This window comes from Dermacentor silvarum, chromosome 1 (genome assembly GCF_013339745.2).
Source record: "Dermacentor silvarum isolate Dsil-2018 chromosome 1, BIME_Dsil_1.4, whole genome shotgun sequence".
Classification (NCBI taxonomy): domain Eukaryota; kingdom Metazoa; phylum Arthropoda; class Arachnida; order Ixodida; family Ixodidae; genus Dermacentor; species Dermacentor silvarum.
This window is the reverse complement of record NC_051154.1, coordinates 226,049,531-226,121,619: the sequence shown is the minus strand read 5'-3', so window position 1 is coordinate 226,121,619 and position 72,089 is coordinate 226,049,531.

The following is a 72,089-nucleotide window of genomic DNA, read 5'->3' as shown; positions in this document are numbered from 1 at the left end:
TGACGCTTCCATGATTATTCACCCTGTCTTGTTTTGATCCGCCTAACGAAACGCGACATGAGTCACTTATGCAATGTGTACAGAACTCCAACAGTCGAACGGCCTACATGCCACGTTGCGACCAGGCGGTTCTTGAGGGAAGCTCAATCGCTCTAGTTTCAATGCTGCGTGGTGGAGTAAATGTTACAGGCTGCTGCGGTTTTTGAAGTCCAAGGCGTCATTCACAGTGCTGGCAAGCGAAGCAGACGCACTTATCGAATACTAGGCTCTGTATTGGCTGATTGAGTAGAATGCCAAGTTAGTTTGAGAATTATGATAACTTTGAATTTCGAAGTTTATTGCCACGACATAAAGATACATAAGTGTCTTAATATATAAGTGTTACAGGAGGAGGTCCCATAGTAAAAACTGTCATCGGGACCTCCTATCTGCATACGGCATTTGATGGTTACCGGGCAATTGTGAGTCTAAAAGCAGTTGACGTACTACAAATAAGTGAAAACACATAATGTAAACAAGCAATAGGAAAAAATTAGTACGGTAATTATACATTCAAACATTTGAGTAAGAAATATACACGCATGGAGAAAAATAAGAAGAAAAGAACAAGGTAACGAGATAGGAAAAGAAGCAGAATATCGATCCTTTAGTTCGCGAAGAAGTTTAATTTTAATTCATACGCCCGCAAGGGTGAGAACACCTATAGTCTAAATGATAAGCCACGTTAGATAGGAAAAAACGCCGAGCATATTGTAAATAGGTGTGGCAGATTCTCTGTAATAACTGTAGGTACGCTTGGTTCTGGCGAATGATTACTTGTCGAAAACTGTGTCCTATATGTGTTTCCCCAAGATGACGAACAGTAAGTTGGTGTACTGTGAATGAAAACGTAGTATAATGAGCGAAGAATGTGTATGGGGAAGCAAGGACGAGTTTTAATCAGGTTCTGAGTTAGTTTTAATCAGTTTTTAATACGGGTTCTAAGTTAGTGCATTATTAATGTCCTGATGCAAAGAGAATGCCTCGAGTGGCCAGTCGCGCGACAATTTTGCGTGCATTCACGGGCTTCTTTCACGCTTGGAAAAACACTTTTATGTAGCACGTATTGAGCAACAGAAAGCTGTATCGGGAGTTTTTCATGTTGCTCTGCAATTTTCTTATTGACACTTTTCATCTAATTATAATGTTTGAGAAGTCGATTAATTAATTAAGACTAATTGTATAATCAGGCGGAATGCAAAAAATAATCTGAGTATCTGCGCGAGGCCTAGTCAACCGCGCCGGAGACACTGGAGACGAGTTGGACATCCTGCAGGGACAATCTGACTACTTACAACTATCTCGTTAAGGCATTTTACCTTAGTCGCCGAACCTTCCCCCCACCTCACCCCAAGTTCAGCCGGGCGCAGGCTACCACCCTGCGTCTGCTACAAACAAATACGTACCCTTCACCCGCCCGCCTCCACCTTATATTCCCTGAAGTTTACAATGCCCCAACTGCCGGTGCTGTGGCACTCACCCGGCTACGCTTCCGCATATGCTGTGGGAGTGCCCAGCACAGTACACACAAATTAACACCACGACCCTCTCGTCGAGGTTGCGTGAGGCTCTGCGGAGCTCCGCCCTCGACGACCAAACCTGGGCGACCCAGCACGCCCGTGAGGCGGCGGCGAGGCAAGCCCTCGACGTCCCCTCATGGGAGGCCCGGCCATCATAAAGTGCTGGTTCCACAATAAAAGTTTATTCCTCCTCCTCTCCAAGCGACAGCAAGCAACATTACCTTGGTTATGTGCAGGTACGTGGCATTGGCATATGTTAAGGGCCCCGTGTTGCAGAAAATCCGGCGTTGGCGTCTATATCGGCGTCAGCGGCCAAGAAAATCATCCCGAACCGCCCCGACCACGCAGGCCCCTCCGCGTGGCGCAGAGGTATGATAGCGTCGGATTGTAATTTGAATATACGAAAAAACATAATTCTGTTACGTGAAACACAAACACAAACCCCCTTTTCAGCATTTATACCATTCATACAGCCGGTAGGGGTTCCTTGCAAAAACACCATCCAGATGGCGCTCGCCTCTCGGCAGCGGCGCGCCGAGGCGAAGTTGGAGGAAAAGCTGCAGTTGCTGGGAAGCCTGACAAACAGTCAGGGATCTTTGAATGCTGTCGCGTTCCACTCTTAAAGGCGAAGCTTAAGCACGCCCTCCAGATTTTTTTTTAATAGTTTGATTCAAGTTACGTGAAACACCCTGTATGTGCCCTTCTCCTCTGTAATGCGTACACACTGAGGTTAAAATAAGTAAATAAATACATAAATAAACAAAGAAACCTTGAACATTGGCAGAAGAAGGTTAAACATCAGTAATAGTAGTCCAGTAACAGTAATATCAATAGTAGTTCAATGCGTGCATTCAACCAATTATCGCAACACAGCCTCTATGCCTCGAACTGTTGTCAATGATTACTGCTTCGCAATGCGAGCAAAACGGAAATCTTACGCACACCTAGAGCCTCATAGTAGTGCTGCAGTTAGTAAGAATCTTCTCGTATTAGTTTTTTTATTATTTATTTATTTTGAAAGTGCAAGCCTGCTGCGGCTTTTACAACGTTATTGTTTAGAATACTAACGCTTCTCTAACCCAAGCTCTTGTGTGTGTGTGTGTGTGTGTGTGTGTGTGTGTGTGTGTGTGTGTGTGTGTGTGTGTGTGTGCGCGCGTTTTCTCTGCGCATGCAACATCTACCTCAGTTTCCTTATGTTCCCAACTTCGCCTGCCTCCTCAGCTGGAAAAATAAAAATATATAACACGCTATACCGTTCCAACGTTACTACACACCTATCTACAAGCTCCAGGGGATGCCCGTACGATGTTTCCTGCCTATATAGAGTCGATCGAAAAATTGCTCGCGAGGAACGCTTCGGCTGAAAGGGATCCCCCGAAGCGTCGCACATGAAGCGGCGACGTGCATCGATCTAACCGAATTCTCGTCCGCAATATACACGCGGCGACCGCGCGGCCGAGTTCCGCGCGGAAGTGGCGCGAAGCGCATTGCGTTTACCGCCGGATCGCGGTGGTGCCGCGCTGGGCTGACCTCGGGCAGGCGGAGAATCCGGGCTAATCACCCTAATGAAGGCGCGCAGCTGCCGCACCGCCGCGACGGCCCACCCTTGACCATGCGGCAGCAGCTCCGAGGAAGAGCGCCGATGACCAGGGACAAGGTCGTGCGCGGACGGCGGCCCCAATTGCACAAGCAAAACGGGTTGTTTTCATTTTTCATCGGCGCTGGGGGACCACGCCGCCAGCGGGCCATTTCCGCCGACAAGTTGCGGGCCGGGGGCCCCCGCGGTATGCCGCGCTCGATCGTCCCATCCACGACGACGACGACAAAGTGCGCCGGCCGTTCTCGCACACGGGTCAATCGGAAAGGCTGCGGAAAGTTTCGGAACCCTGCGTGTATACACGTAGACCCATCCGCATGCCACGAACAAGCCCCATCGAATTGTACTCGCTACCTTCTCGTGCCTTTTTCTATATATGTGAGCTCTGCTTGCAGATGGGCTTGCCACGCGCAGGTTATTTTAGAGCTTGGATGCATGGCATATTGAAACTCCTGGAGTGTTTAATTCATTACCATTTTTTATCATTTGTTTCAATTAAGTATATAACGTTTGGCGCACTCGCGCAGCGTTAAATATTACGACTGCTACGCTATATGTGTATATTGTTCGGCTGCACCGAAACTCTTCGTGTTAGTGGATATAGTACATGCACTGTATAAGGAGGCTTTCCTCTTCACAGCTCCATCGGCCAGCGGCTCTTCGATTTTATTAAGGTCGTCTACATTACAAACGAGCCATGCATGTGCGTACGCGAAAGTTGGAAGCAATGACGAGCACACGGTGTATAGCATGATATCTTGTGAAGCTCCGCAGACGGACTTCACCAACTCGCTTTCGTGTGGGTATATACTAGTGACCACTGTTGAAACTTGAAAGACCACAACAGCAAGACTAACGGCAGCTCTCCGACACCGGGTGAATCTCTTCTGTCTATATACTATATTGGCTAACTTAGCTTCTGCGCGTCTCACCTTCCCTTCTGTTTCCTTGGGTACGCGCGTTATTGTAAATAATAATAATAATAATAATAATAATAATAATAATAATAATAATAATATAATAATAATAATAATAATAATAATAATAGAAGAAGAAGAAGAAGAAGAAGAAGAAGAAGAAGAAGGAAAATCGGAGGACGCTTAAGCTTCGCCCTTAAGAGCAGAACGCGATAACCTTATCGGGACCGGTTCGCATCGCAACGCGTGCGCTGCGAGGTCTGGTAGAAATGCTGCGGAAAAGGGAGTTTGTGTTTGCGTTTCCTCGTAGCAGAATTAGAAATCGAGTTTTGTGATAAGGTTTCTCGTTAAGCATGATGCAATTATTTGTGGTACTCAGTCCAGATATCATGTGCCCAGACACATTACAATCCGACGCCGGGCGATTCGAATGGTAAAGTCGTACTTACGCAACTTTTTTTCAATATTTTGGATTTCACTGTGAGAATTCATCAATGTGGAGATTTTGTTCACGCAAAACCTGTGGCCAGTCACCATGTGGAGGGCGCTCGGGCATACGGCGCGCGTGAAGATTTTATCCTCACGCGCGGTCGGTTGGTGGTATCGGGAAGAAGAAGAGAGAAGAAGGAAAATCGGATTTTCGCCCTTAAGAGCAGAACGCGATAACCTTATCGGGACCGGTTCGCATCGCCGCTTGCAGGTCACTGGAAAAGGGGTTTGCTGTAGCAGAATTAGGTTTTCTCGTACATTCAAATTACAATCCGACGCCGAATGGTAAAGTCGTACTTTACCATTTTTCTGGCGGATTTCACTGTGAGAAATTCAATTTTTGTTCACCAAAACCTTTCACCATGTGGAGGGCCTGCGCGGTCGGGGTGGTTGGGCATTTTCTCCGCCACCCGCTTCGCACGCTGGTTGCCGACGCCGGATTTTCTGCGACACGGGGCCCTTAACGCTGTCGCGTTAAAATGATAATAAACTTGCATATTCAGCTATGCCCACCTTACCGGCTTTATACAGCGCAAACGTATATAGCGGGGAAAAAAATCTGGGAACACTGAGCTGAAAACAGCAAATTGCAAGCAGTCCTGCAGTTGCATCTTTATTTGTCGGGCAGCATTAAGAAAGCTGAACAATGCAAGAATAAGTTGAATGGCGTTGACGAAGGAGATGAGCAGGATCTTCCTTTCTTTTTCTTTCTTTCTTTTTTTTTTTGCGCAAGCGGAAGTCGTTGGGATATGTGTAGGAGAAACAGCAACTTTTTTTGTGAGTCTAGACAACGCTATGCGCAAACGTGTGAAACTGCACAGCCGATATTTTACGTTCTTTATTTTACCTTGGTATATGCATTATCAGGGAATATTGATACATGTCAATTAAAATGTTGTAGCTCATGCAAAAATGATGCTTAAATTCAGGGTTCCTACTGCTTTTCCTTGCTGAGCTTTGGATTGCGGAAACGGCATGTTGTTAGGGTCCTTAGTTTTACGGTTTTACAATTTCTGAAATTCGGGGGGTAAAAAGCGGTTCTCATTTTTAAAGAAGACAACCGGGGAGAAATCCGGGGTTTTGTCGTCTGGCATGAAAACCGGGGAGGTTTGTTGCCTGACAGCCCGAAGTTCGAGATTTTTCAGGTAAATTTTATATATGATTGACAAAAGCAGCGGTCTCCTTTCGGACCGAAACGCTCTCTTTCAACAAGCGAAATCACTCACAGGAACATGCAATAACAAAGAGAGCTACCCGCAAATAACGTGACAGAACTGATTTGTACAAATCCTCGTTGTCAGGCATTATTAATACACTTAAAAGAAACAGCATGAACCAAAACAACAAACAGGGACGAGATTGGCGATCTCTTCTTTACTTTGTTTTCTGCATCTTTTTACCAAAGAAATAAAGAAAAAAAGAAAGCAGTGCACATGGGCAGGCTTCGCAGCAGATAGGTGGGATGCTTTTCCTTATCTTACAGGGCTTTTGGCAGACCTATCTGTCGACGTGCAGACTGCGTGAGCGTGCGAACGTATAGTAAAGCTGGGGTTACCACTCCCATGGCTAATATCTTGTACATATACACAAATACGCAAGAAGTGGACTATATCTTAATTGGTATAAAGCGTCGCACGTGTACTGCGGGTGATGTGGCCGGGTTCGGCTCCCACTTGCGACAAGAAATCTTTTCGTCCACTTTTATTTACCTTCGTATTTCAACATTTCAAATAAACGCAACAGTTAGCTTCCCCAATGAGAGAGAGAGAGAGAGATCTTTAGTGAATCCCGGAGAGGTGTGCCTGCCACACCCAGCGTGCTACTCCATGATAGGTATGATGAAAAATGAAATTATATATGCGCAGCGCACGTCACGTACACACAACATACACAAAACACACCGCAGCACTCGACAAAGTAAAACATCTTATTGAGACCAGTCCGAGTGTGAAGAAGTGTAAAGGTGTCTTCGTTAAATGCGCGCGAGATGCTCCGGCAGCGTTAGTGCATGGGACAATAACGTGTCTCGCTCAAGAGGTTACAGTGTTTGATCAATGTTCAGAGCTTGTTCGTTTCTTTCTGTCTTTATTAAGTTTGACAATAAGGGGAAGTTTGGCTACTGGTGAGCCCGCTATCCCAAAATCGTAGCGAAACAAACAACAATATTAAAAACACTACATAAGAAAACAGTATAAATAGAAAAAGAAATAATCAATAGCTTTTACAATCGCATCGAGTGAAACTCCATAAATACACTATAAATATACAAAGGAGTTGATATGAACTGTAAACCTACGCATGCATATCACAGAGTCAACGTATGACCTGTGAAAAGCACAATTACTTTGATCAAGATTAAATGCATCAATTCAAGGCAGATCGTGCAAGATGTCTGTGACGCGAAAAAGTTGTCAGGGTAATAAAATGCGGTAAAATAAGCAAAAGCACACCAAAGGAGACAAAGTGTCAATGGTACGACGAATTCATCATGGCATTGTTACGAGGCATAATTTACGTCACTCAAATTTACATCACTCAAATTCACAAGGAACTAATGAGATGACCGTTCACAAGAAAATCCCGCAAGGCTTTCACAGCTTCTCTGTGTTGTAGGGACAGGACCAGGGACCGATGAATCTGTACAAACAAGGGCACGCAAATATCTAAGGCGTCAAGATGATCACTAAGTGCATCCCGATGTTGGTCAAATTGTGGACATTCTATATGAGGATATATTTTGCTGAAGTGCTGCGTTCACTGCAGGACATTAAGGCTTCTTTCTAGAGAAAATATAGCCTGCAAACCCCATGCTTTCTCTGGTGTCACTGTCTGCTTCTTTTTATGGCTGTGACTATACGACACAAAAAATCGAGCCTGTCAGATCCACCTGAGTACGTTACGGTGGTGCTGGCCGACGAGCGACTGTATACATGTTACCCGCCACTCGCAACAAAACAGAAAGTGACTGGTGAAAACGAAATAGACAGAGTGGAAAGGAGGGGTCACAATTCAATTCGGTGTAGTACACAAGAACGTGTTGATGTATCGCTCTCTTTGCATGACATGTAGTGTACGATGGCTATAGGCTTTATTAGGAGCCTCAAAACGGAAACTGAGAGCGTTTACGAGGGAAATTGTCGTTTAGATAACGAGGGAAATTGTCGAAGCAGCAGAGATAGCTAGAGCAGGGCCGGTATTTTGTAGCGATGCCTTTAATGTCATAATGCCTTTTCGCGCTTATCGCGCTTTGTAAGTGGTCAGAGCGACGGTCCGCTCGCGTTATCAACGTTCATATCGTGAGCGCACCGTCGCTCTGACCACTGACAAAGCGCGATAAGCGCGAAAAGGCATTATGACATTGAAGGCATCGCTACAAAATAGCGGCCCAGGCGGCGATTATGTTAGCACGCCGTCTATTCTTTTATCTAATACCCGTGCCACACGGGGAAAGTAAAGTGCACTTTGAGCGAGTGCACTTCAGCGCGCTGAGTGTCACTTTGGCGGTGCGCTGCTACACGAGAAAGAAAAGTGTTCTTTCAAATTGATGTTCATGGCAACCGGGAGTCAGACGGGAAAGCATATGTTTACTAATATAAAGATGTGTGCACGAAAACAGTTTATTACTGTTAAAAACAACATTTACAATCCACCTTTATAAGCGCTGGCAACGACAGCAACTTGGCCAGCAACAGGAAAAACGACTCGATCCGCCAAACAACTGCGCAGTCATTATCCGGCGTGGTCGTGAACAGCCCGAGAGCGAGAGTAGTTCTTTTGCTGTTCTTCTTTTTCTTTTGTGGTGTGGCGCATTTTATTATCTTGGAACGTTAGAAATTTAAAACAATGTTATTAAAATTGCTCCTGACTCTTCCAATATCACTTTATGTATCTTCTAAGTATTGCTAACGAGGCTACACACTTCGCCGCCGCGAAGTGAGTTCGCCGAACACACTCGCCGGCGAGTGCACTCTGCAGTGAGTGTCACTAAGCGTTCCCGTGTGGCAGCCTGCGAATGACACTAGCCGCGAACTGCACTCGCTCAAAGTGCACTTTACTTTGCCCGTGTGGCACGGGTATAAGAAAGAGCTTGAATTGTTGGCATAGTAGCCACATGACTGCTTTTCCTTTTCTTCTTTCCCTTCAGTGTGTCTGCTGCAGGGCCATTCCTGTGAGTATATATATATATATATATATATATGCTTACCAGCTGCAATAAATCAATTGTTGAAAGTTTGCGCTTGTCCTGTGTTCTTCTTCGTCCTTGTGTCGTTCTAGCGCTATATGTATTCCAGTTGAAATTACAATGAACTACCAACACGCCCAAAGTTCTTCCCTGCTAAAAGGACGGCAACTAGGTGTGCTGACAACGAAAGAGGAAACAAAAAAAAAAAATAAAGAATCAGGGACACATACCTGAGAAAAGCAGTGATTATTGAACTTCGTCGGAGTACAGCCTATCAAGACAAATTGGGAAAATGGTAGTTTGCTGACGCACGTCGAACTCTTCCGTACGACGCTTCGGCCAGGACGATGTGGTGATGTAGAGTAAGTAACCATTACAGCAAATTGAAGAACGAGCGCGTGTGACTTTCGCGTAGGTTGCAGGCAAGCCAAGGAGTCCATATAGTGTGTATTTTAATAAAAAAAGTCACAGTTTCGCCCGAAAGGCGAAGCATCAATTGCGATGGCAAGTTAGTAGAGAGCTATACGGAGTAAGGATAGTAGTTTTATTGGCTGCATAAACTTCGACACATTCACTTACTAACATAATTAACAAGCATGGTGTCAGCGCGCACATGAATATATCACACTCGATGACTGCAGACAACCACTGTCAGAACGCTGGAGTGAGCAAGCGCGACGGAAGCAGCGAGCGAACGTTCGTGCGGTCTATCGCTTCAACGGAAACTGAGCTGCTAAAGCACAGCGCATACAAATAGCAAAGCCGTGTGGAGATCGCTTTCAAGATACGGTGCGCGCGACAGCCCGGGGCCGCGCAAAGTACAAGTACGCAGTTGCTGGCAGAATAGAAGCGGCACCCCCTACCTCCCGCGCTACCTTCCTGCTGTCCTCCTTTCGCGTGGGCGATTGAGTCGCCAGTTCCCCTTGCGCCCGGTCGCAAGATACGCATTTGGTGCCGCAGGTAAACGTCGTCTCCCCTCCTTCCCCCCCTCCCATCCCCCCACGGCCTTTCGCACGACGGAAGACGTCGTGTTTGCTCTTCGCTGTGCGTTCGCTCTCCGTGAAAGCGCGCGTCCCTCGCGCGCTTTCACTCGCAGAAACAGCATACGGCACGCGGCGACGACTTTATCGCCCTTGGATTTTATACGGAACCTCACGGCGACGACGACGACGGCAGAAATCCGCTTGGAGTGTCCATATAATTGCTAACGCAATTAAAAAAAAGTTAAATTGCGGGGTTTAACGTTCCTAAACTGCACAGTCGGATATCAGGGACGCCAAAGTGAAGGGGCTCCGAATAAATTATGACAACCTGGGGTGCTTTAACGTGCACCCAAAGCACGGCAATCGCGCGTTTTTTTTTTTTTTTTTTTGCATTCTGCCCCGATCAGAATGCGGCCGCCGCGGCCGGGATCGAACCCGCGACCTCGTGTTCAGCAGCGCAGCGCTGTAGCATTTATTTGAAGAAATCAGAATCTTAATTCAAGCATGTAGACATGAAATTACCAATCGCATGAACATTGTTACGTGCTGTACGTAACGTTGAAATCGTACGTACATACTGTGAATATTATTTGAAGGTTTGTTCAGTAAACTCTCAATTCAGATTCTTCCGACAAGGAATTGGGCTTTTTTTACTCCATGCAGTTAAGTTAACCCTTCTATATACTGCAAACTCGCCTCAGTTTACGCTTCAGGGACAACCTGCGTGCTGATGCTGACAGCAAATCGTTTTCTCCTTATTCCTTTTTTTTTTTCGAATTTCCGACACCAAGCCCGCTTGCGTGGACCTATCGCGAGAAGTAATCGTGCGGTGGCCTTGATTCGAAAATTGCAACCGTGACATAAAGAACAGGTTTCGCAGTCGTGACAGCAATACCAGCTGCGCTGGTTTAAGCGTTTCCGCAGACGGCTTATTATCAGGCACTACTGAGTATAGGACACGCGGGAAGACGGCAGAGAGACGTTTGCACCGGTTTTTGCGCGCTTAACAGCCTGCTATTCAATTCCCGTATATGTGGTTAGAGCTATTTGTAAACCAAACAAGAATCAGAGGTCTTTAAGTGCAGCGCTATTATTTAAGGGCGTTTTAATTATTTTGACGGGCTAACAGCGCTCCTGAATTGGTGAGCGATTTTATTGTGATGCGCCTAAATGCTCAGCTCGTTTAAATGCAAACTTACGCAGTGCGTACCGCTTTGCTTGCTTATGGTGCGGTAATTAAGTGGAAGCGTAACATAACTTCTGGCGGGGATGGTGTTGCCATGCGTCAGGAAGTTCAATAAAACTTTGCAGAGGTCCCCACGCTTATAATGGCGAGTTTGCCACATTAAAACGAACGGGCAAGCGCCTTTATCGGCCCTCTACATCTCTCTTCTTCTCCTTGTATAGACACTCTCCTAATCTTTGTCTTGGAAGTGTCACGCCGTCTAAAGTCTTTCATTCTCCCAGATGCAGGGATATTTCTCGCTTTTTTGTTTTCGTTTTAGCACGAGAAAGTGTGGTCTTTCTGAGCGCACTATATATTAATTACCAATTTGTGCCTCCGAACAACGCAGCGATCAGTCGTCAAATTTTGACAGTAAATATATACAGCTCAAGAGCAATTAATAGCGCGAGATAAGAAACTGATATCACGCCAGACATTTGGACTCTCCTCTATTGGGTGTTGGGGTTGAAGCGAGGGGCTGAGGCCAAGTGAGTACACGGCATGATATCGCTTTCCTCTCTCATGCCGTCATTCCTAAGCGCGCACATGAATAGATGGGCGCGCTTCCCGCAATATTATAGAATAATATCACGGGACTTTCTCTGCGTTTGTTGAATTATTTCCCGCTTTTATTATTCATTTGCCGCTGGCACATATGGAAATAGTTTGTAGACGGCCGATAATTAGGATCGAGACCAGACAATGCGCCATAGAACGCGCGTATTTATGCGTGCGCCATCGGACTGAAGAAAGCTGTTTGATTGCAACTTACTTTTTTTTTATTAGAGATGGGCTGCCTTATTGACTGCTTTTACATAGAACTTCAACTCCAGATGCACCATCGCTTAAATTTAGCTTATAAACATTTAGAAAGCAAGTTGCGAAGTAAAAGGTTAACGTCAAAAATTGGGCTAGTTGGTTCTGCATGATTCGAAGTATAACAGCGCGACTTCTTGAACAATGACAAAAACCGAAGAGCAGACACGGACAAGCGCTGACAATGATAGGCGCTGAAAAAGTCAAGGTTAACTTGATAGAGCCGTACCGAGAAAATAATATCCATTGCTGTTCCTGTTTTTCGTTCCCTTTATTTTTTTATTTTTTTTGTCTACACTAATTGAGACCAATTCAGCTTTTTGGTACTTCTCTGCCACAAATTTTATGCGATTACAAGCAGTAAAGTACCAGCACAAGATAAAGCGTCACTGCTTGATACCGCGGCGAAATTCGTGATTTCTTGTGAATTATACTGTAAGCAACATGATCGGGAAAGCCTAGAAGTCGCTCAATAAGTAAACGGCAACCTTGTGTCTACTTGCCATTACGTCAGAAACAGTAAAATGAATAAATAAATAACCGTGAAAAAGAAAAACACAGCTATTGATGCTTTGAATTTAGCTCCTTTATTACAGTCATAAACTAAATTCGCAAATGTTTGGTCAAGGACTGCGATATTGGACTCAGTGAAGCATGCGGATATATTGACCTGGAGGCAATGTTTTTGCGCGAATCAAAAGCTTGCACCCTTTGGCATGCCGGTTGCCGCAAATACCTTCACCTGCCAGCTGCGATCGGAATTATCACGACGGAAATGCGCAAACATAGCTTTGCACGCGCTCTCAGGCGAACGAGTTCAAAAGACTGTTTATGTACAGTACAATCTGAACATCGAAGCAGCTCCGACTAACGGCATTGCGCCTACTGCCGGGTCCAGTATCAGCGAGTCCGACACGGGGTGTCTTCGCCTTACTTATTAGAGGTGTATAGATTCATTTTGTTGGGTGCAATAGAACAAACAGTTCTTTCTGCGATTTCGGCATCCGTAGCTGAGGAGCAGAAAATTTGTATTATTGATCGTTTATACCATTTAAAATATCAGTAAATGGATGTGAATGCGCTTTTTTTTACTACGCTTTCAATGTTTCCCAGAATTTCAAATGATAAACACGATTTTTTTTGTCGGCACTCACATTTCCAGGAGACTTTGCATCTCTACTCATGGTTCGCTTTTCTGAGTGCGCCTTATGGACAATGACCCTTGTCTGTATAGGTGACATTATTGTCTATACGCCCAAACTTTTAAAGAGCTAGCACCGAAAAAATCCCGAGCTCCTCTTGCTTATATGGTCTTTAAAAGCCAACTTTTGCATCGAATGTTTCATGTGCTCTTCAACTTCTCAAACGTGACACATGATTTTTTTTTTTTTTGTAAGCTCGTGAGCACGCTTGCAGAAAACAAATTCACACTGCCTACAAATTCTTCCCCGTGCTAAAAACACAGTGACATCAGCTGCGCAATGACCGTAGCTGGGCACGAGCAATATATTCAGCCCATAATATTGGCAGCTCGCGATATGCGAGCGAATGCTGCTCGCGATACGTAAAGTGGCTGCTTTTGAGTGCTTCGACTTGCGAGCACATCCGCGAAACCTCGTCGCAGATTGTTCCACGCATTTATAGGCAACCTCATAGATTCGCAACGCGCGAGAACAGTTGCGATGGCACCGAAAAGACGTAGAGCCATCGCGCCATTGTTAAAGCTCAATGTAGTTGAGCGTGCGCGATAACCAAAGTCCTATCGAGCGGCGGCGAAAGAACCACGTCAATAAAAAAAAAGTGAACGGATGTGGGCTGCTTCCCTAGAACATCTGAGAGCAATGCCTGCGCGGAAGAAGGCATGGCGGTGCAGGACACCAGCTTGGCCAAAGCTGGAAGAAAAATTCTGTACCCAGTGTGTGTTATCTGTGTTATTTTCACCATTGACTTGGTCAGTGATCGCAATTTCTTCCTCACCGAGTGTGGCACAGTGGCACATATCCATACTGGAGGGTGTAGCATAGCCATGGCGTGCTCGCAGTAACGCAGGACCAGCGAAGCATCAGCGCAGTCAGTAGAGCAAAAATGAGCATTTATTCAAAGGTGTAGAGCGTTTTTATAAGTAGCCGAGTGGCAAAAAGATAGGAAGGAGCACGTGTTAGCAGCGATAGTCCAATGCGCTGAAGGATCGCCAGTTGAGGCGATAAAAGGCGCGCGCACTTCGAAAACACACGTAAAGTTGCAGAAAAGAGAGAGAGGGGAGAGATAGAGAGAGTGAAAAAAGAAAGAATAAAACTGCCTTTAGGATTGTTGATTGTGTCGTCGTCTGGATGTCGTTCAGTCTAAAGTCCCTATTGACCCTTTTCGCGGAGCAATTTGTTTTAGAGAAACGAGATGGCGCTTACGGCGGCGCGCCATACCTCTCCTCAGCGACCGCGCACGAATACGAAACCACTACCGCTTCTACCTTGCTTCTGTGCGATCAGCTGTCGGAAATGCAACTGAGTTTTTGCTAACACACTGTGCTCCAATCATGCTAGATTGAATCATGTGGATTGAAGACGTGTGCAGTAGTTGGCTGCAAAAATAGTGACTGGCATGTTAAGGAATAGAATGACTCTGTATGGCGAAGTTCGCGGACCGCGGCTGAAACTATCCGAACGTGTTACCGGTACTTCGTGATGCACGGTTTTCCTCGAGGATACAGAAATTTGCTCATCCGCCAGCCTTGTATCGCTAACCTTCAAAGAAAGGGCTTCATCCCCAGAACGTCGGCAAGAGTGAGTTCCACTCGTTAAACAATGACAAAGGGAGTAGCGCCGCTTCGTGTCATAGTAAGTTTCGCGCACGTTATCTATACACATCTGTCCCAAATGGCAGTAAAACTTACGCCCACTCTATCGCCGACGTATCAAGAATAAGTGAATGGGCGCACACTTGAATATATGCGCACTGTATACGCACAATAAATTACGGACTACACCTATGGCGCACGAATGGTTGAAGCTGAATGTTTCGTGACGGTCCACAAGAATAAGCGAGTTACTAGCTGTAATATATACTTGCTACAAGGTATTACAATGTACAAAACAGCTACGTTTCAAGCCTTGTGCGCAGCAAGAACAAATCTATCGGAACTGAGCACACCCGGGAGCGATTAGGCAGAAAATAATCAGATAGTGGCCGCACCGAGGAACTTCACTGAGTCAGAAACTGACAAGCCACTGCTTCAAAATATTTGCCGAATAAAGAACAAAGAGCAAAACACACTAATCCTGACTGAATTCATAATCGGAAAGCTTGGATAGATTGTAATACGTATTTAGCCCCGCTTTTAGAACAAGCACCATATACGCTGCTTGCGCCGTTTGGACATAGCTTAATCAGCTTCGAAAGCGCGTTTGCATGTTCTCTGAAGCTGTGATCAAAGCTTCGTGTCGTCCACCTAGTCACCGTCTACGATATCTCCGAAAACAGAGGTTTTCTAAGCGGCGCCGGCGTCATACACTTCCATTGTAAACAAGGAGGCAACGGAGGCAGTTGAGGCAAGCAATGGACGCGTCACCACGTGATCAAACATGGCAGCGCCCACGGGATCGCCGCGAAAAGGGTCAATATAAGAAAAGTACCGCCATCTACTCTTTCCTCCGCCGCCTCCTCTCCTAAAGCGCTTGCTTTTTTCTTTACTTTTTGCTTGCGAAAGCCAAGTCGACGGTGGCGCACCTAGAAAGTCCACGTTGAAGCTTTCAGGCCGGGCGCGCGCCGCCGCCGCCGCCGGCGACTGCGGCTGCGCAGAGGACTTTCAACATGGCTCTGAGGCGGAAAAAAAAAGAAAATATAAAGAAGTGAAAAGCGCGCGCTATCATCGTCCAATCGGAGATACAAGAAAGAGGGAAGCGGCGTTTATCAAAGGATGGCGGTACTTTTCTTATATAGGGACTTCAGTTAAGTCGACTCGCAGCTAGTGGGGTCACGGTGGGGTCTTCCTGTCTTCGTCCGGGATGCAACACTACATTTCCTAGTAGGTACAGCGTTTGATCGCTGGCGCCACGCTGCGGCGCTCGCACGTACCGCGTTTCTAGGTGGTTTCTTTCGCCGAGGGCGCTCGAACGCAATCATATGGTCTGCATGAATGCAAGCCTTGGAAGCGTGGCTGTATGGCTGAGTGGTTACGGCGCTCGCTTCGTGATCTTGCGTACGCGCGTTGGAAACCCGCTCTGGCTACATTTTTTTTTTTAATATCGCGCTTTTCCCTTTTTTTTTTCTCTCACTGTTTGCCAGCGCGGTCGCTTGAACCCCGGCGCCACGCGAAGCGGCGGTCGTTGGGGTGTTGCGGAGCGCAGCGTAGCAACACCCCAAATAAAAAAATACTGCTCCAGTCAGGTAGACTGCTTCCTCCCTGATAGTGAGATTATATTTGGATCATCAAAACAGTGATGCGTTTATAATACCACCGATCCCAACAGCAGGCTAGTCACCACCAGCCCAGCGTTTTCTCCGTCAACGCCTCATCCGTTCCAACGGCGGCGGCTACAAACATGGTACGCGCGAGCGGCGCAGCGTGGCGCCAGCGGTCAAACGCTGTACCTACTAGCAATTGTAAATACGCGTCCGGGATCCCACAGTATAAGCGCCACACCAGCTGTGGGTGGCTGGTCATACGGGTAAGAGCTGGACAGCGCGACTTGCCACTGACTTTGGGTGGAGTGTAGTACGGGGGAGGTGGGGGGTGGGGGCAGGGTCAGTGTGCGGGAGCATTCGCTATTGGTGTGGTAAGGTGAAGCATACTCTGCCCAATGGGGGTGGCATCTGCATCTGTAAATAGTTGGGCGCATGGCGTGATAGAAACAGAGGGTATGTTTATGTGTGTACCTGCCACTAGGCGACGGCTTCTGCCCGGATAAGAAATTCTGGAGGACTGGCCGAGAATGGAGCACATATGCCCAGTGGCACATACCCAGTAGGCCAAGGATGGCTAGCAGTGATGTAAGAAATCAAGAAAGCCGCCGAATATCATGCGATGTTTTATTGAGAGGTCCGTGTGCTTTAGAGGTACCTATATGAACCGACATTCTATGTACATGTCTTAAGTCGTGATTTATTGCTTTATTACGCAGAATAGAGGTGCTCTCACTGGCCGTACTTTGTGGGTTGATTCTGTGTTAGGTAAGCTAGTTTGCAGGGTCCTACTCGGCGAGACAGCACGGAAGGACGTGAAACCTGGGATAGTGGGAAAAGAAAACTTCGATTTAAAAGTATAGATAAAAACGTACATTTTCCCAAGCATACGGCCTCAATAAGAAGCCCGATGATGCCCTACGCACAGTAAGAAGCTATGAGCGCCAGCCTCGATCGATGTGCGCACGTGGGCGTACACACATGAATCGATCGATGAATCGATGTGCACACAGCCTCAACGGGCACAATGTGCCAGTTGTGACTGTGTCTCCCCAGAGGCGTTTTTGTCCGCATTACTTCACATAGCACACTAACAGATACGCACAGCTTCGCGTCACACCAAGGCTTTGACCGCCAACCAACAAATAGAGTCGCGAGTTTCGCGTTTAATATAGCTATGTAAACCGAGGCGTAACACCTCCAAAGGGACGCCAAATTGTGTGCTACGTGGCTTACTTCATCAGCTGCAGGTATAGAAGAAGAAGAAGCGCCGATCTCTGTATACATCGTGCTAAGAGAGAAGGAGGAAGAGATAAAAAAAAAGGGGGGGGGGGAACGTTGGGAACGCACAAAAGTAAACACGTCGGGGGATTCCACACGCAGCGGGGGTCTCTAAAGCAGCTCAATGAGTATACGTAATGCCCCTAAGCGGCCGCGTGAGTTCACAGAACTAGCTCCGCTCTTTTCACGAACGGTTGGCATATATACAGTCGACGCGGCACGGAAGGCCACAAACACGTAGCATCGCTGGACGCTGGTGTTGAGTATACTCGAGCGGGGCTATCGACCCAATTTTACTCCAAACAACCGCACCCGGCCGTCCGTCATGGGCGCCGAAAGGAGCCGTTGCCGCTAGCCTTCAAAAGGGGGGAGCAAAGATACAAAGAAAACTGTACTGCAAAAAAAAAAAAAAAAAAATTAAGCACGCGTCAGAAGTAAAGCGGTGAATACGCGCGCTCGAGAACGTGCGCGGCAGATGTATACGCTCTAAATCGAGATTTCGTGTATGTCCGTTTCCTTGGGGCATTTCTCTGCCTTTTCAATGCGCGCTCGCTTCTTTATAGCAGAAAGAGGATAAAAAGAAAAGAAAGAAATGACAAACAAGTGGAGCGGGGCCTCTTAGCAGAAAAAGTAGGTGCCAGTTTTGGGAGTGATGGGAATGACTGTATAGAAAACTAAAAGCAGAATTCTAGATTATACGCATCACAGCACAATTTCTGATAACACGCTTTGAAGTGCTGTCTGTATAAGACGCGCGTGGGTTTGTATTTTATAGATACGAGGTCTGTCCCAAAAGTATGTGCATTACGTTTAAAAACAAATTCATTTCACAAACTTTCAGATACGTCAATGTGGTCACCTTCAATATACTCTCCCTTAGACACAATACACTGATTCCACCTCTTCTTCCATTGCTGGAAGCGCCCTTGGAAGCCCTCTTCTGTTAAGCGCTTCAGCGGCAATGTGTTTTCCTTTTGAATTGTCGTAACTCATCCCTGAAATGCCGCCCACGGAGCACCAGTTTGTTGCATTCGGTAAATAAAAAAAAGTCGCAGGAGGCTAAATCCGGAAAGTAGGGAGGGTGCTCCAGCACAGTGATAGAATTGTGCGCCGAAAACTCACGTATACTTCCAATGCACAGTGCACAGGGGCATTGTCGTGGTGCAGAAACCAGAGCACGCCTATTTCGACAAATTTGGTCACACGCGTGGCGCACACGATCTTTCTGACGCTACCGAATGAATGTCCACGCAGAACACTTTATTGACAGTTTGACGTTAAGATACAAATTCGTAGTGCACAATTTCATGGCAGTCAAAAGATACGATCAACATGATTTTGACTTTTGCATTGTTCTTCGTGTTATTACTATTATTGTTCTTTTTTTTGGCCTTGACATCTTTCTTTTTCCGCTGCTCACACTGCGACTTCAGCTCTATGTCGTAACCGATGTAGTCTGAAGTTTTTCAATGAATGCACTCTTTCTGTCGCAACTTTTCTTCATTAGTCAGCAGTTGCGGCACCATCTTGGCGCAAACCTTTTTCATTTCCAAATTTTCGGTCAAAATTATGAACGGACGACTTTTCCGAACCAAGGCCGGTATTTTGTAGCGATGACTTTAAAGTAATAATGCCTTCTCGCGCTTATCGCGCTTTGTCAGTGGTGGATGATAAGACTATTCTAAAATAAGTCATAAGGCATCGCTACAAAATCGCGGCCCAAGTGCTTCTGCTATCATTCTAATAGTCATTCGGCATGTCACTGAGCGCAAGAGAACGCACACGATCGACGTTTTCATCTTCGCACGAGATGGACGGGCGTCCTGGTCAATTGGCATCGTCCTTGGGATCTTCACGGCCTTCCCGAAAACACTGGGCCCACTTGAACACAGTTATTTCATTATTGGCATCCTTTCCATATAAGCCTTTTGCAAGATTTCATTAATTTCTACATCAGTCTTGCCCAATTTGCGAGAAATTCGATATTACTCCTTTGTTCCGTGTGTTCGTCGCTCCCCATTTCGACAAAGACTTTTTGAAAACAGTTTGCACAAAAAGTGCACACAAAAATATTCTGCCTACTCATACAGCAGTGCCGGAGTAAATTCGGCCGCTTAGGTTCCTTTAACATGTGCCAAACAGCACGGTATAACTAGCGTTTCGTTTTTTTGTTTTTGCCTTCCGTATAATCTCCGACTATAATCCGACCACCGCATCTGGGAATCGAACCTTCGACCTCATGCTCTGCAGCAGGACGCCGTAGCACTCAACACAACGGCTGGTCAGTGTCAAAGGTCAAGCAACTATAGCCCAAACAAGGATTCTCATCGATTACCCCCCTTCCCGCCCCCCTCGTCACCAAGTGAAAGAAAAAAAAAAAGGTCAGTTTTTTTTTTGTTCATTTATGTGGAGCAATACAGAACAAGGAAATGGCTGAGGTTCCACACGGCATATGCGTACGGGCTGAGTATGTGGCGGCAAAACCGATACTCGCGATTCCCAACGGATAGTCCACGGGGTTCGTTTATGGGGGGAAAAAAGAACATTTGGCGCGCCTTTCCAACGAGACCGCAGGCCGCATAGTCACGACCCATACTACCGAGCATCATCAGTGTCGTCGTCGGTTTTTTTTTTTTTTTTTTTCTCGAGACACGTGCCGTGAGGCGTTCGAAACAGCTCTACGAGCGTGTGGATGCATGTATACGACCGACCACGGCTTCGCGGCATGCGGCCGAGAGTAGGGCAGCCCTCTTGCCGGCGTCCCTTTCCCGCGACATGCCCAAGATAGCATCGGATAATAACGCTTCTGAGCCAACAAACGTGGTTGCCGATCGTTATCCGCGCACGAGCGAACCGCGCGCGGCCCGTTGCACATACATACAGGCGCGCGCGCGTCACTTAAAGGGAGCCGCGCCGCAAACGGTGCAAACCGCAGGCGGGCATGATGCGGTCGACAGTCGGGCGGGCCACTGGTATACTATAATGATATCTGAAGAGGCGTCCTTTTAGAAGGCGGAGGCACCGCGGACTCCTTTTTCTTGCTTTATATTTCGGGGCCAAAGAGGAAATTTTTTGGACACTCGCCGTGAAGCAAACAAGCGGCTGCAGGACGCGTGAGCCGCTGTATGCACGGGCCGCACGCGAAGCTTGGCGGTTGCTTCGCGGCTGTACAAGTGCTTAACATCGGCGAGGACGAGCGGCCGCGCAGTGTATATGTACAGCCTCCCGCATTTTAGCTATATCGTGCGAGCGTCCATCACGCGTCATTTTAGCGCCTTTAAGCGGCGATAATCAGTGAGACCGGCAGAAGTATACTCTCAAGCGCACTAAGCACTCTCCTGTGCAAGAGTCGTCTAATGCGATCTTCCCTTCATGACGACGTACGAACATATTATAGTGTTCTCGCGCGATATAGCTAAAAATGCGGCGAGAGGCTGTACATCCGAGCGACGCTGGCGAACTGACTCACCTCTGCTTTGTCTGCCTTTTTAATAGCGTATATGGCTAAAGCATGGCCGGGTCGTGTCAATGTGCCTGTAGTTCTCACTGGAACTTACAAACACGAGTCATTGGTTGAGTCGGCGGCACTGTGTAACCCAGTTAGTAGACGTTAATAAGAAATTAGGAGTCATGAGGGAAGTAGTGGCAGATTTCTGCACCAGGGAGGCCAATTCCTGTTCCGGTGAGGGAGTGACTTTGATGAAGCTTAGTGGGCCTGCCTAGTTTGGTTGCACCCATGGACTAGTATAGCCCCACTGGCTCTCGGCGATACTTTTTTTTTCTGCCGGTGTCAGGCACCACTCCATGCCAGAAAGTGTAGTGTACTGGACTAGGATTCGTACTTACGACCTTCAGATTAGAAGCCGGGTGTTCTACCTCTGCTCCACGCCACCACCCGCAGCTGTTGGAATCAGCTAGCGCAAGACAGGGGTAAATAGAGATCACAGGGAGAGGCCTTCGTCCTGCAGTGGACATAAATATAGGCTGATGATGAATAAGAAAATAAGGTTAGTAGTAGTAGTAGTAGTAGTAGTAGTAGTAGTAGTAGTAGTAGTAGTAGTAGTAGTAGTAGTAGTAGTAGTAGTAGTAGTAGTTTTAAAAATGCCAAGCGAGAAGCAACGCTTCGAAAGAGCATGATTCGCGGTTCATCTCCACTAATTGCAGGTGGAGTGGTTACAGGCTAGTATCATTGTTGGTTCGTTGTGTTGTGGGTGATAACACAAGGATCTCAGCATTCCTTTTTTTTCTTCTACTTTTGTGACATGTTCTTTCCACACCTGTGGCATTTATGAAACGCATGAGATCGCTATAAGAACGTATTCTGTCGTCAAAATAGTTTTAACATGGTCAAAACGTATTGCTCGGCCTACAAATCATATATGCCAATGTTCTCTGCGGCTTCGTATTCTTGTTTTTTGACTAATCAACCCCTGTTCTGGACGATGTTCTGTTCACTCTTATCCCGCACTAAGCCCTTGTCGCTAACAACGCTAATTGAAGTTATTTAAGCTGTTAATCCCAACGCAATCTATCTTGCCTACATTGAGCATTGCGCTTCATGCTATAAGAACGAAACAAAAAAATATTCACCCACGATTACGGTACTCTCTAATGCGGAATTTGAGCGCAGCTGTATACGTGTTTTCATTTCGCGATATATTTGGTGGCGCGTACAATCTATCTCGTGCGGCACGTTGCAAATAAAGTCCCTAGATTTCCTGCTCTTTCGCGCGGGTGACGCGTGAGCGCGGTTCAGAGCAGCCGCCGCAGACAGACCCCTGCTCGTGCAGTGCTTTGCAGGCTATAACGCGGGAAAAAAACAAAAAAATTCTCAATTACGTTTTAATTACACACATTATTGCTTACAGTTTACAACTGCGTCTTGCTACTGGGTTGGATTTGCAGCGCAGTGAAGTCGCTTCACACCAAATGAACCTAAATTTCCTCCTGTTGCGAATGAGTTCATCACGACCACGGAAAACGCCGGTGTCGCAATCGCAGCTAGGTTTGATGGCAGATGTGTGCCCGCCGGCGACTTCGGGTTAGGCCGTGGGCGAGGAGCCCGAGTGGCGGTGGCGGCATCTTCCAAAACCAGCCTGGTGCGCAGCTCTCTGGCATAACGGATCGCGTAGCTCCACCGCAGCGGTTACCGATGCCTTTGGTTGAGTTGCAGGTGGTTGAGCGGCAACAGACTCGGGTAGGAGCAGGGCCAGCGATGCTGCGGATTCTGGCTGGAACAACCAAGAGTGGGGCGAGGGTGAAAATGGACTCAGCATGGCAGCAGTGGACGGTCCGAAGCACAAGCAGGACTCGGACAGTGGCTGGTAGGGCGATCGTGTAGATGGAGATGCAGAGGCTGCGGCAGCTACGCCTGCATCGAGAACAGCTCGAGTGGCGACCATGTACCTTGTTCCAAACCAAGCCAGGAAAGGCACTCGAGTCGGCGTCGTCCTCTCCGGAGGCGAACGAGGTTGTGTGAGGCCTCGCGCAGAAAAGGACGGAGCACAACGTTCCATGGTCAACGTCATCTCGATGAAGATGATGATAATGATGTTAAAGACAGTGGCACCTATCCACTCGGGGGGAATTGGCTAAGAGTCGGGGGTACTTAAGAAATGTCTCAGAGGTAATAATGTAGAGTTCTAGATTTAGACAAGCCCGAGCTTCCGCAATGGTTCCATTCGTTGAGGTGCAGCGTGGTAGTATATATGCTCTGCGAACCTCTTCGAGTGCACCTACGCTTGTTGACCCGACATAGGCAACATCCCCTATCAGCACTCCCTGCCACACACCCAAACTGCAGTTTTTCAAGAACTATATTGCGTCATGAGAACATTCTGCCGTTTAGATTCTCTTCCCCATGCATTCCTAGTGCACCTCCATGGGTCCTGCCTACACCACTTGTTAAACTTCAAATCCCTGGGATTACGAGGAAGTCCTGTGTTTCATTCATTGGCCTTAAGCAACTTACCCTATCATACATTTTTTACAGCATACAGTGGTACTTCACACGTGTATACCGATGGCTCTGTTACCCCATGTGCCTCCGCCGCAGCCTTTGTCATCCCGCAAATGTCCATCGCTCGACGGTTTAAATTAGACCACAAGTCCACTTCAACTGCTGCAGAACTTGTTGCTATCCGCGAGGCAATACGATTCCTTGCAAGAGAGCCTCCTCGCATATGGACTTTATTTTGCGACGCCAAACCCGCTCTTCAAGCCATTGAGTGCGTTATGAGACAAGACCCTTATTATATTTTAGCTCTAGAAATCGCAGAGCTTCTTGACATTGCGACCAAATGCGGCCACCACGTCATCTTTCAGTGGATACCTGCACACTGTGGCGTGATAGGAAATGAACAAGCAGACGCTGAAGCTAAAATAGCTGTAAATAATGCGCCAGAAGTAAGCATCGCGTTCTCACGAACAGACACGAATGCCCTGCTTCGGTGCGTTATGCGGAACGCTACACTTGAGTACTGGACCAATCCTGATCGACGACACAAGAGACTGCACAAATGGGACCCAGAAATGAAGTTCCGCATGCCTCATAAACTGAAGAGGAGCATAACAAGTCTGCTACACCGGATTCGTCTTGGTGTTGCACTCACGAGGCGTTATACACATATCATCGGCTGCAATGACACTGGTCCCAACTGCGATCACTGCCCAGTGCCAGAAACACTTGAGCACATATTTTGCTCATGCCCAGCGTACGCGCGAGAACGGCAGAGCCTCATTTCAACTATTCAGCGAGTGACTAAAAGACCAATGTCTGACGAGATTGTCTTAGGTCCTTGGCCTGACGCCAACAGCGCAGCTGTGGTCATCGAAGCGACTATAGCCTTCCTTCAAGCCACTGGACTCCATGCACGGCTATAGTATGACCTCAACGGGATGGACACGTACATACGCACCTCCTAATCTTATCATCATCATTCATCGCTCTTTTTATCCCCTCCCCCCTTCCCCAGTGTAGAGTAGCAGGCCAGAGCAAACTAACGCTCAAGCCGACCTCTCTGCCTTTCTTCAATAAACCTCGCTCTCTCTCTCTAGATTTAGAATCTTTAGTTATGATAAGTAGGTGAAAGCGAGTAGAATACAGATACCTTTTTTTAAACTGTTAATCTGATAGAAAACAAAAAAGAAACAAATCTTTCACTGCCTCGTGAATGCACATCTTCGTCGTTTACTCTCTCTTGTCGCAATATGCATGGAGTAATAAGAGTTGTCAAATCTCTCTATTTCTGTATTTTCCTTTTTTTCATCTATTTAGCGTGCGGAACACGGTGCAAATATGAAATTTATTTCGGCGAAATGCAAAAGCGCATTTGTCCCGTGCATTGGGGGCACGTTAAAGATCCCCTGGTGGTCGAAATTAGTCCGGCGTCCCCCACTATACGGCGTGCCTCATAATCAATTCGTGGTTTTGGTACGTAAAACCCCAGAATTAAATTCAATCTTAAGATTTCTTCATTTCATATTGCATCTTTTTTCACCGAGTATTGGCTTGTATGCAAAAAAGGAACGCCCAACATTCACCGAAGTTAGCGGCACATACTTTTACTTCGGAACCTTCGATGATCCAACGCCCTCTGTAATTGCAGAATGTTCGCCGGTCAGAACCTTTCTTTCAGTGCCGAAAATCCCGGATTGCCCGAGGGATATTGAACTTTCAAAATAGCTCTATCAACAACAGGCCCATTGGGGATGGTGGCGAACCTTTCCTGAAGGTTAAAAATTATGGGGTTTTACTGGCCAATACCACGATTTGATTATAAGGCACGCGGTAGTGGGGGACTCCGAAAATTTGGACCCCTATGGGGTTCCTTAACGTGCACCAAAACTTAAGTACACGGGTGTTTTCGCATTTCGCGGCCATCAAAATGCGGCCGCCGTGGCCGGGATTCGATCCCGCGACCTCGTGCTCAGCAGCCCAACACCAAAGCCACTGAGCAACCACGGCGGGCTTCCTAAAGGTCCAAACTGATCGAGCCCCACATTCCGGGTCAGAGTTGCGCCCGAGCATTCGGGTTCCTACATGAACGTGAAGTGCGCTAAGTCACCTTCAAGTGTATTGTCGCGTAGAGCAGTTTGAGCTCTTTTCACAGCGATGCTCTAGTCCGCATGCAAAGCTGTGAATAAAAGTTTTTGCACCGGAAAAGTCCTCGTGGTAATAATCAGCTGCCTACAGCCAAGTTCTCCAGCAGTTTATAACATTATAAACAAGATTAGCTTAGGACAAAATACAAAAAAGGCATTTTTAGCTACTGAAAATTTAATATAGGCACCAACATCGAAATACGCATTACAGGCACGATAAAACTTCCACTAAAGTGTTCCTGGGCCCATAGTGCTTGCTTACATGTTAAATATACACGATGAGAACGTGAGGGGAAAATAGACATTTTGCCTAAATTTCTGGTCTCTAGATAATAGCAGAGAAAAGCTATTGAAGTACTATGATATTATGCAGAAGAAGGGGCACTGAGGCACCTCAGGTATTGGAGGATTTTGTCCATCAAGCACACGGGCGATGGTTGCGTTAGTGACACGCCTGTCAGCTTAAGGAACTACGAAAACAGGTTGCTGAAAAGGCTAAATTGAAAAGGTCATTAGGTCTGATAAAGAACCGGCTGATATTTTTTTATCGCCCTTGGCGGCATGTGTTTTAATTCGCGCATGTGCAGACCATGAACTGTCATTTTTCTTCTTCCTGAAATATATCACTTGTTAGTGAGCGCTTGCGCATTCACTGTCTTGTCCGTGCCTCATTTCTTTATTTTTTTATGATTCTTTTCTTGCGCTCTTATAATTTATTCCATATTTAAGAATGTAAACCCCTCTTTCTCGGCCTCTGCCAAAAAGAGAAAGGACCGGCAAGGACTGTCTCAGACTTCCGCACATTGCATCACAGGTTTCGGTGTTCTGTGAAGGTCTCGCCACGTGTCAACTCCTATTGTTATTACGTGGCCGACGCGCCGGTCACGTGATCTTTGGGTACACGCGGGAGTGTTTGTTGGGCAAAAAGCGCGCCGCGTGCGTGTTGACATATGCGCTGACAGCTTCGTGTATCGCGAATGTTCTTTTTTAAATGCGAAGCATTTCTTGCCGGTGGCTCTGTCGTCCTGTGTCCCACACCCCTACAGCGCATGCGCGTCCCCTCCCCTCTCGGTCCTCTAATGCGCACCCCCCTTTCTCTCCTCTAGGAATACTCTACGGAGCGGCGCCTGCGTGCCACACCCCCACAGCGCGTGCGCGTCCCCTCCCTCTCTCCTACGCTCCCCCTTTCTCTCCCCTAGGAATCCGGAGCGGCGCGCTCGACAGGTGGTGCGACAGCTGCATACTCCGCTGGGGGCGCCACGGTAGTTCTGCGGTATGAAAATGACGGGGCGCGCGGGCTTCATTCTCTCTCCTGTGCAGCGCCGCGATGAGCGCTCGGGCCGCTGCCGCGAAACCATCTCCCGCTCAAGCTAACCATCTCCCCGCTGCCTCGCATCCACACATGGTTCCCTTTAGCGGGAGATGGAGTAATTTTTTTCTTCGCTCTTTCTTTTTTCTTTGCGTTTTGTGCGCGTCTGCCGAGCCGGTTTGTCATGCCGGCATGTTGTTGCGCGGTTTGATGCGTGAATCGCAGGAAGAGGCATCGATTCTTTCCGTTTCTCAAAAGATGAGAAGCGGCGACAAACGTGGGCCCTATGGCAATGCGCCGCGACAAATTGCAGCCATCAGACGCCGACAGAATCTGCAGAGTTCACTAGCGCTTTTAACAAACTCCAACTAAGCGTACGCTGCCTTGCTCTGCTGCTTTCACGCTGGATGATGTTTAATTATAGCTCGAACGCAGGAAGCAACCACAGGGACAATTAAGTGCGGTCACGTTCGTGTTTACGCGATAAAATCAGCACATGACCTGTAGGCAGCTTTGTATACTTGACATTGAATTAGATTAGTGCGAACTACGTGGACAATGGTATGCTACTGTAGAAAACAAGCATTTGAACATCCTGCCGCATCAATTGATGTCACACCGGCACTTTCGATCGCGGCTGAGCCAGTTCCAGGTAGAGTGCTGCTACGCGGCCATTTCTGATCGCGATTTCTGATCAATCGTGATAGAGCTTCTTGATCGCGATTACGCGTACATTGCAGGCTCGGCCAGCACTTCGAATCGTTTTTCTAGCCGTCTACGAGGAAAGGCTCACAGTGTTTGCCGCTGGCGAAGAGCTTCTCGTCGTATACCGCTGACGGGCAGCTTTTCGCAGCGAATTCACGTATTCGGACAAATCCATCGTAGCATGCAGATGCCATGGTGCGAGGGAAATGTTTTGCCCACCAGCTCTTTGCACACGTCTCGCGCTTCGCTTTGCACAGGGCCCGTGACGTAACGCTGTTTAACAAAGGGATAGGTTCAGTACAGCAAAGGTCTCTCTGATTTGGCTGGCACTTCCTGCACTGTTCCCGTTGCGGCGCAGTGGGAGTGCAGCAGAGTGCAGTACTAGTTCAGAGAGAGAGATATAAACGAGATGTGAAAGGGAGGGAGGTTAACCGGACGGTAGATATCCAGTTTGCTACCCTGCACTGGGGAAGGGGTAAGGGGAGGCATACATATATAAGGAAAAATTCACACAGAAAGTTCAAGTGCAGTACCTGCACTATATATAGCGCTGTACGTTTATTTGGAAAACGAATAGAAAAGTGCAAGCCGTGTTACTGCTCGGTACATTTCGCTCGTTTGGCGCATTGTGTCGTGGCGTCTGCTCACGCGCCACATCGTTCTACGGGCGCTTTTTTTAAGTTGGTGCGGCTGCTCGCGGTTCGAGATATGTTTTGCTTTCAACTACGCTGTGCTCAAAACTTGAACCCTGTGCGGACATGCGTCTGCATTCTGGCAGCAAAGACTGTCACTGCGACTGTCACCAAAGTGAGAGTAATTTACGTCCGCGCGCAGTTGTTAAACTATCACTTCGCCATGTCTGCTACCGAGGGCTTGCATGATGCATGAACGCCTGAACTTCCAAAGTAGCGAGTGCAGGAGAACCGTGACTTGTGCATAGCAGCTGCCTTGCACGAAATCAATCCAAAGAGCGCGGTGCACGCGGTCAAAATCGAGGACAAAAGTGCTATACGCTCACTGAATTAGTGCGGAGAATGCAGCCAAATCGAAGAGACCACAAATTTCACCGCACGAAACAAACGTCGTGTGACCACACCGTGCCTTCGATGCGGATGCACGCACGCTGCGACGCCACTCACGATTGAGCCGGGGTTTTTCAAATAGAATCTTAATCCACCGAAATGTGTTCCGACTTCTCGTGATCGCGGCTAGCAGCAGAAACCGCAGCGAACAGTAGTATACGACGCTCTTTCAGTCCTGACACGAAGGCCCACATACACGCGCATACGAGAACCGCTCGGAAGGCTAGCAATTGCCGGCCGTGCGAATGGCACAATGGGAATGCCGTAATTTCGAGAGGAAAGCAAAGTTGTCTGTATACAGCGAGAAGAAAACAGAGCGAAGCAACAAAGCAAACAAATTTCGAGCCCCAATCACTTCTATATATACGTCAGGCTACAGAAACATCGCCGTGGCGATAGAAGGTGATCGGCCCGTCATCGAGCCAACGGCAAGGCGCAACGCCGGCAATCTATACGGTCCCGAATAGACACGTTTTCGCCCGCTTATACAAGTCACACTGTGACAACGCTATACAGCGCGTATATATACGCAGTACCGCCGATCGCCCAATTCGCGTTGCTCCCGTTGCATACGTAAAACACCCGTCGGACGCCTAATACAGGTGCGTCGTTCTTATGAAATAACAGTCGTTCCAAAGAAATAACGGTACTTCCCCGCTTCGGTTCACGCGTCCGCCGCCAAAGGGGGCCGAGAGAACGAGAGCTGCCCTTTTCGGGCGGGCAGGCTGCAATCAGTGCTGGGAGGCGCATGATGGCCGCGCTGCCGATGGATTCGAGGCAAACTACACGAGTGCCCGAGCGCGCACCGATACATGGATTTAAATCACCCCTTTGCGCGCCGAGATGCCTGCTCCAGGGTGAGCTCGACGTTGTCTGGAGTAGCAAGTTGGTTCACGATGGGGCACAATGTGTTTGGGCCTCCCGTGAGCCGATTTGATGCGCCGTCGATCCACGCGGTGAATCAGCACGTTGAAGAGCACAGCAGTCTTGCTCATTTCACCGATCTTATGAGAGAGGAACTGTATAATGAGTAAAAAGAAAACAAAGAAAGAGAGAGAGAGAGAAAGATAACCTGTGCATAGACTACGCGAGGGTATTCGGAGTTAACTATGGGAAATAACGGACTATTCATGTATAGTTGGTTATTGCACGCACCAAACGTTTTATGCCGCAGGCCAAACTTTCAAATCAAGAAAGTATATACGCATTTTTGCAACATTCTACACTTCTTTCAAAGCAAGAAGCGCCTGTTTTCTTGCAGATAATGTAGCGGAGGTAATTATAATAAATGCGCGAGACTGGGTTTGCTATATGTGTACGTCCTTTACTTGACACCGTTGTCGTTGTGTATATGTCTGGTCTCGGCCCCAGCGTCATCTTCCTCATATCGCGAAGAAAAGCAAAACTACATGTCCACCAACCGCCTCCACCGGGTTTACCGAGCTCGTGCCCCCGAGTCGATGTGCAGTTGAGATCCGGACGCGCTATAATCGCAATGTTTGCGCTCGCTAATTATTTTGCGCGCGGGTCTTTGTGCGTCACGCAGACTCTGAGAGTGATGACGTATACGTGCGTGTATTTCGCAACAGGCAATACTTTAGTGAATGACGACGACGTTGTGCGCTTCGCATAGAAGTTGTTCTTGAGAAGATAGCACGGTACCTGCATGCTGTAGCAGTGAATGAGTTCAGAGCAGGCAGAAACGCTCGAGTCCATTGACTTTTTTTTTGTTCAGGTACGAATTATTAGCGGTGGTGTACTTTCTTCACTATACGCGATGATTAGTGAGTAACGAATTGTGGAATATTCAGTATATTACATATATATAACTATTTTAGCGCTAATGTTGCGATCGCGGAATTAAGGCTGGCTAGGGTTCAAGGAATGCTCTCTACACCCCAGCAATCCTAAAACTATATAGCTTCAGTTTTAGAGATATTCTTCCAAAAAAAAAACATGTATGAAATACAATAATGTTCCGCATACAGGTTCGTCCCGCTGTGCGCAAGGAAGGGTTCGTGCACGGAAATTTCTCCGCAAGACATCCTGAGGAGCAACTGCATTGCACACTTGGAATCCACGCTTTTAAATGTCCATCTCATCGCATTGAAACGCACAGCAGAAGCCTTGTATATACGTGGACGGGGGTATCTCCAGACGGCTGCAATCAGTCCATCAAGCAGCGACTGCAGGCGCGCCGCCGCGTGATCCCAGGGGTCGACCGACCTTAACTCCGCTGAGCGGCCCGGGCCGCCCATATCGGTCGTCATTAAAGGGATTTCAGTGAAGTTTCCGCCCGGTACACCCGCAGCGTTCACGTTGTCCGCATATGTGCTCCAGAACGCCCTCATCCATACACCTTATACTAAAAAAAAAAAAAAAGAATAAGAAAAACGGGGGAGGCTTTTAAACGAAACTACGGAGACGTGAGCAGCGAAAGGTATACTTGCACCGGTGTCAGGCAAAATGCACACCACAGAGTGTATACTTTTCTGTCAGTGGACTTTCCGCACTATAACGGCTGCGCGCCGACGTCGTACTCTCCAGTGATTCCGTCGCTCCACTATCCCATGCGCACAGCCATGCAAAACGTCGAGATTTCAATGCGGTCCTCTCAGGAAGTGCCTTGCAAGCAGCAGAGAAAGCAGGAAGCGTATTCTTTGGCGAGGAGACACAAAACGTCCACTATTCCTAAAATTTATATATTTATTTTCGAGGGTCATTACAGGAAGTGCAATGAATTACAATTTCACAACTACACATAGATTTCACAAACGGTCATCTAACAAGCGAAAGAACATTTATTGAAATACTCTGTCAGGAGAATTAAAACTCACGCACAGATATTGTTTTTCTGCATAGTATCATTCGGTAAACTATTCCGTAAGTTTATAGCATCACAAATAAATCAGAGTAAGCACAGGGAAACTAACTGCTGTACGCAAACAATAACACAAAAGATGGCATCGCGATGTCATCGTCATCATAGGTGCTACTTATAGTTTTCTAGTGACGTCGAAAGGGAGAAGGGACGGGGAGGGGGCAAGGACACACCAGTCACAGCTTGTTGAGCCACAATACACACCGGGTACGAGAACGTCTGTGAAGTACCCCCCCCCCCCCCTTCTTTTTTTTAAGGAAAGATATAAAACTGATGGCATCAAATGCTGTTTTCTACAGCAAAAAAAATAAAAAATAATAATAATAAAAAATTGTTTAAGCGTAGTTGGCCGTACATACCATATACAGTATATTCGACTATGTAGCACAACACGGACGTCATTATAGTCAGCTGATCAGTTAACTTGAGTGAAATGCTCGCCTTCCTGTTCTTTCTTGCAAGACACGTCTAAAAGGTCCCATAAATAAGTGAACGTAATGCTATTATACTGATCCGCGAGTGAGGCATTGGGGATGTGTGACCTCGTCAACATCGGTTCAGAGCCAAAACAATTCTTTATTTGCCCGCCGTTGGCAATGCGGCATGGCATGAACTCGCGGCGTAAAAGAGAATAGTATAGGGGCGATAACGAAGGGTGGGTCATTTGGACAGTGCAAGGAAAGAGACGCCAATAGACGGCGTACAAAACACCGCAAGCGAGCTTCCCCGCACAGTCGGGCACCATCGCAAAATTTGCGGTATCCGCATTCAAAGCGGCGCAATGCAGGAAACGCATCCACGCGGGGATGGGTTCCGCTACTCTCGGATTTTCGCGTGCGCGTGCTCACGATGTCTCACGCGAAGTTGAGCAGTAACGACGGCGCCAGCAATGACGTGGGCGGGGGCTTGCACTTTGCGAAGAATTCGAGGTGCTTCCGTCAGCACATTGAAAAGCGCCGTTACGCAGTTGGAAAGCCTGCTTACAGAGTTTTACAAGTCAAAGTATTTCGTAAAACGTATGACGTGCAGATGGTTTGCAGGACCAACACCTGCCGCAGGACGCGCTTTCGTTCTCCCCTCCTTCCCCCCCCCCCCCTCCTCCACATCGAAAATTAAAAAAAAAAAGGCAGGAACATTGCCGCGGCCCACCCGCAGTCGTGACTCGGCTGCCGGAGTCAAAGGTCGTGTGTGCACCGTCGGAGAAGGGCCAATGTCGCAGCCGCCGCGGAGGTGGGGCACCGCCGAATTATGGCCGCGTCCTAGAACTGCCGCTTGACACGGCCGTCTCGCCGACGTCTCACCCTCGTGAAACCCGCTGCCTCGGCGGCGACGACTTCAGCCCCGCGTGAGCGAGTGATGTGTACAGCCGCTCAGCGGGTGTTAAACGCGCTAAGCGCAATGGGCGTGGGGGTGTTGGCAGAAGAGAGGGTTGGGCATTACGGGGATCGAGTGCCGCAGCTTAAAGGCCTATGAGGAGCTCGTCCGCGGTTCTGTTCGCGCTGTACCATGCCATCGACTTTTTCTGTTTATTTATTCGTGTCGAAGTATGGACAGGTCGACGCGGCCGGATTGCTTGCATAGGAGAGCAAACGAAATCGACATACCGCGCGAAGTTTTTGGAGATGTACGAGAGAAAAAAAAAGAAGAAACAGAGAAAGAAAGAAAAAGAACTGACGTGGGCAACAGAACAAGAACGATAACAAAAATGGAGCACCGTACCTCTTTAAAAGCTTAACACCCGAAGGACTTCCTTCTTCGGACAGCTTAAGTTTTATAACGGTAGTTACATTCCGCAAGTTTTTTTTTTTTTCATCACGATTAAGCGCTTTTATCGCTTCATTACGAAATAAAAGCGAGTATCGCGTCGTACCACACGGTTAAAAAGTTTTTACGGTGGGACGACAAGAACATTTCTTTCCTAAACGCTCTTTGTACACGCAAAGTGCCTCGAGCGGATATACTATAGTCGCGCGGCAATCTTGCGTTTATTGCGGGATTCTTTGACGCTCGGATAAAACACTTTCGTGTGGCACGTATTGAGCAACAGAGAGCTGTATCGGGAGTTTATCATGTTGCTCTACAATTTTATCATTGACACTTTTCATCTCATTATAATATTTCCGAAGTTCATTATTTAATTAAGGCTAATTATGTAATTAGGTGTAATGCAAAAAATTAATCTGAGTATCTCCAAGCGACGGCAAACAACATTACCTTGGTTCTGTCTAGCTACGTGGCATTTGCATATTTTAAAAATCTTGGTGCATGATAGTTGGGACACCCTGTATAGGCAGGAAAGTATGTCGTGCTTTCGGTAGGTACTACGGATATTGTGCACTGATAGAACGAGGCTAAAACCTTTTAAGTTACCTGGTCAGTGTGTTTTGAAATAAAAACAAATGAGAGTTTTGTTTGTGAGTCGGGATGCGCACATTTCTCTTCATATAATTAGCTGATTCGTGTGACAAGGTTGTCTGCGTCCGATGACTGGCGCTTGTTCGTGCTCGCAGTACGCCGGGTTCGAGGTAGGGTCCAGGCTTGGGAACACAGCAGACGCCCACCGCCCGCAGGAATCGTCAAATCCCGGTGAAACGTAACAAGTAAATAACCAATTGGACCGGTTTCCGAAATTTAGCGAGGGTTTTCTTTTCAGCAATGTCACATGTATTAATGTAAATACATGACTTGGAAACGAATCGAAGTAGTTGTAATGGAATCTGGCTGCGTGCACAGTATCGGAAAGCAAATTAGCGGCGCTGTGGCCAAGCCGAATGCTCCAAATCTGGAACGAGCGCTGTTTGCTGTTGGCTCTAAATTTCTTGCGAGCAAATGAACTGACAACTCACCGCGCTGAATGAAAAAAGAAAAAAAAGAAAAAAACTGCATCTTCTGCTTACACCGCTAAATTAAAGCATGCTATCAGAACGATATGTCGCCTTGCGGCATAACATGTGTCATAATCAACTTCAGACCTTCCGAGCTATAGTTATCGATCCTGATACCGGTGCCTGCGGACAAAAGTACATTAGCGAGAATATTCCTGCTGCTTAACTAAGGTATTAGTAAGACTAATGCTGGGGTAGAACACTGAACTGTGCAAACCAAAGGAAGCTTAAGCGTGCATCACTAATTTATTAAAGCGCCTGCCTAAACAAAGTACATTCCGTGGTTTGAAACTCCAGCAACATATTTAAAATATATAGAAAGAAAGCAATGGTCTAGCTCGCCGGGAATAAAGAAGTCCTCCTGAGCGAAGTGTTTCGAACACACCACCCTATATAGTGTCAGTCACTTTTTTTCCCAATGCGCAAGTTTCTTATCCATGTCGCTCTGCGTTGAACGTCGTCTGCTACTTTCGGGAAACAATGAAATGATGAATTGCTGTCTTTCCACGGCGATGATACGCCATAATGGTACGCAGCAAAATTCTTTCGACAACGATGTAGGGCACGCTGTAATGTGAGAACCTGCGGCTGAGCCTAGGTCGGCTGGTTCTCGGAACGGCCCCTAGGGGGCGAGCATTTAGTTGGAGTTGTAGATTCAGGGCCAGGAAATACCTCGGGTAAAAGAATACAAATACCTCGGTATATGGATAAACGAAGGCGTACCCGCCGGGGTGGCTCAATCAGCTAAGGCGTTGCGCTGCTGAGCACGAGGTCGCGGGATCGAATCCCGGCCCCGGCGGCCGCATTTCGATGGAGGCGAAATGCAAAAACGCCCGTGTGCTTGCGTTGTAGTGCACGTTAAAGAACCCCAGGTGGTCAAAATTAATCCGGAGCCCTCCACTACGGCGTGCCTCATAATCAGGACTGGTTTTGGCACGTTAAACCCCAGAAAGAAGAAGAAAGAAGAAGATAAACGAAGGCGAAAGATATCTGGAGACACAGGAGAAAACAACAGCAAAAGGGAAGAGAAATGCGGCCATAATGAAAGACAGGGCACTATGGGGATACAACCGGTATGAGGTGCTCCGGGGTATGTGGAAAGGTGTAATGGTTCCGAGGCTTACATTTGGAAATGCGGTTGTTGGCTTGAAGTCAGGAGTACAATCAGGACTCGATGGCAACCAAAGGTCAGTGGGACGCCTCGCGTTGGGCGCCCACGGGAAGACTACTAATGAAGCTGTGCAGGGTGATATGGGCTGGACAAATTTTGAAGCAAGGGAGGCTCAGAGTAACATTGATCTTGAAGAAAGACTGAGGAAAATGTAAGAGCATTCAGGCATTTGTACAGGTAAAACATTGACTCACAGTGGAGGAAAATAACTAGGAAGCTTAACAGCAAGTATGCGACCGGCATGGTCAGCAACATGGCAACAAAGAACGTCAAACGCAAAGTAAGAGAGGCTGAAAAAATGTCATGGGTGGCGGCAATGGAAAAGAAACCTGCTATGACTAACTACCTCAACGGGAAAAGGGAAATCAGGAAAGAAACAATTTATGATAACTCAAAGGGAAGCTCCTTACTTTTCGAAGCGAGATCCGGATGCCTTAGAACGCGCAGTTATAAAGCGAAGTACACCAAGGACGGAGCCGCATGTGCTTGCTGTGGTAAAGCTAGAGAAACAGTGGAACATGTTTTATTGGAATGTGAAGAAATCTACCCAGCTGCAAGTCTAGGCTCCTCTGACCTCCTTGAAGTCCTTGGGTTCAGGAATAGCAGGGGCAAAGTAAACATGTCAGCTGTAGAGATTAGTAAGAGGTGGTTGGAGGTTTGGTGGCAGAAAAGTAGGGAGACCACAAAGAACGGAGACGTACAGAAACAGAGTTCCCAGTAATGGTTCAAAAAGGTTGATGCCTGGAATTCTTTGTATTTGTGTGTTTCTCAAAAATAAAGGTAGCACATTAGGCAAAAGAATAACAAGAGCTTGGTGGCGCAACCCATGCACCACCCCGTTTCAAAGGGGACGCTCATAGCATCCATCCATCCACCCACCCATCCATCCATCCATCCATCCATCCATCCATCCATCCATCCATCCATCCATCCATCCATCCATCCATCCATTGTAAACAGGTGCATCTCCTTTCGTTTATTCGAAATATAAGGGATATCTCGGGTGATATTCGTCCCACTTCTTCACCGTCACCTCGGCTAAATATACGGCTTTAAGCATAACAGGAAAATGATGGGGAAAAAATTACACACAAAAATATCTTGTCTGTAGGGCATCCGCGCGAAGAGCACACACTTTTGGCCCCGCAAAAGTTTGGCGTTCCGCACAAGGGCTCCATGACACTCGGAAACCGGAGACTGCTCCGCCCCGGGCCATATCCGCGCCGCGAACCGGTTCACTCGATGTACGCAGGTAGCAGCAGCAGCATGCTGTCCCTCGTCGGCACACTGCACTCGGCAAACAGCTATAGGGATACGACGATCGGCAACGGTGCGGCGGCGTGACTCGAGCGGGAAACTTCAGCGTCCCGGGCGTGTTCGCGTGTGTACCGCGCGGGCGCGCACAGACACACACAACGCACGGGCCGGGTCTTTAGGCGTGCACGCACCATTTTCGCTCGCGGCCAAGGAACGCGGAACGCGCGTCGGACGCTGCCAGCTCCGCCGGGTAGACGAGTCACCGAGCGATCGGAAATGCCCTCTCGTGACGTGTCCCGGAGCGCCATATGGCCCCGCAGCCAGTACTGTGTCGCTGCTGCTGGCCGAGCAATGCGTCTTGCCCGTGCGTGTGTGTGCGCGCGCGCAAGGCGACGCTGCTGGACAAGCTACCACCACGAACTCTCTTTTTCTTCGCCCTGTAGGAGAGAGAGAGAGCAAGAGAGAGAGAGAAATGACGAGACAGAAGCGAAACAATGCTGACTGTGGCCGTTGTTTTCACGCTATAGTGTGTTCGTCCGATAGGAGCGCGTTCCGATTATGAGTAGCCGCGAAAGCACGAAGAAAGAAAGAAAGAAAGAAAGAAAGAAAGAAAGAAAGAAAGAAAGAAAGAAAGAAAGAAAGAAAGACGTCTGCCCGATGCAATGCCGATAACCATACAGAGACGCAATCATGGCTGCGAGCGATTTAAAAAACAAAACAAAAATCTCACTTTTCTACAAAAAGTAAATAAAAAAGAAGGAGGGGGCAATAGAAAAAATAAGATCATCATCATCATTAGCAGCAGCAGCAGAAGTAGCAGCCTATATTTATTTCCACTGCAGGACGAAGGCCTCTCCCAGCGATCTCCAGTTACCCTATCTTGCGCTACCAGATTCCAAGTTATGTCTGCAAATTTCCTAATTTCATCACCCCACCTAGTTTTCTGCCATTCTCGACTGCGCTCCCCTTCTATTGGCACCTATTCTGTAACTCTATAGAATGGACCACCGGTAACTCTAAGGGACCACCTATACACAGTGGCGTAGCCAAGGGGGGGGGGGGTGTTTCAACCCCCCCCCCGAAATTTTTCCCCCCCCCCCCCCCCCCCCACTAGCCCACCCTTTGCTCTCGTCGCTTCGCGCTGACATATTTCAAGAAACCTGTGCTACTTTCACACTTTCATTCCTGGGCGCTTCCGTTTGGGTTGGTAATTTACAGCGAATCATGTCTGCATATGGAAAAAAACTGTCACGGTGTTTGTCAAGGCCTTGACACTCTGTGAGGTTTTGGGCGCGAATGTGGCGGCCGCATTCTGAAACAACAAATGCGCAACAAATGAAGCAACAAATGCGGCAGCCGCATTTTAGATGAAGGCGAAAATGCTCGAGGCCCGTTTACTTAGATTTAGGTGCACGTTAAAGTCCCCAGGTGGTCGAAATTTCCGGTATACATTTCCGCCGCTTCCCTTCAGGTGCCGGTTAGGCCGCGTTTGCGTAGGAACTTGGTCTCGAAGCTGGCGGAAGCGGCAAAATCTTGCAAAAATCCGCCCGCCTAGGCGGCAAGAGAGAGAGAAAGAAAGGGAAGGAAAGACAAGGAGGTTAGCCAGTGTAAATACCGGCTTGCTACCCTGTACTGGGGAAAGGGGTAAAGGGAATGAAAGGTGATAGAAGAAACAAAAAAAAAACAAAAAAAAACAATAATAATAAAAAATAAGAAATAAAATAAATAAATAAATAAATAAAATAAAATTCGCGCAATAACGCGACCCTACGCGCTACAACGTTCAAAGCCGGTCGCACAATTCACAAGTCCTTAAGAACTTCAGCAGAGCCCTTAAGGACTTGAGTGCCGAAGCCCGTCTAGACCAGTGTCCTAAAACTTTTTCCTCTGTGAAGGGGCGATTGTCCATTTTTTCAAGCGCAGTCGCGAGCGCTTTTCTTGCCACATTGTAGCGGGGACATTCACAGAGGAGGCGCTTGATTGTCTCCTCGCAGTCACAGTTGTTGCAAGCGGGGCTGTCGGCCATTCCAATGCGGAAGGAATAGGCGTTCGTGAATGCCACGCCGAGCCACAGGCGGCACAGAAGTGTTGCTTCCGCTCGTGGTAACCCTGGTGGAAGACGGAGTTGCAGATGTGGATCCAGTCTGTGGAGGCGTGCGTTGCTGAAGTCACTGGTGTTCCACAGAGTCTGCGTAAGCTCGCGTGCGAGGGAACGAAGTTTTGTGGCTGCGTCTGTTCTCGACAGTGGTATCGATACAATAGGGGCACCATCGTGGGCCGATCGGGCAGCGTCATCCGCACTGTGATTTCCCGAAATTCCGCAGTGACCCGGTATCCACTGGTAGATGATGTTGTGCCCCTTGTCGGTAGCGTGATGGTGAAGTAGTCGGATGTCTGCGACTAATTGTGCGTTAGGTCCGTGGTTGAAAGGGGACAGCAGGCACTGGAGAGCTGCCTTCGAGTCACAAAAGATGGACCATGACTGTGGTGATTTGGGACCAATAAATTCCAGAGCAGCACGGATAGCTGCGAGTTCTGCAGCCGTCGATGATGTAATGTGAGACGTCTTGAATTGGATGGTGACAGATTTCACGGGAATTACCACTGCTCCGGCTGAACTTTTGGAGGAGACAGAACCGTCCGTGTAAACGTGGGTGCGTTCTCTGTGCTTTTCATGCATGAATGAAAGCACGGTTTGTTTGAGGGCGAATGATGACATCTCGGTTTTCTTTTTGATACCGGGAATTACAAGAAGGGCTTGGAATGGATGCAGGCACCACAGAGGTAGAGATGGTCGTGCTGCAGGCGTGAAGTTCGATGGTAAAGTTCCATGGCTGGCGGCAATAGTCCTGCTAAACGCTGAACGAGGTCGAGTGGCAGGAAGGGAGGCGAGATGATGCGATGGAAGTCGGGCGAAGTGCCTGATGTGCATCCTTAAAGCGTCTACTTGAATGTACGTATTGATGGGGTGATCATGCGCGATGGCTATTGTTGCTGCCGTTGATGCACACCTGGGAAGGCCAAGACATATTCTCAGAGCTTGAGCTTGCACAGACTGGAGGGCACGGAGGTTGGTCTTACCGGTCCCACTTAGTACAGGTAAGCTATAGCGTAGGAGACCCAAGAAAAGTGCGTTATAGAGCTGGAGCATCGCCCTCACAGATGCACCCCATGACTTTCCCGCGAGAAAACTGAGAATATGGGTTACCATGGCCAGCTTCTTTTTTAGGTAGCAGATATGAGGACTCCAGGAGAGGTCTCGATCGATTGTCACTCCTAGAAAGCGGTGCGTCTTCTCGTAGATGATTGGCTGTCCATTAATTTTGACAACATACGGTCTCATTGCTTTGCGCGTGAAAGCGACCATAGAGCACTTCTCTGATGACACCTCCAGACCTCGTACTCGAAGATAACCTGATGTAATTGTGGCCGCTTTTTGGAGTCTGGCGCGCACCTGGGGACGCGTAACCCCTGATGACCAAATGCATATATCGTCCGCATAGATCGACACATGGACGGATTGCGGAAGGGAATGAACCAGGTCGATGAGCACTAGATTAAATAGAGTGGGGCTCAAGACTCCACCTTGCGGTACGCCACGGTAGGTGTTGTGCTGCGATGTCACACCGCCCTCTGTTTGCACAAAGAACGACCTGTCCTTTAAATAGCTGTGTATCCATCGAAAAACAAGGCCACCTAGGCCGACATCGCCCAAAGCGTCCAGGATGGCTCGATGAGTTATGTTGTCATAAGCGCCTTTGACGTCCAGGAACATCGCCGCTGACAGTCTCTTTCGGGTTTTTTCGTGCTGAACCGACGAGACAAGATCTATGACGTTGTCTATAGAAGAACGTCCACGTCGGAAGCCTGCCATAGCGTCGGGGTATATCTCGTACCGCTCTAGGTACCACTCCAGACGTGTCAGCAGCATCCTCTCCATCACCTTTCCTAGACAACTGGCCAGAGCAATGGGACGATAAGACGCCACGTCTAGAGGTGATTTGCCTGGTTTTAGCAGAGGCACAAGGCGGCTGGACTTCCATGCAGCAGGAACCACTCCTTCACGCCACGAATTATTGTAGACGTCCAGAAGAGCATGCCGGGCTGTTTGACCGAGGTTGGCAAGAGCTGCGTACGTCACCCCGTCAGGTCCGGGCGATGAGGAACGTCTGCACGCTGCCAATGCTGCTTGCAACTCCTCGATGGAGAACAGATTGTCCATACGAGAATCCTTCGAGATGGGAACGTCATAGGGATCAGGTGCGGTGAATGAGGATGGTTGGCCGGCAACCCTCAAACAGAAGTCCTCCGCTACGTCGATCTCTCGCCGACCTTGGTAGAGAGCCAGGCATTTGAAGGGGTGGCGTTGTTGCGGCGATGTTCGAAGACCGCGCACCGTCCTCCATATATATGACAGGGGTTTATGTGGGTCAAGGGAATCACAAAAAATCTTCCACCTTAGAGACTGCAGTAAGTTGATCCGACGCTGGATCTTCTTCTGTATGCGTCTCGACTCCCTTAGGTCGTATATGGACTTGGTGCGCCGGTAGCGTCGTTCAGCGCGACGGCGAATTGCTCGGAGGCGTTCCAATTCCGCTTCGAATTCAGAAAATTTTGGTATAGGCCTAAAAACGCTTGTGGCCTTTTGAGCAGCGTCATTAATTAGCTCTTCGATGTTTCCAGGTATACAGTTCTGAGAATTTTGACACATCTGCTCCATGAGGAGGGTGTATTTCGGCCAGTCGATGCGTTGAACTCTGGTATAGTGTGACTTGCCGATGCCTTCGACCTTAACATATGTTGGAACATGGTCACTACCATGCGTTTCGTTGTCTGGGAACCATTGCACACTGCTACTGAGGGATCTTGAAACAAAAGTTAAGTCCAGGCAGCTGCTGTAAGTCAATCCCCGCAGAAAAGTGGGACTTCCATCATTTAGGCAGCAGAGTTCATGGTTCGACGCGAAAGTTAGTACACGTCGTCCTCGGCAATTCATCTTTAAACTTCCCCATAGCGGGTGATGCGCATTGAAATCGCCGGTAACAATCCATGGTCCAGGTGTCGCTTTTAAAATTGCACTTAGTCTTGCGTTGTTAAATCGGCTCGAAGGTGAAATGTAGGCACCTACGAGCGTGAGTGTGACGTTCTTGCATTTTACCGTCAAGCATACGTACTGATTGTCGTCATCAGGTGCCACTGGGTGTAAAACATAAGTGAAATCACATCTGACATAGACGATGACTTTGCTGCGGTCGCTACAGGTGTCAGACATGAAAGCTTCATATCCTGATAAACGGATCGCGCTCTCAATGTTTGGCTCACAAATAACTATGATTGGAAATTTGTTCTTAAAAACAAAGGGACGAAAGTCCGAAATGCGGGATTTAAGGCCACGGGCATTCCACTGGAAGATAGACGCTTCCTTGACTTGTTTAAGGAACGAGTGCCGAGGAGCAGCCATGGTGCTTCTCAAGACTGGTCAGTACCGGATTCAGCGCATCCAGTATCTGAAGCGCACCTCGAGCCGCCGGAGTGTGTATGGACGTCAGGAGAACACGGAACGTGTTCATAAGGGCCCTCATCATGGTGACAACTTGTTTGTCGTCTTCTTGGCGGCTGTCCGAAGGTGAAGCATGATTCGGCGAGCGTGCGTCATGTAGCTTCTCCGCTGGTTGGTCTAGCCTCGGCAACGGAGGCCACTCCTCGCGTGAGGCAATGACATTCGAAGTTTTCTGCGTAGGATCCTCGCTGCTAGTATTGCTAGTTGTCTGTGGAAGTATGTGGACTGTCGGCGGACGCGGTGCATCCTTAGCAATAGCAGTAGGTTTCCTCGAAGATCTCCGGCGATGTGAACGCCGGCGTCGCACCTTAGCGGCAGCCTCCCTGTGCGACGAACCATCCCTGACCATTTGCTTCAAGACTTTCATCTCCTTTTTCACACGTGGGCAATTCTTGGAAGATGCGTCGTGAGAGCCTTGGCAATTGGCGCACTTTTGGTTTTCTGCACGACAGGCGTCGGAGCTGTGTGACCCAGAGCATCGTGAGCACACGGCTGTCTTTGTGCAAACTGCACTAACGTGCCCTATCCTTTGACACTTCCGGCACTGAAGCGGCTTTGGCACAAAAGGTCGTACTACTTGTCGAAAGTGACCGACCTTGACGTGTGATGGTAGGCTGTCTCCTTTGAAAGTTAGTTTCACGCAGTTCGATTTCCCTAGTCGACGGGCATGCAATATGGCAATTCCCTCTGTCGCCGGCTTGATGAGTATCGGCAGGTCGGCATCGCTTATGGAATTGTCTACATCATATACAACACCGGCCGTAGAGGTAGGTTCATCTTGTTTGAAGCAGCGTACGTTGATGTTCTCCAGCACATTGACGTTACTCAAAACGTCTAGCGCGCTGCGGTCCGCGACATCTATAGCGAGAATGTTCTTACGGGCGTTGATTCTAACATCTTTGATCTGGCCCGGAGCAAGGGCCTCTAGCGCCACAGATGTAGCCTGACGGTTGAGCCGGTTTATATTGTCGCTCGCATCCACAGGCACGAATAAAATTGTGTGCTCCGATGACTTTCGCGTCGGGATCACAGTAGCCTTACTTGCGGAAGGAGATGTCCTGATGAGTCTTCTCTTTGCTTTGCGCTTTGCTACGGGCACGAAGTCACTGTCATCCGAGGTATCATCACTGGTCGCTGAGTAGATCACAGTGTCCTCGCTGTCAGTGTCACTCGGGTGACTAGACCGCTTCCTGGGCGCGGCCGCTGTTGACGTGGAAGGACCCGGCACCCCTCCAGGTGACTGCACATCCATCGCCGTAGTTATGGGAGCGGCGTCTCCCACAAAGTAGCTTGGAATTCGCAGAGACAGAAAAGCAGCGTTCCATACAACCTAGGCGGCAAAACAGGCAGAAAAACAGGCGGCGAGCCAAATTGGTCTCGGACCGATTTTTTCGCCATGGCGAAGCGGAAACGTGGCGGAAAGTCGTTCTGCTCGACCGGAAGCTACACTAGCATGTAAACTTCCGGTCGTAACATTGAACATGGCACCAAAAGTGTAGGCTGCAATGCTGATCGACGCGATCAAGAACCACCCCTTGCTCTACGACAAGAGAAGTACTAAAACGTACTGTCAGCAATACTCGCGATAGTATTCAACTTCGCGCGACCGGAGGCGCGGCAACGAAGCCAACGGAGTCGCGTGACCCAACTTCTCGCGCTTTTGCAAAGCCAGGCGAACCCACCACCGCCGTTTCCGAGGTTTTCTTGTCTTCCGTTTATTCATTGTCCATTTCTAGAAAACAAGTAGGTAGAAGTATAAAAGCCATTTCTTCTTCCACTTCCATGACAGACAATAGTTAGGCAGATTCCTCGTTGGCGCTCCATAATTCTCCTCGCACGTGCACGGTATGTTGCAGAAGTCTCGGGGTGCTTTTCTCGTCGCGACGATAGATTGGGAGCGTAGGTCTCACGTAGGACGCGCAGGCTTCGGCGAGCCTCAACACAAAGGGCCAGCCCGGGTTTTAGCTTTGGTGTTCCCGTTGCCACTTTCGTGTCCTGGAGGCGCCGAAAATAATACGAAATGATGAAATGTTATTACAACTTGTAAATAAAAGCTATTAAAGAAATATAATCACGCCTAGGCAGCAACCTGTGACAGCGCTACCGCGCCCGTGTGAGGAGAATTACAGAACGCCAACGAGGAATTTACCGAAGGTCGCAGATGACACGCGAAATTGCGCAAGATGATCACTTTTGATGACGGGTGGGTCAGTGAATGAACATACCGCTCCAAATAATGCGATAATGAGCGCCACCACGCCGACAAACGTACGCAGACTAGATGGATGTGGACGAAAGCGGCAGCGGCGGCCGCGGTGGTAGCAAAACAAATGTGAACTTGGACATGCGCGGGAAAGATTTTCCGACCGCTTTGGCCTTTCCAGCCGCTTTGGCCTCTCCACCCGCGCTTGCCGCTTCCCAAGTGTGAACGTAGCCATAGTCTGCAGCGCAAAACGTCTCTCGTTTGCGATTGCGCCCCTACGGAAGGCTGGTAGTTACTGTTGTGTTGCTGAATCTCAAACCAGCAATTACGAAAGGCTGGTACGTAGTTGCTGTTGTGTTGTGGAATCCCAAACCAGCAATTTACACACCAAAGGGTTGATGCCAGCAGTGAAATTCCACCGACTCACAACAAAATGCACGAAACAGACAGCCGACAAGCATGGATTACATGTGCGCAGTACAGCGTAAGTAAACTCTTGTTGCAGGCGCTGACAGTTCTCGTCGGAGTTCACGCGTCCTGAGAAATTGATTATGTGCACTATGCACTGAACAAGACCGGAGTTCATTCCTGCATCACTAGTACACCAATCAGTCGAGATTCTGTGAGGTACAAGGCCGCTTCCTGTTTGCACCGGCCTTAAGTGAAGCAGAAATGACTCGCACGCACTACTTAAAATGCGTACACATGCCATAACTATGCAGTGCGGTGAAATATTCTGTACAATTCTGAATCTGTTGACGTAAAGGCAAATGACGGCTGCACGCTCGCACACAGCGGAATACATAGCGGCCCATGCACTTGCCGCAGGAAATGCAAGGCGACGAAAGCTTCGTAAAAAAAAAAAGCATTACTCGTTTTTGCGCGTATTTCAGTTTTCTAGCGCAAAGACGCAGCGAACAAGCTATTGCTATGGGAGTAGGTATATAGCCTGCATGGTCACACGTGCATTTTCACGTGTATAGCCGTCCTTGACTTGTGAAACGCACTTCGCCCCGACGAGGACGACGCCATCTACGGTTAACGGAGATTAACAATTAATGATGTCTTCTCCGATCGGGCGGGTCGTCTCAATGATGCGTTTTCGAAGACTGGTCCATTCAGTGGCGCGATGAGAGACGGTTGCTCCAAACGCCCACTGTACCTGTCGTACTTACTGTATTTTACTGAGCTTACATTACTTTTTACTTAATTTCTTCACAAGCACACACTAGAGCACTGCATGGGCCGATTTTTTCAGCCCGGGCCCGGCCCGGGCCCGTTATTACGTTGGGTGGCCCGCCCGAGCCCGATCAAAACTTTTATGGCGAGACCCGGGCCCGGCCCGGGCCCGGAAATAATCTACGTTACCCGCCCGGCCCGGCCCGCCACCCCTTTACCTTAGGCCCGAGCCCGGCCCGAGCCCGGCCCGAGCCCGACTCTAAACCGGCCCGAACCCGGCCCGAGACCGAAAAATAATGTTTTTCAGAGTTGAGTCGCCCGAGAATAACTCACTGCACGTTACATGCACACCACCAGAAAGCCCGAGCCCGGCCCGGGCCCGGGTCAAAAAGCACACGCCGTGCCCGAGCCCAGCCCGTGAAAAAACAGTTCTACCCGGCCCGGCCCGGCCCACGGGCCCGGGCTTTCGGGTAAGCCCGAGCCCGTGCAGTGCTCTAGCACACACACACGCGAGGGGGGAGGGGGGGTCCCATGTCTTTGATATACATACATAGAGGGTGCTTAAACTACCGATATTTATTATCGAGCACGTCACGTAGAGGAAAGCAGACGCTTGCCCCCCTCCCAGTCGGGCCGATGAACCCCCCCCCCCCCCCCGAAAAAAATTTCTGGCTACGCCCCTGCACCTACACATCACATGACCTGCGCAGCTCCGTTTTTTCCTCTTAATGTCAACTAGAATATCGGCTACCCCCATTTGCTCTCTGATCCAAACCGCTGTCTTCCTGTCGCTTAACGTTACGCCTAACATTTCTTGTTCCATCGCTCGTTGCGAGGTCCTTGAAACCTCCAAGTTTCGCCCCCATTTGTTAGTACAGGGAGCATGCAATGGCTGTACTTTTCTTTTCAAGGATAGCGGTAAGTTGCCGGTCATGATTTGGTAATACCTGCCGTATGTATGTATTACAACCCATTTTTATTCTACTGTAAGTTTCCTTCTCATGATCAGAGTCCCCTGTGATATAACTGACCTAGATAAACGTACTCCTGCACAGGTTTAAGAGGCTGACTGCCAATCATTATTTTTGTTCTCTTGTCAGGGTATTGAGTACTGCGCTTTGTCTTCTGCACATTAATCTTCAACTCTACTCTCACACTTTCTCGGGTAAGGTCCTAAATCGTTTGTTGTAATTCATCCCTATCGTTGCTGAATAGGACAATCTGCAAGCCGTAGTTTGCTGTGGTATTCACCGTTGATCTACAAAAATACGATATCAGGTCATAAAATGAGAATGTCACGCTAGAGGACTGCGAAATACGTGCTAACTTCTAAGGTATACGGGAAGCCAGCGCTGAAACTTCGGGCGCCAACAGCAGGTCCTTAATGCACAGCCAAGTGAGCAGAGGAGGAGCAGGAAACAACTTTATTTTGCTAATTTAGATTAGGGAGGGGTGGCTACCAGGTGATGCCTTACAGCCACATCCTCGGCTCTTTTGATGGCCCGAAGTTGAACCTCCAGGCTCGGATCCATGAGTATAGATTCTCACGCTTCTGGCGAGGAAGCGGCCAGGAGATCTGGTGGGGGGGATCTTCCCTGCAGTCCTAGAGAATATGATTTAAAGAGGCTATGGACCCACCTAATGAGCACTGTGGGTCTGTCAATTCAGGGTAAAAGTGTGCGTATATTTGGGGGTTGGGAAAGGAGTGCGTTTGGAGTTGGCGCCAGGTGACTTCTTGTCCCTTGGTGAGCTCGGGATGAGGTGGGGGTTTTGTCCATCTTGCGAGGCGGTGGTGTTGTGCAATGGTAGTGTTGTAACCAAACATAAAAGTGTTACGATGATCTAGAAGAGTACTGTCATATTCCATTACTGAATACCTCATTCTCGAGATGACGCCCTTCGCATTCTTTGTTTTCTTTCTTTATTTATTATCTTTAGTTGGGCGGGGGGGAGGGCGAGGGGAGGGGTGGGCTATAAATAATAGTTTCGCAAGTTGCACACACCGCCGCACAGCCTCGCGGCGTCTTGACTTTGTGCTCGAGTTAAACTTTCAAAGTAACCAAATATAAGTGCAGAAAAGCGTATGCCGATTTCTGCCACTGTACTTGAGCGTTGAAAATCGGGGTCCGTATTCAAAGAAGCTCTTACGCTAAAACTGCTCTTACGAGCAAACTATAGCCTATTCAGACGCTGGAGGTATTATCAGAGAAAGCTACCTGCCAATGGCAGACAGCACATACGAACGAAAAGCTTCGTAAATTTGGGCCCACGGGGCCACAAAGCTCTCGGCTCGTATTCACAAAAGCGCTAGAAATTAAAAAAAATTAAATTATGGGGTTTTACGTGCCAAAACCAGTTCTGATTATGAGGCACGCCGTAGTGGGGGACTCCGGAAATTTGGACCACCTGGGGTTCTTTAACGTGCACCTAAATCTAAGTACACGGGTGTTTTCGCATTTCGCCCTCATCGAAATGCGGCCGCCGTGGCCGGGATTCGATCCCGCGACCTCGTGCTCAGCAGCCCAACACCATAGCCACTGAGCAACCACGGCGGGTGCGCCAGACATATTTGTAAGAGCAAATTCCATCCAGTCCTGATGCTAGACCTGAATTAGCGAAGGCAGCCAGCCAGTTGCAAAGCGCACTTACGAATGAAAAGCGTTGTTAATTCGGCCCCTCGTCCGTAAGTGAACGGAGCTAAACAATACATTTGCTAATGTGCAGCATCAGTATTGGCTGGAATTTGCGCTAATGTTCGAACGCTTTAGCGTATGAGCTTCTTCTCGCTAATATGTCCAGCATCAGGATTTGCTAAAATTTTCTCTTGCGAATAAATATAGCGTAATAGGTTTCTGTGAACACGGGCCTAGAAGTGTCCCTATAAGAGCAGCGGTCGAATTCGCAAAGCGTTAAATTTGTAAGCGCTAAATTTGTAAGCGTTAAATTTGCAAGCATTGGGGACTTGTATTTTGAAAATTTCCACAGGCGCATGGAGCGAAAAAAAGACAAGGAAGAGAGAATAGTCGGTTAAAAAAAAAAAAAAAAAGAAGAAAGCCACCACTCACCCTAATATCTCACGTTCCGCAAAATTAACGCGATCAAGCATGGACAGGCACGCAAGATGCATTGTGCGTCGATAGACCGTTCTCGATCAACGCATGTCCCTTTATTCCACACAGCGATCTCGTCCACTAAATACTGAATGGCCACGCCGAAAAATACAATTTATAGGGCGCGTATCGCTCGATTCCCTCGACGCCGACGAACCTCATAATCTGAGCGCATCTCGACGATGCCGTTTATACAGTCGTTGCGTCGGTTGCTCTCGAGCGATGCCCCGCATATTGCAGCCACTGTTCCACGGACACGCGGGCTGTGCAGCTTCGGTGATTGCAGCCTTCGGGCGAGCGACAATGCGCGGGGGCGGACGTCCTCGATGGCGACAGAGGGCAACGCATTTGCACCAACTGACAGCTGAATGAACACGCACGCGCGCGAGCGACCCCAGTTGCCCAGCTTAGCTGCATGCAGCACGAGCGAGCAAGCCGATCTAAAAGTGGGCGTCGTCGCCATGGCTTCGTTCCTCGGCTGCCACGCCCGCAAGAAGCCCGCTTTTTAATCACCTCGTCCGAGCTGGCTGACGTGCTTGTGCCGCCTTCTAAGGGGGCGCCCTGCCCTTCGCCAAATCGTTTCGGTCCGAGCTGCGCGGTACAAAAGAGCTGACCGCGCACTCGAAACGGAGGCATAAACCGACTGCTAAGCACAGATGTGACCGCCTGTGTATACGCGCGCTTGAAGCGCTGGCGTGAATGGAGCTAGTCTGAGAATAGTCCCGAGAGAAGTAGTCTTATAGGAACATCCTCGGTGGCTTACAGGGCAGGGGCAGTCGCGGTGAGCTTAGCTATTAACTTCGGGTAAGTGTAATTTACAGGAACAAAGAACCTCTTGCGTCTATACTTCTTCGTATAGCGGCCAATCCTGGACACAGGATGCGCAGATGCTACGAAGCCGCTTCCCACCCGCTTTTGATGATGATGATGATGATGTACCTCTGTCATGGCCGGCTCGCACCCAATAAGGGGGATAGGCCAAGAATCGGGCGGCAGTGGGAATGCTAAAGAAAATTCATATTTGAAAACAAGCAAACGAGAAACGCCAAGTAAAAGACAAAAAAAAAAAAAAACAGGCAGATGTCGCAATAACTAGATTTCCATGCGAGCGACCAGTCAGACTAACTGAAAAGGTGAAAGTGAAGAGCTGTTACAACCACGGGGAAGTAATATTAACAAAACAATTTGGAGAAATCAATTTAGGCGATATGAATGCATCTGATGTGTAGAATACAAATGCAATAATTAGCAGGGTAATCGTTATGTTTCAGTTAAAAAATTAAATACTGCGCAACACATATCTCTGTGACTATAGCCTAGTGCTAAGGCCCCAAATGATAACAATACTGGTATGTTTAAACCTAATCCAATTTTGTAGAGTGTAGCTTCCAGTAATAACTTTCTGTGGTGTGAATATCGTCTGCATGATAAAAAGTAATGTTCTATTGATTCAATTTCCTTACAGTTGTGACATAGAGGAGACATCGTGAGACCAGCTCTATGTAAACAAAAATTCAATTGCGGGATGCGACAGCGTAGTCTGGTGTAAGTAACTTCCAACTGCCGAGAAGAGCACCACTGTTTATTCCAGCAAAAACCGAGATGCTGAAAGTCTGGAGATGGTTTCAGCGTAAGTTGCTTAAATCATTTTGCAAACAAAATTTTCTGTATCTCGATGCAGTGACGCAAGAAATATCCGGTAAAACAGGGGTCAAAGGTCCACTTAGAGATGTTCTTGCTAATAGATCTGCCATTTTGTTTAGATATAAACCGCAGTGGCCAGGAACCCACAGCAAGTTAATGTTTTGTAAACTTTTAGGGACTAAATCGTGAAACAAGCTAAGGAGAGCTGAATTAGTTTCTGTGGAAAGCGACACACATACCGATAGAGAATCTGTAACTACGACAGCTGTTGATTGATTTGCAGGAAGTTTACGTAGCGCTAGAACAATGGCCAATAATTCTGCTATGAAAATAGGCGTGTAATCTGGAAGGCGAATAGAAAAGAACCAATTAAGGGAAGGAGAGAAAATGCTTACGCCAGCCTTCTCTTCGGACTGTGAAGCATCAGTGGCTATGATATTGTTTGTTTCCAGGTGAGAGAGGTAATCTTGTAATTGATCATTTAAATATTGGCATGATATTAGTTTAGCATTTGAGGAGAAAATATCATCAAATTCTATCTGGAGGCTTATTTTTGATTGACTTGTTGTGTGAATGCGTTGAATTTGCACATTCAATGGTGATAGCTGTGCCTGTACGAATACGATCTGAGGGGTGTGTAATCGCGACCAATGACTATTAAAGGATGAACTAGGTTTGCACTCTAGGTGACCCTAGGTTTGCACACTAGGTTAGTTCACCTAGCACCTAGAATGAACCTGCTTTTGCTTACTTGCTGTCTTCTTCTTCTTCTTCTTCTTCTTCTTCTTCTTATTATTATTATTATTATTATTATTATTATTATTATTATTATTATTATTATTATTATTATTATTATTATTATTATTATTATTATTATTATACGATGAAAATACACACATACAACAGACAGATAGACAAATAGGGAGGGAACAGGCTGGCAACTGCCGCCGACAGGGGCACAATGCCTGCCTACTATCTCAAACACTGCAAAGCACGCATTCGTTGGAAAGCTCACCTGATCGAGAACCTCGCGAAGAAAATTAAATACGAAGGCAGCGGTAAAGCTAAACCTTTGTCCATGACTAAGAGCGGGCGCGACTGGAATGTCCCTATGCAAGGAGCCCTATGTGGTGGTCACAACACAAGCAGGCTCTCTTTTCTATTCAACTTACGATTGCTAGATGTTCTTTAAAATAATAAAGCCGACGAGAGTCACTGTCAGTGTGTATAAGCCCTACAACGTCACAGTCTCCGCCATTATGTCCTCGGAGTTATGGTACGAGGCCTTATTTCATAAGGCACCGTCTGCGAACAGCTAACTCACCGTCTGTTAGGACATCGCTTATACTTCTCTCTTTCCACGTGAAACGAACCGATGCGTGCAGTACATCTGCGTCCGACAGCAATGAAGTGTCCCCCAGTAGACAACCTTAACGCTTCGCACTTTTCTCTTTGACGAAAGCTGCGTCTGTTCGCGGTCGCATATATTCGCATAACGTAATAATTTTCGTTCTGCGCGAACGGGTCGCAACTCTCATTGCACGGAATGTGTGAAATTTTAAGTTCCCGAATAAACGGGAACTTAAGGATATTTTTATATCTTATGGTTATGGAGAACCATTGTCAACGACGAGAATTACTGCTACGAGTGAAAACTTGCTTGACCCGTCTTTAACAAATTACAACCCTCTATAGACAACGAGCGCTGTACTTACCTACCTGGGTGGGAGACCATATGCCGAGTTGTATGTTTGTGGACATAAAAGTTCATGAAATTTTGTTAAACACACCCCTATTGTTTCAAAGCATAAATGAGAAAACATTCAAGGCATTTCAACAAGACATAAGGCAAATGGTCTGGGACGCAATTTTTCAAGAAAGTAGTGCTGTTGCAGCTGATGATTTGTTTCTTACTAAATTTTTTTTTGTATAAGCAGCACTTCGTGTATGAAGAAGAATGCAAGCGCAAGAACTTACGGAAGCCTTGGCTCACGATAAAGAAGCGAGAAAGATTATATGCTGAATTTGTGAAGGCTAGAGAATGGGAAAACCATTCTCGAGCTTTTACATGGGACCTGCTGATTGGGAAAACGTTAAGGTCCATGAAAACAAACTTGGAGGAGAATGAAGAAAAACAAACCAAAATGATCAACTCCAAGCTTTCTCTACTGGCGACGGGGCGATAACTTGAAATACGTTAATTGCCCTGATGGGACCTAAAGTACAAAGCGAATAAATAAATAAAATTCTTCTTAAAGGAGGCATCGTTGCAGAATGTGATATAGTAAATACATTCAATAGTTATTTTATCAATATAGACAATGATGCTGCGTCCGGAACATGCAACACGCCATCCATCCTATCAAATAAAAACACGATTTTCCTCCAACCAACAAGGAGTTCGGAAGTTCGAGCTGTCTTTCTAAGCTTTAACAATTCATCTAGTTGCAACATAAATAGCATACAAATAAGACCTGTGAAATATGTCATAGATGATATTGCTTCGAATGTAACACATATTTACAACTTAAGCATTACTACATGTGTATTCCCAATGAACATGAAAATTGCTAAAGGGACTGCCATCTATAAGAAAGGGGACTAACTCGACATCAAAAATTATCGTCCAATACCTGTTCTTCCAGTTTTTTTTTTCTAAGGGCATGTAGAAGATTATTTTAAGCCAACTGTTTACAAATTCACAATGCAGTTTTCAGAAACACAAGTCGACAGAGCTGGCCCATGCTCAACATGAAAGAGCATGTTCTGTAACATATTGAAATAAACTCCTAACTATTGCCATATTTGTTGATTTCACACGGCATTTTATCACATTAATCATACTATTTTGTTTCATAAGCTCTACATGGAAGGAATAAGAGAACTTCGCCTTGAATTACTCAAATCCTATCTCTACAAAATACGTCTGTCCGTATCAGTTAATGACACAAGTCCCCTACAATATGAACGATTGTGGAGTACTACAAAGGAGCACACTGGGACAGCCTCTGTTAAATCTTCATATTAATGACATAAAATATATCTATCACGCAGCAAAATTTGTAATTAATGTTGACGACACCAGCATATTTATAACCTCCGATTCATACTCTCATTTAATAAATGTGTCTAATGATGCCCTAGCACTCTTGGCTTTATGGTCTAAACAAAACTGCCTCAAAGTAAATTCAACTAAAACAAAAGTCATTATCTTCCATACACAAGGCATACATATCTCCCAAGGTCCCACTTTACTATTTTATTGTCTGCCTATTGAAATTGTGGACACTACAAAAGTACTCGGCACATATTTCTCACGTACCTTTCAGTGGGATGAACATACGGTACCAACAGTGCCCGCTGATAGGAGCCTTCAATTATCATAGACACATGCTCCCCACTGCTGTAAAGTTACTTATAAATAACTGTTTGTTTGTTCTCACCTTAATTGCTGCTATTTAGTACAGGATGCAACTAATGAGTCAAACTTAATATTATTATTATTACTTGTTCTCTTTTGTTTTGAAAACAGATATACATTTGATAGGAAAGGGAAAGCGGGCAGCAGGCTTGCAACTGCCACCGGAAGGGGCACAACGCCTGCCTACTCTTCAGAAAGCAGGAGTAGACAGTAGCACAAAAATTGAAGATAGGAAGAAGAGAAGGAAAGAGGAAACGAAGAACATGATGACAGACCTCAAAGAATAAAGCAGAACGCACACACACACACAGTACAGGTTACGCACAGTAGACCCGGTCCTTGCAAGTTACGCTACTAAAAGAATGTTAAATATAGAAGGTTTAATTTCCCACGTCTTGTCATTTGCAAGCAAGAAAATAATAATATACAAACGAGAACTCAAGTTAGTTCCTTCTATAAAAGTAAGGAGAGCGCGATGAGCTTGATCGCGAAGAGAGACAAACCACCGGGGCACAACCATTCGTAGATCGTCGTACACCGCAGGCCGAGGAGATGATTGGCCCTCACTAGCGACGTGCGCTGCGCAATGAAAGTGGGACACTCCAATATCCGTTGCTGAAATGTTTCGCAGAAACCGCAAGACGTCCGCGGCTGATTGTCCACACGTCCTTGTCTGTACAAACGTTCACACACGTTCACACAGCCCACCTTAACTTGAGGAGTTGCGCTCTAGCTCGACGAGACCAGCCTCGACCGCGAACACGGGCGGAAGCGTTCCATTAGCGACACGCTGGTCTGAGTGCTGCTTGAGGAGCTGGATACGTATCAGCAGAATAACGTCATCAGGCTTGCACAAAATTTCTGGGCAGTCACAGTCGTTATGAGCGAAAGTTGAGCGAAAGTTCCGGCGATTACGTGCCAATGCATCCATTGGGCAACGAGTGATAGCCCACGTGATGCAATTTTGTTGACAAGAGTCAGTAATGCTGCGCACAACTTAAACAAATTGTTATCAATGCAGAAAAGAACGTTACGCACAAATCGATAATTTCCCATACACTGCACATACGGAACGGGTATTCGTTAAATTCAATATTCCTAAGATTAATGAGGTATACAAACGCAGACTTCACCGTAAAATCTACTTTAAATTTAAAACACAATCGTACCAAGCTCAAGGCATGGCTAACTTAATCGACAATGTTTGTCACGAGTTATTCGTCGCCCCGAGCGCTAGAAGGTACCGCTCCCAAGAACAAATTATGGATTACAAATGCTTAAGAGCACTCTTCCAAGACTTCTTTACAGATGCAGTGCACTAGGGATCGATATACGTATAGGGTGTTCCAGTTAATGTTAGACAAGATGTTCAGCGAAAAATAAAAGATTTAAAAAGCATGGTGCAAGATACAATTTTACTACCTGTATACAGTACGTGTTCTATCGTCAGACTTCTGATGACCGAAGACCACAGGTCTTATAATTGTATCTTGCACCATATTTTTTTTTGTATTGAATAGCTTGGCGAACGTCAGCTGGAACACATGGCATATACCTACGGTTACACCGGGACAGCTTAAGTATACAGTGATTTAAAGTGCTTGTATATACTGTATTTATAATATTGGTGTACAAATTGTTTTAGTATTGTGTAGTCTTTCTATTGAGTTCCCTAATAATGTCTAGTAGTTGTCTTGAATGCAGATTCTGCAGAGTTTCTTTTATATTAGTTTAAAATTTCACGCAGTATGTGTACAGTGTACAGAAATATGTACGTGTGTTTTTTGTCGATTGCATAATATGACGAGTAATATTAAAGTGTACTATCAGAATGTTCGTGAACTGTGGACGAAGGCTGGTGAATTTGATGAACAGCTCAATAGGAATATATATTCACATACCTTGCCTACAGGCCCGAAGCCAGGGGAGCCCCCCCCCCCCCTCCCCTCCCGAAATATTGATGGGGGGGGGGGGGGGGGGGTTCTCCAGCAGGGCTCCCGCCACCCCGCTGCGCAAAGAAACTTGTCAACAGCTGCTCACCATGTGTAAGACTGAGCATATTTGTCCGTGCAATGTAATCGCAACGTTTACGAAGAAGGAACAGATACTTGTGTTTTAGGCTTCCGAACTTAAGGAGCCAGTGCGGAGAAGGACTTTGAAGCAAACGGACACACCGCGCCACGGACTTGTGGGACCTGACGAGATCACGGCCGACCGTTCCACGCCAGACACCGGGTGAAGCTCTTCTTGAGTCTGCCTCAATACAACAAGTATTCCCACTCTTCGTCTTTTTATTTTTGACGCTGAGTAACACTGTTTTATTTTTATTAATGAAATATATTGAGACGAATCGTCCGTATATGAAAACATTATACTATTAGGAAGATTCATCTCAAAACTAAAGATGTAGAACTATTAATAAAATAGTATTTAAAAGGTAGCATAATTTACATGCTGCGATTGTTACAGAAAATAATTACTGAAAAATAGGTGCTTTCCTCAAATAGTCAAGGCCTTCAGCATGTGGGCCCCCCCTGAAAAAAAAAATTCTGGCTACGGGCCTGCTTGCCTTAGTGAAACGCGGTCATGCCCTGATTTGTTGGATGCAAATTATTTCCCTGAAGATTATGTTGTTTTCCGCCGTGACCGAGGTTATGCGACTACTGGTGAAATTTTCGGTAGCGGGGTCCTCATAGCAGTATCGAAAAAGCTGAAAGCACACCGAAGGCCCGATCTTGAATTTTGCGAAGAAGGCGTTTGGGTGGAACTTGCGTCACGTGAATGTTGTATTTATCTCAGCAGAAATCATCAGTTTCCTCAAAAACCGCACTGTTCTTCATTCGTAAAGCACTTAAGACAGCATTTCAAGCGATATTGACTTTAGCAATCACAGAGTCCAAATATATGGTGATCGTAACCTTCCCCGTGTTGACTAGGTGTATACCAAGGCACGGGCCGCTGTGATTCTGTCGCCGCAAGCGTTTCTCCCTTTTAACGCGATAGCTTTAAGCGCCTTGTGTCGAAAAACATCCGGTGTCAGCGTCGGCGGTGTGGTCCGTTGGAGAAAATTTCCGTATATATTTAGGTATATGTATACATATGCCCCGCATGGCTATATGAAATGCGGTATATGCGGGTTATATTGCCACGCCATTCTATCACTAAAGTTGCTCGTAACTTGTCTTACATTCTCGACAAAGTTATGCCCCGGAATTTTGAGCCCACAAACAACTGTCATGAAACAAAACACTGACAGCGCACGCCTTTTATGTTAAATCTTCTCAGACTGAAAGATTAAAAGTGCCAAACAATAACAGAAACCTGAAAATGCTGTAATATTTTTGGCGTGGCTGTGCACTACCTCTGTGATCGGCCCACGCAAGAGGCCGCCGCGTTCTACCCGAAAGAGCTCGCCTTCGTGCATAGCGTTTGCCGCAAGCGTTTCCCGGTGAACATTACGGTTACATCAGCTGCAATTGCCGGGCAGCGTGAGAAACAGTCAGAGATCTTTGATCGCTATCGCAGTCCAGTCTTAAAGGCAAAGCTTAAGCCTCCTCCAAGTTATTATCAACCTTTGTGGGCTCACGCAATATACCACCCTAAAACATTCTGTCGTAAACATGCTTGACGTACTGATATCGAGTTTTACAGTAGACAGTGTGGTTCAAGCTGCGGACCCCGTTGGTCAAAGTTGATCCTTTTCATCTACATTTCGTGGTTAAATTTAAGTTTGCTTTTGTAACACGCGTATGGTTTCCTTGGGGCCGGTTTACTGTTATCATCTGTTATCCTTTATGAACATATGGAATCTTTGATGTGGTCAGAAGTCCCAGCTTGTACTGATGCCGATTCAGCGGCCACTAAGCTAATGCGGCTGGCAAAGGAAGCCATCGATAGATACATGCCGCAAAAAGTGTTAAAACCTAGCACGTTTCCTACCTGGTTTTTGAAGGAGATGAAAACAGTTCTGCGAAAGAAAGAAAAAAAAAAAGGACGCTTTCATGCTCGCTTCGAAAACATGGGCTGTGAAATCTTTTACTTAAAATTCAAGAAATTCCGCTCTTTGGAGAATTCTTTTTTTTTTTGCGCGAGACAAACTTGATTAGAAAAATTACGTTGAGCAAAGTTTAAAGACTAATGCAAACTTTTTCCAGAAGTTTGATAAAAATCATACGCGCACATGTCCACAGAAGATGTGCCTCCGTGTCTGTAAAGACGACAGAACTGACGTCATTACAACGCCTGAGCAGGTGGTTGATACGTTTTCCGACTTTTCATCTTATCTGACGGCAATTAAGATGTCACAACGTCGTGTGTCGTATCCAATGTTATGGATACATTAGTTATATTCACCGTTAGTTCACCTGAAGTGCTCGCAGCAATTAATAAGTGGAAGTGAAAATTTTATTTTGGCGCCGATGGAATCCTTCTTTTTATTATGCATTAAGGCTGTGGTCGTTTCCCTGCCTCGGTGTAGGCTTTTATTTTCACTCTCCTTAAGCACTGGAGCCTTCCCAGCGATGTCGAAGGAAGCTGCAGTCATGCCCATCCACAAGGGAGGAGATACCTCCCTCGCATAAAATTATCGACCAATTTCCTTGTTGTGCGGTTGCTCAAAAATATGTGGAACTATTGTACACAAAAGCCTCTCTTCCCACACGTCTAAATAGCTGCACCATGGGTTTATGAAAGAAATGTCTGTTGAGACGACTATGTGTTCTTGACCTTAACTACAGTGCATTTCGTCTCGCTGTGAAGTAGAGACTATCTACTTCAATCTCTCGAAGGCCTTCGAAATGGTTTAGTAGACCACCGTCTTTTATATTGAGCTAAAGGTGGAAAGTTATGGTGTCTGCCCGATGGTTTGTAAATGGCTTTCGAGCTACTTGTCATGGAAGAAAAAATGCGTGCGAATTGACAGTGCTTTATCCGAACCATACATTCCGTCTTCAGGTGTGCCTCAGGGTTCAACTTTGGGCCCACTGCTGTTCCTTGGTTTTATAAATGATATAGGTTGTGCTAAATTTGGAAACATTTTACTGTTTGCTGATGATTTGAAGCTGCTTATGAGTATTTAGGCTTTGGTAGACTGCGAAAATTTTCAAAATAATATTTTGAGTATTCTCAATTGGTGCTCCATAAAACGCGTGCCGATAAACACACAAACAACGAAAGTTATTACTCTGCAGTGTCAGAAAGCGCCAATACACTTTATTTACACACTGGAAAATACTGAAACTTCGAGAATTGATGTGGTTCGGGATTTGGGCGTGCTAATAGACTGCCAGCTTTCCTTCAAAAAGAAAGTAGCGTCTATTTCCAACACTGGTTTAAACGCCTAGGAATTATATCTCGTATATGCATGGTGGTGTTTTCGGACACCTGATGCCTTACTCCGCATTTTTCGTTCACTGATCAGACCTCGCTTAGAATTCGCATTTATTATTTGGAACAACTTGGGAATGGGATGCAATGAGCAAATTGAGGTAGTACAGAAACGTCATGCTCGAATTGCGTACGATTGACACTTTCAGCGTAAGACGTTCTTTGACTACTATACTACTTTTTTGTCAATGAATGGAAACTTATGGAAACTTGGTACGCTCAGCTCCAGGAGGCAGCGCCGAAACTTAACTTTTCTCTATAAAATTATTCAAGGAAGTATTGATGTGCCTGATCTACAATGGCGCATTAAGAGCTAGAAGTTGGGCTAGTTGGTTCTGCGTTAAGTGCGTTATAAGAATTTCCAAGAAATAAACACAAATGAAGGAAGCAAGTTGACAGAAAGACGCCGGTCTTTTTGGTCCAGCGTCTTTCTGTCCACTTGCTTCCTTCATTTGTTTTTATTTCGCTGTACATTCTGATAAAGTTGACACGACATTTGAGCCCTTTGCTCACCACAAGCAAATAAAAACGTCGCCTTTGCAGCGAGTACAAATACTGCGAAATACTCAATTTTTCGCTTACATGCATTGATATTTTTCGGGCTCCGCGGAGTTTTTTTAAGATGTCTCAAAGATCGCCTGAATGCCTAACGCTTATCGTTTTATGATTATTTTAATAAACGTTTTAACAACAACAACAACAACAACAACAACAACAACAACAACAACAACAACAACAACAACAACAACGCACACATTTATTTATTAATGCATAGTCACTTTGTCTTGATCTCTGTCTGTGTTTAGTGACTTGTCGTTGACATGCAATTGTACCATTTTAGCAGCGGAGCTGTTTGAGCTCTTGGTTAGGCCGCGTAATGCGAACAAAAGCTGTGCACCGATCCTGGAGGTAGTGCAGAAAGGGTCCAAGTGCAGTGGCACATATCCCTGTGAACTAGCGAAGCTGTTTAAGCTCGAGGATGGTCCGTCGAGTGTACGCCGCAAAACCTCCACCTGGCGATGACGTCACCATGCGTCGCCTAGCAATGCTTCGCTCCAGCTGTGCCGGCCGCGCCGAGCCTCGCCACAGCTGCGTGAGCCGGGACGTCATTGCGCGCGCAGCATCGCTTCGCCTTAGCATGGTCACCACGTCACCACGCTGTGCGGAGTGGTTGCCGTGGCTGCGCAGACATGGAGCTATATAGCGCGCAGACATGGAGCTATATATCCCGTGAGTCACTGCGCCGACCCACGGGATATATAGATCCGCGTCGCCGCCACGGCGACGCAAAAGACCCGCCGTCTCCGCGGCGAGCACAACGCCGCGAAGATGGGGCGGCCGAAGAAGAGCGTCATTCCCGAAGAAGAGGAAGCGCGGCGCGAAAGCCGCCGCGCCGCTACTCGCGAGCGAGTGAGACGACTTCGGTCCGATCCAGAGTATCGCGCCGCCGAAGCGGCGGCGAAACGTCGGCGATTCGCAGAAGATCCGGAGTTACGAGCCCGCGAAACCGAGCAAAAGCGTCCAGAAGCGTCTAGATACTTTAATGACCGATTGTTAGTTGCTCCTTGGGCTATCGATGATTCCGGGGTCATCTTACGCAAAACGTGGCCGAGTATGCATGCATGTATGCATGCATGTATACATATATATATATATATATATATATATATATATATATATATATATATATATGTGCATGCATACAAGCATACATGGACATGCATACATGTTTACATGCACGTGCATGCATATGTGCACATGCGTGTATACATGCATACATGTATCCATGCACTTGCATGCATACATGCGTACATGCACATGCATGCGTACATACATGAATGCATGCATGTATACGTGCATGCAGAAAACTAGGTGGGGTGATGAAGTTAGGAAATTTGCACGCGCTAGTTGGAATCATCTATCGCAAGACAGGGGTAAGTGGAGATCACAGGGAGAGGCTTTCGTCCTGCAGTGGACATGAATAGGCTGATGATGATGATGATGATACGTGCTTACATACATGTATACATGCACGTGCATGCATACAAGCATGCATACCTACACACACATACATACATACATCCATATTTACAGACATACATGCATATATGCATGCATGCTTCATTACATGCGCATGCATGCACACATACATACATGCATGTGTACATGCACATGCATGCATACGTGCATACATACATACATACATACATACATACATACATACGTATGTATGCACATACATACATACGTATGTATGCACATACATACATACGTATGTATGCACGTATGCATGCATGCATGCATGCATGCATGTATGTATGTATGTGTGTATGTATGTATGTATGTATGTATGTATGTATGTATGTATGTATGTATGTATGTATGTATGTATGTATGTATGAATGATACATTTTTGTTAGACATAAAATTAGTGCGCTGTATTTCGTTGATGCTACCGTCTGATATTGTGGCGCCGTAGTTAGTTTAATATTTCTGTACAAGAGAATGCGACGTACCGCATTGTTGTCAACTCTGTGTTGTCGGGGTTAGAGATACTTCAAGCCATTCCTGTGGCTTGTTTTCTCTAACGTCCTTCATTTTGTGGAAACAATAAAGAAAAGAAAAATCACCGCCCAAGCACTGCGTACAGATGGTTAACCAGCGAAGCTGAAACGTGCGGTCCCGGTACTTATCGCTGGGTTAATCCTGACGGTATACAATAAAGTATTTCTCAAATATTGGTTACGTCTTTGTGTTTCTTAATGAGGTTACACACGTTCTGCTTTGACGGAGACAACGACGTCACTGACGGTATGTCCGCAGTCCGCCGTTGTCGCATTGCCGCTTGCGATTCTTCAAAATTAAATTGCTTCAATATTAAATCTGTCCGTCACGTAAGACAACGAATGGCCCCTACCCCCGTAAACACGTCCTCCCCATTACGACGACAGAAGTGGAAGTCTACGCTGCAATGATGAGCGGCAACGCGGAGCCAGCTGTGGAAGAAGACGACGCTCAATCCATTGCTGATGATGATAGTTTCAGCTTACAGGCAACAGACGGATGAATCGGCTAGCCATATACAGCTTCACTGTAAAATATGCGATTGAAGGCTTCCAGCTCAAGAATAGTGCAAAAATACAAGGACAAGATGGACAGGCGCCTGTCCTATAGCTGTCTTTATAGTCCATCTCTTTTTGCGCTATTCTTAAGCTTGAATCACGAGTCAACTAGCCCAGCAACACGTATTAGTGGGATATGTGAAAGGAAACAGTCCATGCTGACGCGGACTGGAGGAGGATGCAGCATTTAGCGCCATCCCGATAACACTGTTCATGCGCGCTATCCAAACTGACGCGCGCTATAGACTACAAAATGAAAAAGAAACACGATATTGAGAAAACAAAGAAGAAAACCCATTTCTTCCAAGGAAGAGTCATTCAGTGTAGCGACCGCAGCGTCGTTAGACGGACAGGACGTGGCCGTATTCGGACGCCTCCGCGTGCAGGTCCCACGGACTGGCTTCCCGGTTCGGACGAGCCAGATCGTAACGCGAGTCTATGTGCGTGCGTCTGTTTTTGGATGAGGGTGTAGTGATGTGGAGGGGGGGGGGGGCAGCAGGGGCGTGTGTGAGATGAGCGCGAGTACCGCGAAAGGGTGTGTGGAGACGGTTCCCCCATTTCTTCCTTGACAATTGTCACTTACGGATACGGCGCGGGAGAGTGCGTCGTTGCGCTGAGGCCATGCAGACACGCGAGCTGCCATCCACACTTGCCAAGGATGCGTGTCAACCCCCTCCCTCTTTTCTACCTCGTCAGCGCGACTCCGTAATGGTTGCGGCCACTTGACGAGTGTGCAGGCCAGCCAGTCGGACAGCAGCGCTGACGCCGCCTGCGTCGTCGTGTCCGGGGGCGAGTCGCGCCAGCATTAAGAGAGCGGTGAACGAGGGCCTCGTCTGCTTCCGTATATGAATTTGACGAAGCCGTACTACTTCGCGCCGCGCCGATCGTCAAAGCAGGAAATGTCTTCCTCCTTTCCTTTCATTTCTGTTTTCATCCCGAGAAACCGCCTGAATGAGTTGCCGTAACGCGTATGGCCGTCTGGTCATACGCATATAGTACGGCGTGTATATGAGCGTACTAGTTTTTAATGCGTTAGCATTCTTAGGGTAATTCACGCACTTTCCGTGGGATATCTATTCATATATATCTATCTGGTTTCCCGCCTACTTGGGGTCACTGGATAGTCCGTGGTCGAATGGGTAGCGCATCAGGCTACTGTGCTGAGGTAACAGGGTTCGAAACCAACCACCGTAACAACTTGTGACAACATGTGCGTATACGTGCCGCTCATCAATTACCTCGCCAACTTGGGTCACTGAGTATGATGTACCACTGAGTGTGCGGCAAGCGAGGTAACAATTCTCAGCGTTCACCGGCACCAGCGCGCCACGCGTCTCGTCGCGGAGGCCACGCGCGGAATTCTCGGCACTGCCACCAGATGGCGCGGCGTGTCTAGAAAGACGCGCCAGAGATGAGCCCGATTGCCGCATGGTGACGCGTTTTTCAGCGTTCGCACGCGCCGGCGCGCCGTGCATTTCGGATGCCACCCCAGGCTTCGCGGTGGCGGCGCTAGATGTTGCCGATTGTTCTTACAGGGAAGCGCGAAAGAGGAACCACGCTGCAGTACACGTCTTATACATAACTCGTTTCGACGGTGACAATACGTTTCAATTGATTCAATGCTAATGCATTGCCGTCGACAGCCATCGTGAGATGGTTTCTGTCGAATTTTCTATTTATTACTGTATTTGATTCTTTTTTTGTCTTATTTGCAGCGCGCGCGTGTTTGTCGACAGACTGTGGCGCTCGAGGCGTCTGAGGAGCAGTCACACTCCAGTGACATGATTGCCTGTGCAGGCTGTCTTGCAGGACAGCGACCACTGCCTACAATTCTTCGTAACCTTCCGCCCTTCCACCCGCCGCTTAAAGTTCGTATGGAAAGTTAACTTCATGAACACTTGGTATGCGTAGCTAAATGAACAGGATGATCTCTCTATATGTAAACATATTTTTCACTATTTCATTTTCTATTTTATTGTATCGTAAAATGGTTAGGACACCAAAATTATTGCTTTCCGTTCATTTTCATTAAAAATTAAAGTATGGGGTTTTACGTGCCAAAACCACGATCTGATTATGAGGCACGCCGTAGTGGAGGACTCCGGAAAACGGGGACCACCGGGGGGTTCTTTAACGTGCATCTAAATCTATGTACACGGATGTACATGGTGTTAGGGCACGAGGTGCCCTATCGCAATGCGGCCGCCATGGCCGGGATTTGATCCCGCGACCTCGTGCTTAGCAGCCCAACGCCATAGCCAACTAAGCAACCACGTCGGGTCTTGGTTTTCTTCTTTGCACCATGATTAAAAATAACGGCGCACTATAATGAAAGCGTATATTTGAGCCAAATTATTATTTATATGTGGAATATGTGCTAAGACTTTCATGGTTTTGATTATTGCTTCTGGTTTGTCAAATAATAGATGTTTTGGTAGCAAGGTCCACAAGTAATCACACACACAAAAACCCAAAAAGGCCTTCTGGATCTAAAGTCATTCTGAACTTCTAAATGCTTCCTTTGGACCACACCGAAATACACACACACACACACACACACACACACACACACACACACACACACACACACACACACACACACACACACACACACACACACACACACACACACACACACACACACACACACACACACACACACACACACATATATATATATATATATATATATATATATATATATATATATATATATATATATATATACACTCTCCTTATAATCTGCTTTAGCTTACTTATAGCTCAGTGTCGTCCGCATGCCGCACAGGTTGCCGTCCATTTGTTTCTCCAATAAATTATTTCATTCGCAGCGATCAGCGGCGTTTCCTTGTAAAACTTCCTGCTATAGAAAGTGCATCCTATGGGTTTTGCGCCATACAGGCTTAATAATTTTTTCTTTATGTGATTGTTAATCATATAGTTGTTTGATAAGGTCCCAGGCACGTCAACAAAAATCTACTGTATACGTAATCACCGAATAATAAGGTCTTTGCGTTCGTACAATCGTAAAAAGTGTGCAAGTTACAGCTGCCCTTTGCTATCATCTCAGGTATTATCACAAGTGAGCAGTCCTAGTTTTTATGAAGTTTCCTCACGCGCGAATGCCGTTATGCATTGATCCACCCTTCACGCACGCACACACGCACGTACGTACCCAAACACGCACACCTGAAAGCAAACACAGACACGTATACCCGCCACACAAAAAAGAAAGGAACAATGGCCATCACTGTCACGGAAAGAAAAGTCGACGCTTGTCGATAAATTTTGCGGCCTCCCACACGCTAGAACTCCGGGCTGAATGAACTAGGCGACGCCCGCACCGACCAGCGACAATCGTTTAGCACGCCGGAGAACAATGCAGCCTCCGCATTTTGTGGCCCCATCAAAAAAGACAAAGCAATCCCTGCGACACCGCGAGGGAGAAGCGGTAGGGGGGCACAGACGTACAGGCACAAGAAGACAGGCGTTATACGGCTGCTGACCCACATACCGGGCGCTCATGTCGCATTCGTCCGTAAAAACTGGCCGGCCACGCCGCCGCGCGATGGACAGGGAGCGCGCCCCGTGCGTACAGCTCCCGCTGCTCCGCTCCGCGTTTGCGCTACATTCTTTCCGCAGCACGTTCGCATTAACGCACGCAACACCCCCTCCCTCCTCAAACACGCACTCTTCGTCTTACTATTCTCCCACGAGGCTAAACCCGCGTTAAGGGAGGAGGAGGGGTCAGTAGCTGCGCTTGAGCTCGGTATCGGCACGGCGGGGCCCGGCCACGGCAAGGTGCAAGGGTCACGCCGGATGCTCTCTCGGACGCATGGTGCAGCATCCCAAGTGAGCGTGCCGCACAGCGCCGCCCGAGACGCACGCACGCAAGCGCTTCGCTCGATCTATAGAGCACGGTACGCGGGCCTTCGCGTGTAAGAGCCGGTGCGTGCGTGGCTTGCCTCCCTACATAGCCGTCCATGGTATATACGCGTGCGAAATGCGCCCGCTGCACCACGCGCGACCACCGGTTGCAGGCGCCGCTCTTATGCATAAGCGCTTTGCGCTCGTTGCGTGGGCGCGCGAGTTTACAGGTAACGAACGGTAGTTTGGGGGGAGGCGCGCAAAGTAGTCCTCACGTAACGCCTGTGCAGCCGCGGACTCGGTGTCCCTGCATGTGCACATTCGCCCTTTGCGAACGTTCCAGGAGCCGCGCGGCACCCTGTTGTTGTTGCGCGAAGATTTGTTGGGAAGGCTCGGTTAGGTGCATGGGCCGACACCTTTAACTTTATCTTTTTAACCTGTTTTTTGTATGTTGAATGTCGCGGGCATAAACAACAGGTGCGTGGTGGCCGATGAGCGATGGCCTCTCGGCGTGGTTGGTGAGAGAAACAGTGGGGGCCGCGTCGATGGCTCCCAATTGCGTTTCGCGCGGGCGCGCTCTCTCGCGGGTGCGGCTTTTTGTGAATAATGCCTGCGTGGCTATTGTGAAAGGCTTCATCCTGTTAGCTCTGTAGCGCGCCGTAATGAGGCCCTCGATGGTGTGGCAACTCGGTACATGACCGCTATTGTGCGTCTCGCAGCCGACGTGTACGACTGTAATGAAAAAGGTCCGGTGTTGGGTATGAAATATCGAGCTCGGAAGCCTATAGGCGTGGCTACCAGCGAATCTTCGAGCCCCGACCTGGCTGAGCTACTTTTGACTTTCCATCGGTGCCTCCAGCGACGAATTACTGTTATTGTTTCGTGGCCTGTCGCCTTAAACTGCATGAACCAAGAGACGAGGCCACGCATATATACAGTGCAGGAGATACTCAGGACTGTGAGGACGACTGCATGGTTAATTGAAAGCATTAAAGTTAGCTGATCTTGCTTTACTGACGGGTTTTGAATTAGGGAAGCAAGACATTAAAAAAAGAAAGAAGGAACGAATGAACGAACAGTGTTGTGGATGTTCTATATACGGAAGCGTCTTGAAGGCGCGCAAGTCTTGCTTGGATGTGAGCACGCAGACTTCACCGCATAGTGAATGTAATATCAGCCTATCAGGGGGCGTAAATTCAAACACGAGCAAATCCGCAATTATTCCACTGTGTTTTTTATCGTTTCCAGGTTCACCTGCATCAGTAGCTTAATTCAGGCTCCAAAATGTACAGTTGGACTACTCCACACACATCGTACTTCCATGTAATTTTGCGTAACGGGCGTTGTGACCTGTTCGCGTTTCAATTATGGTGATGATACTGAGCGAAGCAAGGCGCAGAAACACGCTTGGCACGTTCGATCAGCGCCTTCGATTCTTGAGCGCGCAAAATTATTTTCTTGCGACAGCAATTATATGGACCCTCGAAGCGACTTTCTGCCGTTGATGCGATGTTCCGGATATATAGTATACAAGTACATGTGTATTTCCATATTTAAAGATAAACGAAATTGTTCAACGGCCGGATTCAAACGAAGAACTCCTATAGCACAGATTGAACCCACGCCTTCGCATTAGGCGTGCGATGCTTATACCAAAGCTGGTTCGTATCCCACCTGGTTCGCATCCACTTTCGTTTCACTTTATTTATCACTTCTACATTTCAATTAAACAACATTTATATACATCAAGGGAGGAAGGGGGGGGGGGGGGGGGCTGTCTACCCGCGTGCGCAGAAGGAGGTGGCTGGCGTAACGCGCTCTAGGAGCCCGAGAATGGGACGGGAGCAGCGGTTTTAATGTCCGAGGGAGGGGGAGGGGGGGGGGAGAGGACGGGGGGGCGCCGGTGGCCGGATTCTGCAGCGTCGGAGGATGCGCGCGGCGCGAGAATTGAGAACACGCGCGCGCCCGCACTGGATTGACGAGCCTCTCGGCAGCGGCAGCAGCTGAGTGGCCCCGCCGGGGTATGCAAAGACAGCTGCGGCAGCGAGTTGGACAGGCGTGAAGACGATCTCGGCATAAAAAGAAGTTTCGCGGTCGTCGTCGTCATCGGCGCACGGGGCCAACGCCACCACTTTGCGGATGTACGCACGCGCCTCTCGCATCCGACCGTTGGCTCGGAGGCTAGATGCGGCTGCCGTGGCGGAGGACACGCGCGGAGTCGTTATTCCGCGGCCCGGAAAAAGCGGAATGATGAAGCAGCGTAGGAGTGGGCGCCACATAAACAATCCGGCACTGCTTCATCTTGTTGCTGATCCTAAGAATAACATCTATCCGTTGCCTCCTGACGTCGCGAAGTTCGCGTTAGATCTTCTCTTTACACGTGTGCCGAAATCCTTCGACCTTTTGCCTTTTTTTTTTTTTTTTGCTTCATAACAACGCTTTTAGCTTCTTCGATGGAAGTTATTCGAGGTCGAATGGCTGCAGCTTCATCCCCTCAAATCTGTAAATCATGCCGGAACTTAGTCGAGGGGGAGAAAACGTCTTCGTGTAAGAATGCCGAACGTGCTTTCACGTTCAGCGGATGGTATCGAACCGGCACTCATTCTTCCAGTGTCCACTCTTCCAAAAAAGACCGCAAGCCGAATAATTCACAGCGCTTTTCGTGATCTTCGTCATTGCATGGTCAGCCGCCTTCGCTAAAAGTTTTCCGAGCCCCCCCCCCCCCGCCTCTCTCTCTCTCTCTCTCTCTCTCTTTTTTTGTTGCTTTTCCTCTTCCCCCTGTGCAGAGTAGCAGACTACAGAGTACAGTATCTCAGGCCGACCTCTCTGCCTTTCAGTCAATAACATCCCCTCGACAGCCTCTGCTGCATTGGCGGCAATTTCCTCTTACGAACAATTTTAGCGTAACAGCATTTTGCGAATGCGGGCCTGCGTTTCTCTATATGGCGTTGGTGATTTGAGAATGGTCGAAACAAGCAGCGTACGTGTGGGTGTGGCATGCAGCGACGTGATGCTGGACTGCTTTCATCCGGGAGCTCGAACGTTTTCCCTCAGCATCTCGGCTCGCAACTGCGACGCACGATATTCTGTAACGAATCGCAGAACCGCGTGCGCGCGACGTCTCAGTCCCGTAACAAAATATCTGACGCGTGCGAACGCTCTCCCTGGCATTATTTCGCACGCGGACCCGCGCAAACATACGGCGGCGGCTACGCGGGGCCAATCGCGGAGCAGCTGCCGCCGCCGCCGCCAGATCGTTCTGTCCCCATTTTCGTCCAAAACTCGCACAAACATTCCGCGGGCGGCGCGTTTTCTTCTCGCGTATGCCGTCGCCTTACAGGATGCGCGGCCCATGGCGTCGTCGTCGTCCTTGCAAGGTCCCTGCGGGGAAGCCGGCGCGCGATTCCGGCGGGCGCCCAATTAAGGGCGGCTCCTCCGGCGGCGAGGAATGCCCCTCGGGCCAGCGGACCTGTTACCGGTGCGAGCCGTGCCGTCCGCGCGGCCACTGGGCCGCTCGCAGCTCGAGGCTGTTTCGAACGAAGCGCCCTGTCGTCGTCGCTTCCGCCTTGCCTCCCCCCCTCGACGATCGCAAGGGGTCGGCGCCATGCCGCGCTCTATGAGGTCCGTGTGTTATAGCACATAGTATATGGTATGTACACAGACACAAAGGGGAGAAAAGAAGCCAGGGAAGCGTTTATTGAAGCCGTGTTCTACTTCACCCAAGCTCACGGGCGAATTCTTGGGAGTAGGCCTTCCAGTGGTTCGTCTTTACCCCAGAAGAAGCCCAGTGGCGTTTCAAAACGTGGGCAAACCAAAAGCAAAAAATATACTAAAAAAATAAACAAGAGTGAAGTTTAGGGCACCGTGTATAGCAGTATAGAGTGGTTTGTTACGACCGTCTGTGACTGGCGTGCCCGTATACAACCTTATTATGAGAGTATGTTCTCTCTAAAGCGAATGCGGGTTACAGAACACGAAGTCAACGGTTGGTTCGCTGCCACATTATCGTGGAGTATGAAGGTCAATTTTATGCACTTAGTCGAGTGTCTCGTTCACTTGGCGTGATCTAAAGGACTCGCAACGAAGTCTTCTGAGAGTGGTCGGGCTGTCGACGTGTTCAATCGCACAGACCCGCTTCTGCCATTGTCGCGTATACGTCGGGCAGACGCACAACTCTTGCACAGGTGCCTCAGGCCACCTGACAACGTTCACAAATTGGGCTGATGTGCACTGCGAACAACGGGATGATCATAGTGCCTGGTGAACGCGACACCAAATTAATTCCCGTGCAATCATACTGGTTCTTTGCGCTTTAACTTGGGAGGCATGCGCAATTTCATTTCTTGGTCATAATTATGCAGACTCCTAAGGCATCGGTCTGGTTGGGTCCAGCGTCCAAACGTTAAGTTTCGCGTGATGCAACCAAGCAGGACATTCGTATCAGGCCGTTAAGACGCAATATGCGCTTTAGAGACATAACTAAAGGCTGCCTCTGCTTCAGCGTCTGCAAAATTTATCAGCGAATTTAACAAATTTAATCATCTCACAAATAGCATGCCAAAATATAATTCACAGTGTACATATTGAATTCAAACGAGTCACTTTGGCTATTTTAGATAGCGCTATCCGCTTGTTAGCCCTTATTCATCTAGTTACCATGGCCACTGGCCAAGCTTTCGACAGCTCTCAAATAACCTAGAAGGCACAGCAACAAATTCAATAGATTATGGACATTTTAATATTACGCAGATTTTAAACAGTTCCTGAATATTCAGTAAAGGCGTGGTTCGTAATGACCAGCTATCCAGGGTGTGCCAACTAACGTTAGCCAAGCTATTCAACCCCCCCCCCCCCCCCCCCCAAATAAAAAAAAAAAAAGATTTAAAAAATACATGGTGCAAGATATACGATTTTAATATTTACCGTTTTCGGTTGTCACACCTCTACAGACAGAGCACCGTAGATCTTATAATTGTATCTTGCACAGTGTTTTCTAAATATTTTTTTTTTCATTGGACAACTTCGCTAATGTTAGCTGGGATACACTGTATAACAAGTCTTTACCCGGTTGGCTGTTAACGCGCATTTGACAAGTAGCGAGAAACATCATGCATGCTTATACTTGCGGCGCATAAATGGAACGCGTCATTCGAAGGCCGACGGCCTCGATCAGCAAAATCCGACTGCGCTGCGTGATGGGAACCACGAAATGAAGGCCAATGTCTTTTTCGGGCTTCAACGTCCTTATCCGTTTATCCTCTGCATTATAGGCGCGCTGCTGACAAACGCGCAGAATGGCTCGACAAGTGCGGGGTATATCTTTTAAACGCACGCGTACTCGAATGCGGTCTGCTCTGCCTTCTCGTTTTCTGGGGCGCGAAGTGAAGCCCCGACTCGGAGTGGCCGCCTCGTGCTGACTTCATTAACTCGTGCACACCCCTCTTCCTCTTTGCGTGTGTCCGGCTGGGTGACCCGTTAATCTCGAAGACGACACGTTCTAATGAATCGACCGGTCTCGGGAACGCTGAGCCTCTCGCGCGCGCTTCCCGTTTTCGAATTTATCACCGAGAGATAAAAAAAAAGGCAATGAACGCCGTAGTAATCGATTCTCGTCCTACGCGGCGCAGCCTGCGCACTCCACGTGCTGCCTACCGAATGGCCTCGTTACGCGGCAGTTACACTTGACGCGCGCACACATGTTGCACGCGAACAGGGCCCAGCGATGTGTATATATAGTGCACATTTGTGGCCCTGCCA